The 71,428-nt window shown below is 38.7% G+C and overlaps 2 protein-coding genes and 1 long non-coding RNA gene across 4 annotated transcripts; all 3 read right to left on the bottom strand.

Moving 5' to 3' along the window:
• Positions 1–19,672: 19,672 nt before the first annotated feature.
• Positions 19,673–22,325, bottom strand: LOC149213722 (uncharacterized). Its single transcript, XM_089390801.1, has 2 exons — positions 21,912–22,325; positions 19,673–21,789 (listed from the first exon to the last, which is right to left on the bottom strand). Exon 2 carries the CDS (start codon positions 21,210–21,212, stop codon positions 19,974–19,976), a length of 1,239 nt encoding a protein of 412 aa, XP_089246927.1. The 5' UTR covers positions 21,213–21,789; positions 21,912–22,325; the 3' UTR covers positions 19,673–19,973.
• Positions 22,312–23,602, bottom strand: LOC149213721 (disease resistance protein Roq1-like). The gene is made up of 2 exons (XM_089389124.1): positions 23,052–23,602; positions 22,312–22,960 (listed from the first exon to the last, which is right to left on the bottom strand). Exons 1-2 carry the CDS (start codon positions 23,600–23,602, stop codon positions 22,312–22,314), a joined length of 1,200 nt encoding a protein of 399 aa, XP_089245250.1.
• Positions 23,603–30,650: 7,048 nt separating this feature from the next.
• On the bottom strand, positions 30,651–42,063 carry LOC149213720 (uncharacterized). 2 transcript variants are annotated; one of them, XR_016250350.1, is made up of 4 exons: positions 40,587–42,063; positions 40,399–40,499; positions 31,737–31,824; positions 30,651–31,586 (listed from the first exon to the last, which is right to left on the bottom strand). It is a non-coding gene; the product is annotated as an uncharacterized LOC149213720 (long non-coding RNA). The 2 variants fall into 2 exon arrangements; XR_016250349.1 differs by having other exon boundaries at positions 30,651–31,824.
• Positions 42,064–71,428: the final 29,365 nt, after the last annotated feature.

The raw sequence follows: 71,428 nt of genomic DNA, 5'->3' as shown, positions 1-71,428 counted from the left end.
TTTGCATAGCATGGCCTTGACAACATGAATGTATGGGACCCTAATGCAAAGCTAGGGTATTTACAGTTGATGACTTTGGCATCATGGATGAACCATGAGGAAGTAAGGGTTGTAGAAATGAAGGTATTAGAAAGTGAACAAACAAAGCCTCTTATGATCAGAGCTGAGCAGTCCAATCCAATGGCACTCATCAATACACATTATTTAATTGCAAATGATCCTCAACTTGCACCCAGGTATCTTGCTTCCCAAGAGAAAGAAATTACACATTTTGAGGACATGTTTAGATTATTAGGGGATGATAGCATGCAATCTTGCCTGAGGAGATGTAATACATTACCACACAGTTTGAAGATCAGAGAGTACCACTCTCCTCAAAGGATGAGAGAAGCACTTAACAGGACACCCATATACAAGAAATCCATCCAAAGGCTCAAAGTCAATTGGATTGGCCTGAAACTCAATCCCCCACTGCTCTTGGGGATGTCAGAAGGAAGGAAGGAAGAGGAAGAAAGAATTCTGTGGGAGGAGGTAGAAAAGAAGGCAAGATTCTATGCACAATAAGAAGAAACGACAACAAAGGCATGGGATGTCAAGGAGGCCACTAGAGCTATGAAAGACATGGATATTGATTGAGTTGCTCAGAGGATGAGAAACACTTTTAGTAGGGGGGTGATGATGAGCCTCATCATTGGGTAATTATATGGGCCTTAATTCACCTCCTATCTTAGTCAAATCAACTCTTCTCACAACTTATTACATGTTTTGATTATATTTTGTTTAATGAGATGAGTTAAAGTGAGATATTGTGCCTAGTGGACTAATATGCATTGAATGCAGGTTTGGAAGAGAAAATCAAGGAATTTTGGCAAGACTAAGGTTTGAAATTTGAATGGGACAATGGAGAGCGATTGTAGGAGGTAAATCCTCCTCATTTACTCATCCCGCATTCGAATATTCCTCCATTAATCACACCAGCTCGGTGTGCAAGAAGCCAAGTCATGAAGATCAAAAGGCAACCGAGCAAGTGATAGACAAAGAGTTAGTTCATCTCGATTTTGGAAGTCAAGCCTCCCTAGATTTAAGGAAGTCGTTGGAGACTTCAGTTGTATAAGTAGAGAGGCCGAGAGCCTCATTAGGATTCGAATTTTTGTTGTAAAAACACTAGTTATTTTCGAGCTCCAGACTTGTGGAAGACATTGATGTAATTTTCTGTTTTGATAACGAAGATGAGATTTTTCTTGATCCAGCACTGAGTTAACTCAGAGGGATGAAGCTCTTGGGTTAGGGCCCAACCCTAGTAGAAAATGCTCCTCTTCTTGTCTCTGTATTCTTATCTTAGCTTTATAGGTTCATGGTTAAATTGTCTCTAGAAGTATTTCATTGCAAGTACTGTGAATTTGATTAGTTGTTTATTAGTTTGCTTCCATTTGTGCTTTACTTTAGTAGCAGGTTATAAGAGATGAAAGGGGCACCACAAAGCTTTCAGTAGGTGTCTTGGCCTCACCTCTTCCCTAAAGGATCATAATTTGAAGAAAATACCCTTAAGCAGCCCCAAAAATACAGATTTCCATTTCCTTGTAAGGTTTAGAGTTTACTGTACTTAAACTAGCATTTGATCATTTTTGAAAGTGTAGGATTTAGTTTCCATCTCTTCCATCTTAAGTCTTTCAGTATCTCTCATCCATGATTCGATTTTATTCAGCAATTTTCCTCATGCATGAAGTAGACAACTAGTTCATTAAATTCTTCTTTTCTAGCTTGTTAGAATTCTTATTGTTTACCTGACTTTGTGGAAATTCTAAATGTTTTATGTAGAGCAGGTGCTTCAGAAATCTAAAGGGATCTCATAGCAGGCAATTACCTTCCAACTTCATCCATTCATAATCATCCTTTACTTTCACCAAGATCTTCACCAATCTCATCATTTTACATAGAAATTCCTCCAAGCATGTTGAGCAAATCCAACCATATCCTAACCTTGGTATTGAGTTCTGAGCGATCCTAGGCATTTTCTCACTCCATTCCACCCATCCACCGCCTTTCCTAAGCCTTACATCACCTCCAGCAACCATCGTTTTTCTCTCTGCTGTATACTGTAAAAATACAGGGAATCTTGTAGGTTTCTAGTACATCTTGTAAGTTTTCCTGTAGTGGCCTGTTTTGAGGCTGAATTGAGAGAAAACCTCTAGGAAGCCACACTAGGTCACCCAAGGGTCTCCCAAACCTCCCAACCATCCACCCGCATTGCTAAGCCACCTATCACATCACCAAAAGATATTAGGGTTTACACTTGACTTTCTAGAAAAATGAATAAAAAGAAAAAAACAGATTTATTTTAGTCCTTTACATGCACAGTAGTGATGTTTGATGTCTTGAACTTCCATGATTTAGATAGTATAATTTCATACATGTTGGTTTGCCATTTTTGTAAAGCATAGTTTCTCAGCAGTTAGTTAGAGAAGGGTGTGTTTTTAGCATAGGATTTCAATCGTTTTCCTTATTTGCAGTAGATAAGCTTTCTCCTAGAGTATATCTCCCTTTCTTTCATCAGCAATCAAGATTCTTCTGAATCCATAGAAGTCTGGCTTGAAAACCCTAGTGGTCTCTCGCCAGCTGAACAGTGACAAAAGGCAAAACCATCACTCGTACTTGTGTATACAGCACTATCACCTCCAAGTTTGTACGAACCCCGGGTTGAGAAAGTAAAGTTGATAGCTCCAGGAGTTGCAACATTCTTGCTGCAATACTAGTGCTCATCAGAAATAATGAAAATGAAATGGCCGAGATAAATGTAAAAGATTGAACCTCAACTATCTGTAGGGGCCCTCCACAAAACAATAGGTTTTAGAACTTCAATTCAATAGCTAACTATGCATGAGGTTGATGAAAATGCTTCTTCAATTAAAGAGAACAAAGTTATAAAACTTCAAACAATTACTAAAAGATTACAAACATGCCTCCTGCTTTCTGTTTACAGAGTTATATATATATATAGAATTCGTGCTTAATAGATTGAGACTTTTATGCCTTATAAAACTTAAAACAATCCTAGTTTGAATTCTAATCTATAACCGAGTAATAACATTTCTCTACAATTTTCTATTTGGAAACCAAATTAGGGAGTCATGATTTATCTGAACTCTCGCTACTCTGCTTATCCATGTATTGATCGGCTTCTTTGACTGCGCCACTGGGTGATTTCCTTGATGATTTAGCTCAGGTGAATAGGAGGAGATCCATGAGGAGATCAATCCCCATCTTCCCATGTGCTTCTTTTCTTGGCTGGTGTACTGGAATCCGAAAAACCATGGAGATAGTTGCGGAATCATGAAACAACAAGAGAGTAAGAGAACAAGGAATTTGAGAGTTGGGAAATTATTCTACAAATGTTGAATAAATTATTCAAGCATAACTTTATGAAAATAAAATAAAGGGTGAAGAAGAGAAAGGCTTCATGTGCAGAGAGGTGAAGCAAGCAACTCTGTCGGGGTACTATCCAGGCCTAGTGGATGTGAAGTGATGTTTATGTTTCCTTGAGGTGACTTCATGGGGTTACTATCCAGGCTTGCTGATAGTAGAGAAACACCAGGGAGTGTGCTTAAAAATATTGGAATACTTATTATCCTTTCCCCCTATCAAAATAGTTGAGGTATGACTAGTTTTATGTTAATGTGTTTGAAGCGGTGCAACAAATAGAAGGAACTATATATTTAACTGGGATAAGTGAAAAACCTAGGGTAATCTACATGGAAAATCAGTATTTCGTGAAATATTGAGACCTTGCACTTAAATATAAGAACTAAAGAGAGAATATGGAGTTCTACCAGTGTGTTGACAAGTGTTATCATTGTGCCAAACAACCTCCAAAAGTTTTATTACGCTTGAATTTTGGGGCCTACTTGTAATCCTATGATATATCATTCCTCAATTTATCATGGTCACTTCTTGGTTGGTTGATGTTTCTTATTTGTCAGAGTCACATGCTTACACATGCCTAGTTTTCGATGCGTTCACAAGTGCTTTTCTCTCAAGCAAACCTAAAATTTATGTGTATATTAGAGAATCAAACCTCGTGCAATCCTAGGCGACAGTGACTATGCAAAGGCAGGAAATAGTCATTGCGTAGTTCTTTGTGGTTGGTGACTGTTCAGTCCCAAGAGGTTGTGTTTCCATATTCTCTAAGGACATTTTTTCATAATTCCTAGAGACATAGACTGCACAGTCCTAGTTGAAATTTAGTGCACAATCCCAAGATTAACAGTTCCCTCACTATCAATCGTGATCGTATCATCTCTCGAGTGATTTTTCTCAACTACCACTTTTTTTGTCTTTGGTTTTCATTAGTGTTGCTTTCACTTTTGTGGCTATTTTTTTTCTTTCTTTCACTTATACAAGTGGCACTTTTGTGTCCTCTTCATTGTGTCGCTTCCACATTATTTAGCTTTTACAAGTTTCATTGAAAGTGTCATGTTTTGGCATGGGAAGTGTCACACATTGTGATAGCAAAGTTTTGGGTTCATTTCAAGAGGCAAATTTGGTGTCGATGGGTCTTATTCCCAAAATTTCATGCACTACCACACTAGTTTCATCATTGTCATTGCAAAGTGTATCCTGAGTGTCACACTTTGAGGTAAGTGTCATTATGTTATCGTTTCAATGAGGACATGTTGATTATGTATGCTAATTTCTTCCTTGGTGATGGTTGATCATATAAAAGTGTGTGATCATGTTCAAGTCATGTCCTGCTCTATCTCTCACCTCTTAGATCCCACACTTAGTCCTTCCAGACCGCCTCCATGAACTACGCGTTGCCTCTTGGAACTGAGAAATGCACAGTCATTACCTAGAAGGACAACATATTGCACAATCACAATGATCATGATCAACCTCTTTCTCCCCATAACTGCATAATTCATCCTTCCAATCAACCTCTTTCTACGCCTTGTAAAGTTGCAACTATTAGTCTCTCTCTCTACTTCCTGAAATACACAATTGTGCAATCCAGATGCCCAATTTCCCTCTAGAACTACGCATTATGTAGTCATAGTGGGAAATCCTGCCTCACTATTACCCTCAATTGTGTGATCCTCCTTCTCAAGCCTCCTGAAATAAGCATTGCGCAGTTGCAAACCTCAGTCCCTTACTCCTACCCTCTAGAACTATGCACTAGGTAATCCCTAAGCCTTCCTCCCAGTCTAGTATCTAGTTCTAGGTCAATCAATGGATTTCATGAACAGAATTAGATTAGGATATTCCTAGACTGATATCTTCTTTTCATGAGTGGTTTTCACTTTCAGGTACTATATCTTGACATGACTGGATGATTTTGGGAGAGGAAGAGAAGGAGACTATGTTAAAAGACACTTGTGGAGCTAGAACCATGAATAAGTCATCAAGAAAGAAGATGAAGTGACACTAGCTTACAATAGAAGATCAAAGATCAATATGGTATGAAGACTTTATATCAATTAGCCCCTTGGAGGAAGAAGACAAAACATATGTAATATCCATCGTGAAGATGCAAAGGAAGCAGTAAAAAGAGTAGCTTGGAAATGCCACATCATCATGAAGTTCTATGTCATCATTGCCAAGAGTCATTTCAATAGTCACATATGTCATAGTGTCTTGCCACATATTTTGTGGAATGTAATTTTTTAATTTCCTAAATGAGAAAATTCAAAATATGTGGAATATCAAGGCTCCCACATGGAATATGAAGAGTCACTAAAGAATTCTAAAGTCATATAGAAGCTCAAAGGTCATATAAGAATTCGAAAAGTCATTGTAGAAGCTCAAGAGTCATGAGGGAGGTCAAGAGTCACATGGGAGGTGGAGAGTCACCTCATTTGTTATGAATACACCCTCATAACTCAAGCAAATTGAATTTGGGACTTGAACTTCCCACCTTGGCTTCTCTAGCATTGGAATAGGAGAGAATATGTTTCTTTGGAGGAGAAAGTGGTGACTTGATGTTCCATTATTGGGGTTAGTGTGGAAGCATTGTACTTGTATATCTGGGCACTTCCACTTAATATATGAAGCCCGATGAGCCAACACATTTTCATGCATGTATCGTGAATACCTTAGGACTATTCTTTAGATTTTTGCGGTATATGTTTCGTTCATATCTACTAAGGAAATTGAACTATTTTGGTGGCTTTGGTACTTATCTTTTTGAAAGTTTGTTGTATTTGGTTTTATGACCTTGGTTGTATTATGAACTACTTTGCATGTTCAATACCGATCCTCTTATGCTCTTTTGTGTCTCTTTTAGGATAGTACTATTATGTTTCTTCTAGAGGCTCACTCTCTTTCTCCTTGTCATGAAAGTACCTTATATACATCACAATTTTATGCCTCATAGGGTCAAATTACTTTTTTGTTTCAAATAATATTTATATAATCTCTTACGTTAATAATGGAAGACAAGGAAAATCTATAAAGATAATGGCAACTGGTTATATTTCCGGTTGGGGATCCTACTCCAAATGGTGTGAGGTCTAATTGGTACTTCATATCTGGGAGATCCCCTTGGTTGAGGGATTTCCAAAACCATCATCGAACACTTTGAAGTGAAATTTCTAACTCTTCCACAATCAAAGCATTTAAAGGGTACCTTGCCTTTATTCTTTCCTCAACCACGTTTTAGTTTCCTAGAAAAGTGAGCCAAATCTCGATCATATTCATGACTGGAGCAATCTTGATGACCGTTATGCTCCTTAACCTTCTTAGACACCTTGAAAGATGCCTCCTTTGGTTCAGCGTTCTCTTTTCCTACTCTCATCTCATATGATGTGAGGGTACAAGTATTTGGTCCATTGTGAGTTTTTTCAAGTTTTTCATTTCCTCGATGGATGAGATCTTGGCATTGAATCCCATAGGTAGGGATCTCAAAGCCTTCTAAGAAATTACTTCTTCATTGATATGTTCCCAAAGTCATCTAATCATATTGGTTACTTCATCAACCTTAAGGAAATACTCTGATATATTCTCTTCTTCCCTCATTCTCAATCTCTCGAACCTCATTCTAAACATTTGAAGTTTGGCTTGCTTAACTTTGTCATATCCTTCATGGTTCTAATTAAGCTTGTCCCACACTTCTTTAGTTGACTTGCAATGCATAAATTTTATAAGTTCATATTTATTAAGATTTAAGAGAATTGCATTCTTGGATTTTGCATTATTTCCATACACCTTTATACCATCTGCATATGTAGGAGGGACTATAGGAACAACATAATCTACCAACATAGAGATCCAAACTACTACCCATAGGGACATGAGATAGGCTTCGATCCTGAAATTCCAAAAAGTGTAGTTTGTCTCAAAAATACTGATATCTTACTTGAGTAAGCATCATTACACTCTTCTCTAGACATGATTCCTTATGGATCTACCTTCCATTGGTTAAACTATTCCTAAAGGAACTTAACTCTTATACCAATTGTTGGAATAAGGAATTACTAAAAGGGGGGTTGAATTATTAATTGTTGAGGTTTTTGAATTTTAATCTCAAGTCTTAATTTCTTTTTACTCTTGGTAGTTACTTATGTGAGAATTCTCAATAAAATACATAGGAAACAATGTAAATCATTCACTTGAACACATGATTCATCAATTGAGAAGCATGCACATATTGACACAAGTATTTTTATACGGAAACCAAAAGGAAGAAAACCCCCAATATGTTTGTTATTACGATATAATTTAAGCTCCTACTTAATTACAAGTTTTTTTTGAGTTCCCACTCACATGAGGCCCAAACCCCCTTTAAGATAGCAAGCCACTACTTGCAAGAGGCACTAACCTCTTATGAATGCAGGCCACCACTTGTTCTAGCTAATTGTTCTACTTTTTATAAACTTTTTAGACTATGAAAACAAAGGATTATAGAAATGCACAAAAATATAAAACATGGTTAGTTGTTCCACACAGAACCTTCCTCTCTACTATGTGGTCTTTCTTTGCACTGCACACTTCACTACTCAGTTATATTCTCAGCCCTTATTTTATTTGTATAACTATGAGCTCTAGGCCACCATCACCCTTCTACTCACACTGTGTTACTTCCAACCCTTCATAATCTTCACTTTGCTCTCAATTTTCTTTCATCCACTTGAATCAATGTTTACTGAGCCTTTTTGTTCACCGCGAACACAATGCACAACACTCATTGTCAACACATCAACCACCACATTCAATGCATACTGTGACACACTAATCTTCAGTTAAAAGCCTGCATATGGGACTGGTTTACTTAACCTCTCGAACAGGTAAGGTCTCGATTTTGTTAACACGTCTGAATGCTTGGCCCCTACAGCTGAATTAATTATGTGATTGACCTTTAGAGTATTCTTCCATACTTAGAATAGCTCTCAATCAAAATTTGTATGGGAAGCATTATCATTCTTCTCTCTACAACTTCTTAGCCACTGCAACTCTATTAATACAAGGAATGGACACCTGATAATTCCTTTCATTTAATTATTCAGGTTGTGCAAGGAATACTAGGTATGGAGAAATATGCATGAGCCATTTTAATTTAACTCTGCAATTTGGTGTCCTTTTGACCCATAAGACCAAGTGTCGTAACCCGGTCTTAACACCTGAGCACTTAACTATTAAATCCACTAGTTGTATCTCTTTTCACCACATAAAACCATGCCTTAGCGCTTAAACTTAGCCCTTGGCACCTTTATCTAGGTGAATTTACTTGTGTGCTTGTTTGTTTCCTCTAGGGTAAGCCCTACATGCTTACATCTTTAGTGGGACAACATTGTTCCCATTTTCATTGGTCACTTCTTTTCCAAAGAGCCAACGACTCACCCTGATGCTATACTAGCCTGCAACTCTACTTTGTGCACCTTTAAATTCCTCTGGGGTAAGGCCTTTGGGATGAGTTTTCTCAATGAGTCTGCTTGTTAAACCTACGAGCCAATAACCTGTTGTCAAGTTTCCAACTGCCAATTCATCTCGATGAACCTAATTTGTGCACCACTCAAGCTTTTCAAGTCCAGGCCTCAAGGATGGGCCCTCGTGAAGCATTTTTTATTGTCCTTGTGCTCTTCCACACTATCCCAATGCCTTTTCAACCCACAACTTTCTCCTATACCACTTTCTAAACTTCCAGGATCAAGGCCTTAGGGATGACATGTTCAAGTGGGACCACTGTTGAACTCGTGGACACTTCAAATGCAAGTCGAGTTGAGTTTTATTCCACATGAGCTCGATGCTTATTCGACTTGCAGCTTCTATCTTTTCTCCTTTATAACCTGCTGAGATGCAACCTCAGGGATGATGTCATGCTTACATCACTATTTCCATGTGGTTCCATAAGATTGGTCCATCTGTCACACATTTTTGGCCCAATTGGGTACCCAAAAATGTTGAATTTTCATGCCACTTGTCTTGCATATTTACGACACCTCAGCCAACAAAATGTTTCCACATGTATACCATGAAGAGAGAGAAAGGGTTCCAGGACTTTTATTTTTGAACGAATTCCTTTATTAAATTTCTAAGGGCCCCTACCAAATTTTTAACTCTGTGTCACTCAACCTTGCTGCGTTGCTGCCATGTTTGCCGATGCTTCCAACCCGAGCCTTCACTTCTTCACATGCTATGAAACTTATGGGGTAAGAGTTTGTCAGAATTATGTGTTTTGTGGGGACCTTTGCTAACCAATCAAAAAGATTCTTGATGCTGCTATTAGATCCATGTCCACTCGACTATCGTAGAAAACCACCTCATGTTTTGCGCTAAACAAATTGCTCATTTCGAAACCCCTTTGAATGGTTTGTGGTATCGATGGAGGAGGGTGTCATAATCAATCTTCGTTGTTCATCACAAGATCGACGGTATGGGAAAACTTCCCATTCTAACACCCCTTTCTGTGTTAACACCTAAGCATGCTGACCCAAGTGGAATCTCTCTTATGCACTGGTGGGGGAATGTGGCAGAAGATCTACCCACAAACTTGCTTTCCATTTAAATGGTCACTTCTCCCAATCAACGACGCCTACTCCTATCATTGTTATCCCACCTGTCCCATGCTGACATCATCCTTGGCCTTTACTACTACATGCAATTGACTCTTCTGGGGTATCCCTGTTAGGCTTGAGTGTAAAGAGGCTTCCACCACCATCCAATGAGATCTATCTCTACTATTGTTAGGTATGCCCATGTCTACCATGCTTCCCTTTAGTGACTCCACCAACTAGTCCTCCAAGCACTTTTAGCTCTGTAATTTTTAGTTTGGGGCACTTGAATTTGACAGGAAATATCTCTTGATCGAGGAGGCCATTCGCAAACTTCACATATCGCTGGAAAGCTCTTTTCCCAAAATAATCCATCTATGCCACTTCCATGAGCCTTTAAGCTAAACTCTTAAGGAAAAAACTCCTTTGAATCCTAGAACTCTCATAGATCTGCCATCCTTGCCCATTTGACATCAATGCCAACATTATTCTCAACACGTTGTTGTAGGAAATATTTTTGATGGTCCATTATTTTTTACAGAAAGAAGAAGACAATTTATTTCATTACCATTTAATATATTGGAGGTTATTATAAACAATTATTCTCACTAATCTGAAGTATCTAAAATTCTCAAGGTATTCAACTTAAACGAAGTTGAACCCATCAAAGGTTTGATCTTGAAGGGGTATTTCCAAAACATTTAGTTCTTATGACATATGGTAATTTATTCACCAAAATTGTATATGGAATAGGGGATAATGACATTGAAACATCAAATAAAAAGAAAAAGTGATAAGGAATGATGACGTGGATGCATAAATTAGCAATAATTCTTAACAAAAATGGAGTAAGAAAAAACAAAGAGGAAAAAATGCTACCAATATGCAGTCTTCCTCTAGTTCATAAGCATGTAAGAGTTCCTCTTCTACGCAGAAAAAATAGGGAACACGCAAAGTAGAGTAGAGAGTAATGATAGACATGCTAGAGGAGATGATGGTAAGGAACCACCACACACTGATATTGAGAAAAATAATGTCATTAAATAGACAAAAAAATAAGACAAATTCAAGCAAACAAGATTCCCAACATTCTGAATACCATACTAATAGGGAAGTGGATAACATTATGACACTTAATTATGTGGCATTAGGGATCACTGAAAGTCAGAAAATTATAAAGCAGTTGAGTCATGAAGAGCCTATAGTCTTTGAAGAATAGTGTTTAACCATGTACGTTGCCCAATACAACAAAGTAGAAAGGAAATTCATAATTGATAAGGTTCACATTAAGAATAAAATGGTGAGAAATAAATGGAGATCAAAGGTGGATGTTTCAAGTGTTGGACCTTTAGGACTCATAAAAATACACATGATTATAGGAGACACTCTTACCCACTATGTCTTGAAGCAAGGGTTAGAGAATATAATATGAAAGAGGAAAATACATGAAATAGAGGAGGGTTTAAGCCCTAGACCTCTATTTACACCTCTAATAGCCATATTAGCTCCTAATCGAATGTATGAAACAACACACATGACATCTAGCAAGATAAAGAAAGTAGCCAAGTTATTAAGTGGAGTAACACTAAAAACATCAACAAGTGACTCCAGATTATTTTGAAGCTCGGGATATTAGTCTAACTTTAAGAAATCTTTCATAAAGGATTTCTTTTTTTAACTAAATATTCACATAAAGTCTTAAAACATGATTGGCCTTTTTCTAAAAATGATTTAAATACATTTATTGCATAAGTTTCAAGTCTAAGTGAATTTTAGAGAAGTTAGCAAGGATTTCCATCAAGTAAGAGAATGAAGCAAATAAAAGTAGGATGGTTTGCTAAAATACATATATTGTAGGAATCTATTGCTAGATTTGTGAAGATCAATGATAAAAGAAGTTACATTTTGTTTAAAGCGACTAAATTTGACCTTAAAGAGCCACAATTAATAAGAGATTCCATGGCGATACCGAAAGATCTATTAGAATATGAGTTGAGCACAATAAGAGCATCATTGGGCCAATGGAGTGGGAAATATCACTAACTTCCCGAAGGAGAAGATTAAAAAGTGCTTATTTACTTTTGTTAATGGAAACGATGACCAATTGAAAACTATTAAATAATTACACTCATATTTTAAGAAATATTTGCACTTGAGGTAAAGTAGGATATTATAGCTCCACCTATGAGGAAGTACATACAAGATTGGTTTAAAAAATACTTCATAGAAATTTTTAATTCTAAAGAACTACCAAAGGTAGTTACATCAAGAAGACTTAAAAGCCTAGAATATATACTCTGAAACCTAGATGTTAAAAGAGATGTCCTAGTGCCTTGTCAACCAACAACTTTCTCCTATACCACTTTTTAGACTTCCAGGATCAAGGCCTTAGGGATGACATGTTCGAGTGGAACCATTGTTGAATTCATGGACACTTCAAATGCAAGTCGAGTTGAGTTTTATTCCACTTGAGCTCGATGCTTAGTCAACTTGCAGCTTCTACCTTTCCTCCTTTATAACCTGTTGAGATGCAACCTCAGGGATGATGTCATGCTTACATCACTATTTCCATGTGGTTCCATAGGATTGGTCCATGTGTCACACATTTTTGGCCCAACTGGGTACCCAAAAATGTTGAATATTCATACCGCTTGTCCTACATATTGACGACACCTCAGCCAATAAAATGTTTCCACATGTGTACCACGAGGAGAGAGAAAGGGTTCTAGGACTTGTATTTTTCAATGAATTCCTTTATTAAATTTCTAAGGGCCCCTGCCAATTTTTTAACTTTGTGTCACTCTACCTTACTGTGTTGCTGCCATGTTTGCTAATGCTTCCATCTCGATCCTTCACTTCTTCACATGCTATGAAACTTATGGGGTAAGAGTTTGTCGGAATTATGTGTTTTGTGGGGACCTTTGCTCACCAATCAAAAAGATTCCCGCTGATGCTATTAGATCCATGTCCACTCGAATATCATAGAAAACCACCTCATGTTTTGCGCTAAACAAATTGCCCATTTCGGAACCCTTTTGCATGGTTTGTGGTATACATGGAGGAGGGTGTCAGAATCAATCTTCGTTGTTTATCACAAGATCGACGGTATGGGAAAATTGCCCATTATAACACCCCCTTCTATGTTACAACCTAAGCATGCTGACCCGAGTAGAATCTCTCTTATGCGCTGGTGGGGGAATGTGGCAGAATATCTACCCACAAAATTTCTTTCCATTTAAATGGTCACTTCTGCCAATCAACAACGCCTACTCCTATCGTTGTCATGCCACATGTCCCATGCTGACATCATCCTTGGCCTTCACTACTACATGCAATTTGACTCTTCTAGGGTATCCCTGTTAGGCTTGAGTGTAAAGAGGCCTCCACCACCATCCAATGAGATTTGTCTCCTCTATTGTTAGGTATGCCCACGTCTACCATGCTCCCCTTTAGTGACTCCACCAACTGGTCCTCCAAGCACTTTTAGCTCTGTAATTTTGAGTTTGGGGCACTTGAATTTGACAAGCAATATCTCCTGATCGAGGAGGCCATTCGCAGACTTCACATATCATTAGAATGCTCTTTTCCAAGAATAATACAACTATGCCACTTCCATGAGCCTTTAAGCTAAACTCTTAAGGAAAAAGCTCCTTCAAATCCTATAACTCTCATAGATCAGCCATCCTTGCCCATTTGACATCAATTCCAACATTATTCTGAACACGTTGTTGAAGGAAATATTTTTGATGGTCCATTAGTTTTTACAGAAAGAAGAAGACAATTTATTTCATTACCATTTAATATATTGGAGGTTATTATAAACAATTATTCTCACTAATCTGAAGTATCTAAAATTCTCAAGGTAGTCAACTTAAACGAAGTTGAACCCATCAAAGGTTTTGATCTTGAAGGGGTATTTCCAAAACATTTAGTTCTTATGACGTATGGTAATTTATTCACCAAAATTGTAGAAGGAATAGGCGATAATGACATTGAAACATCAAATAAAAAGAAAAAGTGATAAGGAATGATGACGTGGATGCATAAATTAGTAATAATTCTTAACAAAAATGGAGTAAGAAAAAACAAAGAGGAAAAAATGCTACCAATATGCAGTCTTCCTCTAGTTCATAAGCATGTAAGAGTTCCTCTTCTACGCAGGAAAAATAGGGAACACGCAAAGTAGAGTAGAGAGTAATGATAGACATGCTAGAGGAGATGATGGTAAGGAACCACCACACACTGATATTGAGAAAAATAATGTCATTAAATAGACAAAAAAATAACATAAATTCAAGCAAACAAGATTCCCAACATTCTGAATACCATACTAATAGGGAAGTGGATAACATTATGACACCTAATTATGTGGCATTAGGGATCATTGAGAGTCAGAAAATTATAAAGGAATTGAGTCATGAAGAGCCTATAGTCTTTGAAGAATAGTGTTTAACCATGTATGTTGCCCAATACAACAAAGTAGAAAGGAAATTCATAATTGAGAAAGTTCACATTAAGAATAAAATGGTGAGAAATAAATGGAGATCAAAGGTGGATGTTTCAGGTGTTGGACCTTTAGGACTCCTAAAATACACGAGTATAGGAGACACTCTTACCCACTATGTCTTGAAGCGAGAGTTAGAGAATATAATATGAAAGAGGAAAATACATGAAATAGAGGAGGTTTTAAGCCCTAGACCTTTGTTTACACCTCTAATAGCCATATTAGCTCCTAATCAAATGTATGAAACAACACCCATGACATCTAGCAAGATAAAGAAAGTAGCCAAGTTATTAAGTGGAGTAACACTAAAAACATCAACAAGTGACTGCAGATTATTTTGGAAGGTCGGGATATTAGTCTAACTTTAAGAAATCTTTCATAAAGGATTTCTTTTTTTACTAAATATTCACATAAGACTTTAAACATGATTGACCTTTTTCTAAAAAAGATTTAAATAAATTTATTGCATAAGTTTCAAGTCTAAGTGACTTTTAGAGAAGTTAGCAAGGATTTCCATCAAGTAAGAGAATGAAGCAAATAAAAGTAGGATGGTTTGCTAAAATACATATATTGTAGGAATCTATTGCTAGATGTGTGAAGATCAATCATAAAATAAGTTACACGTTGTTTAAAGCGACTAAATTTGACCTTAAAGAGCCACAATAAATAAGAGATTCCATGGAAATACTGAAAGATCTATTAGAATATGAGTTGAGCACAATAAGAGCATCATTGGTCCAATGAAGTAGGAAATATCATTAACTTACCCAAGGAGGAGATTAAAAAGTGCTTATTTACTTTTGTTAATGGAAACGATGACCACTTGAAAACTATTAAATAATTACACTCATATTTTAAGAAATATTTGCACTTAAGGTAAAGTAGGATATTATAGCTCCACCTATGAGGAAGTACATACAAGATTGGCTTAAAAAGTACTTAATAGAAATTTATAATTCTAAAGAACTACCAAAGGTAGTTACATCAAAGAAGACTTAAAAGCCTAGAATATATACTCTGACACCTAGATGTTAAAAGAGAGGTATCATTCAATCCATCAATCCTTTGCAAATTTTGTTAGTTTTAATTCTTAAAGTAATTTCTCTTCTTTATTTCCAATGTGTAATCATCCAACTTTGTTAAGTGTTTATCCATTTTGCGAACTTGATCCTTAATTGAATTTCTCTTTTCTTCTAGATTACTATACTATTTATTTGTCCAAAAGAGCCCCATCCCAATCTATTTAGGACAAATGCATTACTTTTATCATTTAAGTATTAGGAACATTGTGTAATGCAATAGGCACACACTTCATTCAAATTTGACTTTAATTTGTAGCATTTTTTACTCTCATGCAGAGCTTTTTCAATAGTGCATGAAATTTATGATTTCAAAGAATTTTTTATAAAGCATGAAATATCGTGAATGTTGTGATATGCATCTTATGGTTCTAAATGGATAAAATCATGTAAAGCTCTCTGAAATATCTTAACCATAATTTTGATTTTATGTTTATGAATGTTTCTTCAAACTTGTTTTCCTCGTCATATTTATGGATGGATGTGATGGAATGAGTTAGGTATTTTAATTTGTGAGGTTACATTATTTTCAATTTGATTATCTTTTTAATTGTAATGTTATTTATTATTTTTTATTTAAAGCACATGATCCACTCACACAGGAATAAAGTGTTGAATACTATATTTATTTGTATCAGTGAATACCTTTAAACATGGAAAATTTTAGGGGCTAATATTCGTAGGTGTGCTAATTTTCCATGATTTATCCAAAAAACGATTCGCCAATTTCCAATTTTTTAAATGATTTACCCAAATTTTACAATATACAATTATTTTACCTTAAAAATCACCAACATTATATAGAGAGTATATATAAAATCATTATAAATTTGAATAGTTTTACAAATACATCAATAAACATTTTATAGTTTGCATATTAGGGACTAGTGAGATTTGTAAATGCTTTTAAACTTCAAGATAATTTTCCATCCTTGAAATTTTCCTTGCCTTTAAAATCTTAGTGTGAAAGAGTATCACCTCTATAAAAGATTAGAAGGAATCTGAAAATTTCTCCAAGAAGTTGGCTCTTATCGTTGATAAGGAAAGAGATCAACATCATCATGCTAAAATGTAATGGTGAGAAAATAGTGAATCATTATCAGTTCATTTTTTGTTGGTCTATTATAGTTAATAATATAGGCCTATTAACATCCATACTTAGGCATTGCTAGCCAAAGGCAAGCAAATTCAATGCAACATAACCCTTCATGTAAGATAACCATTATGGAACATGCCAATTACACAAAGTCAACCAAAATTAATGTTTCAATTGTCTAACATAACTATTGAGAAATGTTTATATCCAACATAACCCATAAAAAAATGTGGCAATCTAATATAACCCTTCATGAATATTAATAGACATATATTAAGCACATTGATAACAAAGTTTACTAGGGAAAATTTTAGGGCTAATATTTGCAGGTAGGCTAATTTTCCATGTTTTTTTTTTCCGAAAAAAAGATTTCCAAATTTCCATTTTATCTAAAAATAATTCACCCAAATCTTATAGTATAAAATTATTTAACCTTAAAATTTGCCATAGTCTTATACAAACTATATGAAATTATTAGAAATTCAAATATTTGTATAAACAGATCGCCAAACATTTTATAAATTGCATATTAGAGACTAGTAAAATTCATCAAAGTTTTTAAACTTTAAAATAAATTTACATCCTTAAATTTGTTCCTAAAGTTGACCTTTTAATGTCATAATGTGATATAACCCTTTATGAACCATGCAATGCAACGTAACTATTAAGAAACATATTGATTTCACAAAAATAAAGTCAAAATAAACGTCACAATCTAACATAACCATTGATGAATGCCACAATCTAACAAAATTATTTTCATAAATATTACAACATCAAAAACTCTTTATGAATGTGATAATAGGATGTCATAGTTGATCAACATCATTATTTGACAACCATTATGAACATAATGATTGAACATAATACATCAAAATTAAACATTGGAATATATATAATAACTATATTGCAAACCTCTTACTGTCTTACAAATGATGAAATGCAGTGTAACCCTTAACGGTCATAATAATTGAACATCAGTCAACAAATATGAATATCACAACATAACATTATCAATATAAAATGTCATCGACCAACATAACTCATCATACATGTCACAATATCGCATAACCCCTAATGAATAATGAATATCAATAGTAGAATGATGATGGTTTGGTCATAATTCATAATATTTGACCATTAATAATAATAATAATAATATCTATTTTTAAGGTCACAACCAAACCACACACCAAATTGGTGTATGAGACCCCCTTGTTTGTGGGACAAGGGACCCACCTTCGCGTAGCGATTTGACTGCTAAGTGTATGAAGGCATACATACTCTACCCCCCTCTCGTTTTGAACCTATGACCTCTTAGGAGGAAACACATGCTCTTAACCATTAGGCTCACTCAAGCTGTATTAAACATGCTTCAACATGTTTAAGTATATCTATCTATAATTAACAATAATAATAAAAAATCATTATCAACAGACAACCATTATCATCATATCTATGTAACTAATACATTGCCTTAAAAATAACTTTTATTATAATGACATTATATCAATAATTTCAAATAACATTATATAAATTTTGTAATATTATATCTAAATTAATATTAATTTGTATAGTTGTGTGTATTAATATTTAAATTTTAATAAATCACATAAATATGGTATATCTTTTTATTATTATTTAATATATAATTCATATTCAACATTTTAATATATTATTTTATATTATTTTATTAAATCATTAATAGTTAATCATTTTACTTTGGACAGCTATTATAGGCAAGAATCATGATTGAATCACAATCGGTACTATTATTCACCTTAATGTCAAGATATTCAAATTTTCCACCATAATTTTCAACATAATCAAATTTTTACCACAAAAACTAACATATTTCAAACCCACTAACTACCAATCCTTTAATAAATTTTTTAATTATATTATAATATCATAAATTATACCAATTTAATATATAATTTTGTATTTATTTTTTAATTGCATTATAATATTAAAAATATAATTTATATAATAATTACTATAATTATACAAGAATATTAAATATGCTTATTAAAAACACCCAAAAATAAATATAAAATTATGCTAACATATTTATTATAATATTACAAATTATACATATTTATTATGAAAAATCAAATATTTTTATTTAAATTTTAAAAAAATTTATCACAAATTATACAAATTTAATATATAACTTCGTATTTATTTTTTAATTACATTATAATATTATAAATATAATTTATAATAATTACTATAATGATACGAGAATATTAAATATGCTTATTAAAAAAACCCAAAAATACATATAAAATTATGCTAATATATTTATTATAATATTACAAATTATACATATTTATTATGAAAAATCAAATATAATTTATAATTTTAAAATTAATAATAAATTTACACGAAAATACGGGAAATGAAGATACATAGATTCTAACACTAAAATTTACTGTCTAGTGATTCATTAATTTATAAGAATATTTAATTTATTGTTATTAATCTATGAATTTATATGAATATATATTGAAAAAAAAAATATTGAAAAGTTTTGAGATGTCATGGAATATATATATTGAAAAAGAATGTTTCATTTTTAGATATACTCAAATTAACAATTGAAATTTTTTAGTATATAAGCTAATAATAATAAATTATATGTTTTAGCTGTTTCTAACAATATTAATAATAAAATTAGTGGTTTGACTAGGACCTTTGGTCAAAATTAGCCGTTGGCATTATAGTTGTTGGAGTCTCTGCACACTCTATTTAATCAAGCTAACCCGGATTAGTTCTTCAAATTGCGCTGACGATGAACCACACTGGTTGGTTCGAAACGCGTCGACAAAAGATTGGTTATGTGATTTTGCCGAAGATTATCTAAACAAAGTAATAGCTTCATAAGACGTCTTTCTAATATTTTCAAGTAATTTTTTATTTAATAATTTGGTTAAATTTATTAAAATTTAGATAAAAAAATTTTAATGGTTAACATTGTATAAATTTAATATTTCATAATTTGTTTCACGATACCTGCTGTTCACCAGCAAAGTTTTAGAGAGTAGTCTTAAGAGGGCACAAAGTCGCCCAGCAAATAGTGGAAATCCGAAATTCCCATACGATTTTCCCTTCAGCACCCCACGAGCAAAATTGAAATATCAGTAGAAGTAACGACAGAGTCCAAAATCTACAGTCGAAGAGAAGTACATTAAGATAGCTCTCTCAAGTATAAACCATTAACCAATGCTCCAACGTCCAGTGGGTAATGACAAGTGACAAACCAGTGGTCCAGCTGGTAATAACAAGTGACAACCCAGTCGACTAATTAAGACTTAGGATTCGTCACGTTCCCAATCTCCTTTGGGAAACGTTTCTAAATTGAAGCACCCAGTTAAGTTAGTACGTCGGAGGTTCCTTGATTCCCCAAAAGAAACCGGCAGCAGTCGCAAGTTGGAGCACCAAGACAAGTCAATATATTCGAGTTTCTTAAAGTTAGCAGTGTAATCTGGAAGCACATACAAATTCGACCACCTTGACAGATTAAGATATTCGAGGTTGCAGAAGTTCGCAAAGGAATATGGAAGCATCTTCATATTGGAGCACTGGGACAAGTCAATATGATGAAGGTTCGTTAAGTTTCCGAAGGAATCTGGAAGAAGCTTCAAATTGGAACACTGGGACAGGTCAATATGATGAAGGTTAGTTAAGTTTCCAAAGGATTCTGGAAGAAGCTCCAAATTGGGACACTGGGACAAGTCAATATGATGAAGGTTCGTTAAGTTTTCGAAGGAATCTGGAAGAAGCTTCAAATTGGAACATTGGGACAGATCAATATGATGAAGGTTAGTTAAGTTTCCAAAGGATTCTGGAAGAAGCTCCAAATTGGGACATTGGGACAAGTCAATATGATGAAGGTTCGTTAAGTTTCCGAAGGAGTCTGGAAGAAGCTTCAAATTGGAACACTGGGACAGGTCAATATGATGAAGGTTAGTTAAGTTTCCAAGGGCAGATGGCAGCTTCTCCGAATTCCAGCACTGGGACAGGTCAATATGTTGAAGGTTAGTTAAGTTTCCAATGGCAGATGGCAGCTTCTCCAAATCCCAGCACTGGGACAAGTCAATATACTTTAGGTTCGTCAGCTCCCCCACAGAGTTTGGGAGCCACGGCAGGCTGAAGCACCCTCGCAAGTTGAGGATCTGCAGGCCCGTCAGCTCCCCCACCGAGTCTGGGAGTCCCTGCAGGCAGGAGCAATGATACAAGTTGAGTTCCTCCAGGCCTGTCAGCTGCCCCACTGAATCTGGGAGCCCTTGCAGGCTGGTGCACCTTTCCGAGCTGAGGCTCTGGAGGCCCATCAGCTTCCCCACCGAGTATGGGAGCCCCTGCAGGCTGGTGCACCCTTCCAAGCTGAGCCTCCGGAGGCCCGTCAGCTGCCCCACCGAGTCTGGCAGCCCCTGCAGGCTGGAGCACGAACACAAGTCGAGAGTCTGGAGGGCCGTCAACATCCCAACTGAATCCGGCAGCAACATCATTTGTTCACAGTGTTCTAACGTGATATGTTTCAATGAATGCATATCATAGAATTCATTTGGTAAAATTTTAAAATAACTATTTTTCAGGACAATTTTTTCGAGCTGATTCAGTTTACCAATAGACTCTGGAACCTGTGAAAGTGGAGCATCAATATACAATTCCGTCAACTGTAGTGGTGCCTGCGATGCAATGTGTACATGAAAACATTAAAGTTGATTTGCCCCTTTAATTGTAACCTATTTGACATTGTGATAAACAAAGACAATTCTTAAATGCAAGCAATTTTTATAATTTGAAGAGAAATGTAAATCGATCTCTGTCCAAATAAATTAGAATTTGTGCTACCTCAGATTCATATTGCCAGAGTGTTTTCAAATTCTTCCCCTCTATGTGTAACACTCTTAAATTCCTTGTTAGAATTGTGAAAGATATGGAGAAGATCGGACAGTTCTCCCATCGGAGATATATCAGTTGTCGTAACTCCCCAGCGTTGAACACGCGTTCAACAAAAGAACCTTCACCCCTAAGCAGTTCCAACCTGCTTAGGTTGCAGTTGCCCGCAACGTTTTCGAAAAATTGTTCACTGCCATTTCCATAATCCATCCTAATTCCTCGCACCTGAATGGTTCACTCGGAGTTGTTAAAAACATTATTTTTTCTTAAAAATATTCAAAACAAATAGGCAATTTAGATATCACAATGCTAATCTGAAAATCCGTGGAGAGCTTCAACATACGTACAGGCGATAAGGGGGAAAGAGTACGAAGAAGATTGACATTTGGTCGCGAAAGCCGAAGCGGATGTTCCTTCTCTGCTACATCTCTGCCGAGATCGCGGAGGTGGTCGTGCATTCTTATACACTTTTCATAGTCGATCTCGATTAGGCATCTGTTCTCTAAGTTGCAGAGACCCAGCCATCCTGCCCAACCTGATCCGTTCAATGTTCTGATAGCGGTATCTCTGTTCTCTCCTATAAAAAAACAAGCGACATCTAAAAAGATCTCCCGCTCCTCTTTATCGAGACCATCACAGCTAATTTTAAGGATGCTATGAATATCCGTGGGAAGTATTCTTCTGATTTTGTCTAACTGTCTTTTCCAAAACTCAGAATCTTTTCCACGAATAGCCGCTCCAGTGACCTTAAGAGATAAGGGCAATCCCCATTTCAGGACAACCCTGGTCAAAGGCAACCAAGCAGAATAGTGCTCTAGACTGTTGCCGGTTAAGGCCTGTTTGCATGTAAATAGACGCGCCTAGAATTCCCGAGCTTGTAAGTACATCCATATTGCGAGAAGTAACCAAGATTAAACTACTGGCCTGAATGGTATCTATCACCGGTGAAAACAATGCGTCAAGTTGATCAATATGATCAACATCATCTAAGACTATCAGAGATGGGGGGGAGGATGAGAGATGCTTTCGGAGCTTCTCTATGCCTTCATCGGTGTTGCTTATTTGCACGTCCTTCAAATGAGCCAAGTCTTTAAGAAGTTGTGTCTGCAATGAACTTAAAGAACTCTTGGCTGCGTTTTCTCTCACATCAGACAGAAAACAAGATCGATCATAATTTGATGTGTGTCTGTTGAAGAATCCTTTTGAAAGGGTCGTTTTGCCTACCCCGCCAAGACCCACAATTCCCACAACCCTAGTCTTCTGGCTTTGCACAATTCTTTCCACACATTCTATTTTCTCATCCAGCCAAGTATCATATTCGGCTACATAAAAAGGTGTTTTACGAACCTTTCGCCACACTTCCTTTACGACCTCATCAACTAGCTGCCCTTCGTCACTGAACAATATGCACCATAATGTGATTGAGGAATATACCTTATGATTCATTAAATAACTAAAAGAAACTGGAGAGAGAGTATGGCCCTTACCCGTGATATGCGTTCATATCAAAACCGCTTTTATATGAAACAACAGAGAGAGCATTCCTCCATTTTTCCAGAGTGCTCGAGTCATGTCGTGGCTTTGTTTCGTTGGTATGAGGATCTAATGTTCTCTTCTTTTCGAGCATCTGCAGGTCTCGAGCATACTGACTCTGGACTACATCTCCACTCCGCGTCCAGCGAAGTTCCGCAGGATCGACATTATGGAAGACAGGAATAATTGTCGATCCAGATTCCACCATTAGTGCGAGCTCCTCAAGACACCATCTTGATTGGGCATATGTTGGAGAAAATATTGCAACATGCACTGAGGCGGTTCGAATAGCCTCTTTGATTTGAGAAGGCATGTCCTCTCCCTTACGCAATTTGGGCTGGTCCAAATTTACTCTTAAGCCACGTACAGTAAGACCACGGTAGATATGGCTGGCGAGGCGTTTCTTTTCGTCGGAACCGCGGTGGTTCAAAAAAATGTCATAAACATGGGTAGTGTTGGTGGATGAAGACGAAGAAGAGGGTGGTGTCGAAGTAAGGTCCGCCATGGGATACAGAAGAAGAAAGAAGCAAGCGAGATCCAAGACGTTTTACAGAGAAGAAAGAAGCAAGCGAGATCCAAGACGTTTTACAGAGATTGGGGATGAGCGGTGAACCTCAATATTTTCGTCTGAATAATGTCAAGACCACCTACCAGCGAATCGATGAGAACAAAACAGCACACTAATTATATCTGGTCGATTCAGACGATTTGTTTTCCGCTGAACAAACCAAGTCTATATATATTTCCATTGAATGATACTTTTGTTTTCCGCTGAACGAACCAAGAGGATACTTTTGTTTTATTATTAAATTGTTTTTAAATGGATTGAAGGAACTAATACCGTAATCTGAACGGTGAAACTTTTGTTTTATTATTAAATTGTTTTTAAATGGATGGAAGGAACTAATACCGTAATCTGAACGGTGAAATCATGAAAGTTGCTGCATTATTGAGTGTCGCCGCCGAGTCACCGACCATATATTCCAGATCGTTTAGAAGATGTGCTGACCACAGATATGTGGGACCTAATCTTTATGCAAAAGCAATAAATCCACTAGCCCGAGACATGATAGCCCGAGACATGATTGATATCTTAGGTTATTATCCATTATCTCAAAAGTACAAAGACAGGTCTATAGGATTATTAAATTGGAATTGTTGAATTAAAAAAGTTGTAATTTGATTAAAATAATAATTTATGTATAAATGTTTTATTTAAGTAGAAGTTATTTTGGATAATTCTTACTAGCTGGCAAGCTTTTTACATGAGAAGTTTTCTATAAGAGATGTTGGTTAATTCATTGGTTTTACTTTCAAAAACTTGAAGGAATTTGAAGAATAAGTATAAAATTACTTTGTGGGATTTGATCCCAAAATCACTGATTTGTAAATACATACTCAATGAAATGTTACTTAGTTGAAACCGTGCCCAAATGTTTGATATAAGCAAATAAGCCCAAAAGATTGAAAAGTTACAACTAAAACTATAATCAGTAGCCCCGTTGTAAGGCCTTCGTTGTGCCGGCCGCGGTTGGGCGAGCGAGCGCGGTTGGGCGGCGAGCCGGGCCACACGATGGACAAATAGCGCAGGTGCACAAATGGCCGGGCGCGAGTTGAACTGCACGGGCAGGCGCATGGGCGGGCGCGCGAGCTGGAGTACACGCAGGCGGGCGCGCGAGTTGAACTGCACAGGCAGGTGCATGGGCGGGCGTGCGAGCTGGAGTACACGCGGGCGGGCGCGCGGTGCAGGGGCGGGCGCGCGATGCACGAGCGGGCGCACGGTACAGAGGCAGGCGCGAGCTGCACGAGCGTGCGACGATGGATATGCGACGATAGTGCTAACTTAGTGAACGACCGAGTGTTATGCGATGGTTTATGCCCATGCCTTGAGCGTTTGCGGTGGAAGGGTGGCTGACCTATGGCGATGAGGGTGTGGCCGACTTGTAGAGCACCCAAACGATGCGTGTGAAGGGGGGTGTGGGCGGTTGGTTGGGCAGCCCACCCACACCCCACGATGGGTATATACACTTGTGAGTTGAGCGTTCAAACTCATCAAATCAACAACACATTCGATCAAGGATCTTCGCTCTTGAAGAGAAGTACTAGTGCGCAATTTCGAGGAGAGATGAGCGCATAGCTCATGCGCCCTCCTTGGTGGAACGCACTTAGTGGAAACGCTCACGGTGAAAGGTGAAGGTGTTGGGCAAGACATGCCCGGGTTGATCGTGCGGTTGTGTTGTTGTGCCGAGACTTGACAAGGGTGTCTTGGTGGCTCAGGTGTGCACCCACCCATCATGCAAGGAACGCACACACATTGTAAAAGGTTGATTTGCCGATGTTGTAAAAGTGACTAAGTATAGACTTGGACTTTGCCAAGAATACTTGTGAAGCTTGTATTATTGAAAAATGATTGATTATTATATATTGTTGGACAGACTCATTGTTCAGGGAGTTGCCCCTCCCTTTATACTATGCAATTATTGTTCTCTTTTATAATTGCTGTTGATAATGAATGAGTATGGGTGTTCATTAGTATAAAGGCTAACATAATATTACTTGGTTGCGCAACACAAACTAAGTAAGGAAAGTGAATTAGGCATAGTCCATGAACATTAGTATTGGTGAAAAGAAAGTGTTCGGTGGTGCCGCACCTCGCTATAAGCGGTTGGAAGACTACCGCAGGTGTAGGGGTGTGACAGGTGGTATCAGAGCAGCTGATTCGGGCATTGAAGGTTGAAGCTGCTACACACCTCCACTGAAGTGAAGGTGGTATCGAAGCAGGTTGCTCATGACAGGTAAAGCCGATTCAGGGTTTGAAGCTGGTGAGCAGGGTTGCTCATGACAGTGGAAGCAGGTACTTGCAAGTGAAGGAAGCTAGTTTCACATACAAGTGGAACAAGGGCCGGTTCGTAGTTGCAGGGAACTTGGTGAAGTTGGTAAATGGTGAAACAGGTTTAGCAGGGGTGAAGCCTTGTGCTTGGGCCAAGCCGAACGACAAGGCATGGCAAGTTTGGGAGAATGCGAAGGGAAGCTCTTGCTTACCTTATACAGGTTGAAGAGGTTGAAAGAAGAGAATCCCCGGATTCGAAAGGAACTTGAAGTCTTGGAAAAGAATGTTGAAAATTAACTTCTTCAACTTGGTTGGACAATGGAGCAAGATGAAGTTGCAGATTGTGCTATCAAGGAAGAGGAAGTGATGATGATTGAAGATGTTGCAGACATGACCATGATGGGGGATGAACTTGAGATTGATCAAGTTGGACCAGGATCGTGCAGTTTGCAAACATGGATGAATGAGGATACTCATATGGAGGAACCTCATGGTGATAGTACCATTGATACTTATGTTTCATTTGGACATTTGGTGGATGGACCGTATGCAGGGAAGGGCAAAGCTAGTTTGTCGATGCAAGGGAGCATCTTACCATGGATGTCTATGATGAGACCTTGTATGGAGAAGCAAGGATTGTTGATTGTTGCACGACTTGTTGGGGTTGTTTGTGACCTTATGGTAGAAGGTGCAACAGCCCGTGACAAGGGAGGAATATGATGATCGTTGCGGAGGATTGGGTCATGCTTTAGCCACATGGAAAATTAGCTAAGTCCCCGGCATGACTCATGGACAGATTGAAGGGCACACATTTGATGATACTTGGGTGGACTTCTCATGGCCGAGACCAAGAGAAAGTCTTGGTGGAACCTTTAGTGGGAGAGCTATGATGGAGAGACTCATGAGATGATGATATGGTTGGGTGACCGAGTTCACTAGACCGAAGATAGTAGACTTGGATGAGATGACTGATTGTTGTGATGGGCCTACTTGGTTGGACTACATGGACAACTTAGTCATGGACATCAGGTAGACATGAAACATGGCAGTCTTATGCAGGGACATTATGTGGGAGCACTTGTAGAGGTGTCACTTATGGACATCCAATGAGGAGTGCCAAGGCAGGGATGTTGTGCAGATGGGTTTGCTAGTGTGACATGGAGACTTATTACTTATGAGCCGATGGAGAGGTTGTGCACTCTTGTACAACAAAGCCATGGACTTGGATGGAGTTATGAGCAGGCTATGGAGCATTCCTACTACATGGAGAGCTGAGGCATCTTGCAGAGACCTTTGGGCTGAGACTTGTATGCTTGCTGAGATATTGGTTGGGGATGGTTTATGGAGCTCATGATGACATGAGATTGTTGTGACTTTTGGGGACTTCATATATGGTGGACTTAGAGGATCTGATGCATTGAGAAGCTGAGGTTAGAGACTTTGATGCAGGATGGGGTGCATACTTTCAAGTACATGTATGGGCATGGCTTGGAAGAGTGACTTGATGTGGAGGATCGATATGAGACACTTTGGAGTGATGAAGTTACAATGATGATGATGCCTTGGTGGCAACACTTGGACATGGGTTGAGCCGAGACTCAACCACTTTTGACACATGGGAGCTAATTGTTCTATGATCATGGGCAACACATGGATAGATGAGATAGTTGTATACTTGTTTCTATGGCAGACTTTAGGGATGACACATTGTAGATATGATGGAGATTGCTTCATGGACCTAGATGTGGCACACCGAGAGTTGGAGGTTGATCAGATGATCTCTTCATATGGAGGAGACACACACATGGATGATGATGTTGGGATAGATGTGGCTAATTTCATGTAGCACATTGACACCAAACATCATGGACAACATGTTGCAGATGAGATGAGGACTACTTCATGGACCTGAGCATGGCTTACACGTATATGGAGATGAATTCCTTATCAAGTTGAGGATGTGGCAGGATGTTTTGAGAAACGAATGATGGTGACATGAGATTGCATTCTCATGGTTTGGACGTGATAGTTGGATTAGCTACCCAACTAGTTCAGGCATGAGGGCTAGCAGTGTACAGAGATGTGTTAGCATTATTTTGGAGTATCATGGCAACAGCTCACATGATGACACATGATGGAGTTGACACGATATGTTGCAGTGGGCATGTAGCTTGGTGGAAGGGCCAGCCTTCCTTGATGGAGAGCACCATGTGGAGATTGTGACAGGGTGATCGATGATCATGGATTGAGATGATCTCTGATGTATGGCATACCGATGAGGTATATACCTTGGTATGGTTATCTTGGTGACAGTTGGCCACTAAGGTGAAGACATGATGGAGATGAGGTTCTACATATGTTACAAGGATGTTTGCTGCATGTGAAGGAGTTGACATCATGGGTAATGATGATCTCGGTAGATGGCTGTCGAGATGATATGTTGTCGAGGAAGACAACGATTTCAAGTGGAGGAGGATGTAAGGCCTTCGTTGTGCCGAGCGTGATTAGGCGAGTGGGCGCGGTTGGGCGTGGCGAGCCGGGCTGCATGACGGACAAAGAGCGCGGGCGCGCAAACGGGCGGGCGTACGAGTTGAACTGCACGGGCAGGCGCGCGGGCGCACGGGCGGGGGGGGGGCGGGCGGGCGGGCGCACGGGCGGGGGGGCGGGCGGGCGGGCGCACGAGCTCGAGTACATGCGGGCGGGAGCACGGTGCACGGGCGGGCGCGCGATGCACAAGCGGGCGCACGGTACACAGGCGGGCGCGAGTGGCACGAGCGTGCGACGATGGATATGCGACAATAGTGCTAACTTGGTGAACGACCGAGTGTTATGCGATGGTTTATACCCATGCCTTGAGCATTTATGGTGGAAGGGTGGCCGACCTATGGCGATGAGGGTGTGGCCGACTTGTAGAGCACCCAAACGATACATGTGAAGGGGTGTGTGGGTGGTCGGCCGGGCATCCCACCCACACCCCACGATGGGTATATACACTTGTGAGTTGAGCATTCAAACTCATCAAATCAACAACACATTCGATCAAGGATCTTCGCTCTTGAAGAGAAGTACTAGTGCGCAGTTTCGAGGAGAGATGAGCGCATAGCTCATGCGCTCTCCTTGGTGGAACGCACTTAGTGGAAACGCTCACGGTGAAAGGTGAAGGTGTTGGGCAAGACGTGCCCGGGTTGATCGTGCGGTTGTGTTGTTGTGCCGAGACTTGACAAGGGTGTCTTGATGGCTCAGGTGAGCACCCGCCCATCGTGCAAGGAATGCACACACATTGTAAAAGGCTGATTTGCCAATGTTGTAAAAGTGACTAAGTATAGACTTGGAATTTGCCAAGAATACTTATAAAGCTTGTACTATTGAAAAAAGATTGATTATTATATATTGTTAGGCAGACTCATTGTTCAGGGAGTTTCCCCTCCCTCTATACTGTGCAATTGTTGTTCTCTTTTATAATTGCTATTGATAATGAATGAATATAGGTGTTCATTAGTATAAAGGCTAACATAATATTACTTGGTTGCGAAACACAAACTAAGTAAGGAAAAGTGAATTAGGTGTAGTCCATGAACATTAGTATTGGTGAAAAGAAAGTGTTCGATGGTGTTGCACCTCGCTATAAGCGGTTGGGAGACTACTGCAGGTGTAGGGGCATGACACCCATAATTCCTAATAGTTGACAGAATCAAGAAAACAGAAGGGAAAAAAAAGAAGAAAAAGACACATTCGTGATAGCAATAGCAAAGTTACGAACCTTTCATAGTTCATTATCAAGCATTGCAGAGTACATAATGAAATAGATCAGCTATAGCAAAGTTACGAACCTTTCATAGTTCGTTATCAAGCATTGCAGAGTACATAATGAAATAGATCAACTACTTGTTTCTTCGATTAACAAAGAATCCTCGTAGAATTTTGATAAAAAAACTACTTTGGTTTTTCAAAATTAAGAAAATAATAATTGATAAATAAATTATATATATCGAAGTCTCAATGTAGAAGATTAATTATTAGTGGGGTTGCTTTGTTCCTATATATTGAAGTTTGAGGTTAAGAAAACAATAATTGATAAAACTTGTATATATCTCCAAAGTCTCAATGTAGAAGATTAATTATTGGTGGGGTTGCTTTGTTCCTATATACTAATTGATTACTTCACTGGCTATGACAATATCTAAAGATGTAGGATAAAAGAAGCACATAAGTTAGAATAGATCGATTTCTTAGGGCACAAGACAACCTAATTCCAGTGCTCTGTTTATAAGTTCATTCTTGTAGGTTGCTATATAATACTCATTGAGGTTATGATAATAAGTCAGATTCTTTGTTTCATTTATTTGTTTAACATTTGATTCATAAGTGGGATTAGTTTTTTTGATCCAATTACCTTTTAAGTTTTATGTTATATGTGTATGGTTATATGTGTAGTTGCATAATATTTGAGGTTTTGATCTATAAGTCAGATTATTTGTTTCATTTATTTGTTTAACATTTGATTCATAAGTTGGATTAGTTTATTTGATCCAATTACCTTCTAAGTTTTATGTTATATGTGTTGTTGCATAGTATTTAATGGTTGCAATAAAAAATAATATTATTTTTGAAGTGGAAAGATGCATTGTTGTTGGAGGACTGACTCTAGGGCTGTAATGGGTAAAAAAAGGAGTTTCCATAGGGAGAACTTATTCCATAGTTTTGTATATAAAAACTGGGTTTCTTTTATGCCACATGTACAATACTCTACAAGAAATAGCCCCTAAAGAGAGAGATACCTCCATAAAAGAGTTTCCAGAGGGAGAACTTATTCCATGGTTTTGTACATAAAAATTGGGTTTTTTTTATGCCACATTTACAATACTCTACATGAAATAGCCCCCAAAGAGAGGGATACCTCCATAAATGTTGGAAACAAAGGGCTTCAATGCTTAGCATCCATCCTCCAAAAGTGCTTCAAGGGTAAACACTTCTGCAATAAACACTTTCAAATATGTGTGGAGCTCCAAAGTGGATACTCCAGCCTTCATAGGCCATTCCAAAGACTTGCATCTTCCTCCAAATGGTCGATTCCTCCAGCAATTGAGGAACCCAGTAAACCAAGGGACTGGCATAAGCATCTTCCTTAAGAAGTGAAACAGTCAACTTATTATGGAATTTGTTTCATTGGAGTGCTCCATCTATTGATGTATCTCCATTTGAATATGTTCCCTTGCACACATCTCCATGTTATTGGTTCAATGAACCCACACGTGGAGGGCATCTATTTAGATGATATACTACCTATTAAACACTTTGTTTTTGGAATCAACCAATATGGTTGAAGCATCATTGCATCAATTGAAGGTACACAAGGATCTAACATTTTCAGGTTCTAATACTACTACATAACTTATACTTGGTCAGAAAGGTGTAGAAATATTCTACATGTGTGTTAGTACTTTATAACAATAACCAATAACCAAAATGCTATGGTGACAACATATTGCTCACAATTAGATATTCACACTTCATTATTGAACACGTTATCAGTGTGCAGTAACAGTAGATGTTAGTTTAATTTAGAGCCACAGAGGTCCCTGCAGACAAGACAGTCCAATTGGCAGCCTAGCACTCAGCATCACATAACCTTATCAATGACTCATAATCATAATACTGCCTGCATGAGCACAAGTACTGTTAAGAACATGACCTCAGGTTGGCATGACCTCTTACACTCCTATATGCTATGATGCATGCAAGCAAGACCCCGATGTGCATGGACATGACTACAAAACTACAAGTTAAGCAATGGGATGCAGCAACATACCTGATGCTGCAATCGGACCCATAATTTATTCATCTCTGTAAAATTTTGAAGTACAAACTCCACTGCGTCCATTACAGTCCTCCCATCACTGCAAAATAAATTATTTTCATCAGTAAAACACTTTATCCAAACATAAAATATACATCAGAATGCAAACAATCAAATAAATGGAGCATATTACAGACTAGCTTCAAAAAATATTGCTTGAGGTCCAAAAATGATATTAATATTCACGTGGATTTATTGAACAGTTTGGCAGGTCATAAAATAAATAATCAAAATGGAACTAAAGGCCGTGGGAAAAAACAGTGTCACAATTTATCCAACATGAAATAAACACTGTGGCATCCCACCATAAAATGAATCATTTCAAATTTAAAAAGAACAATAGAGTCTGGAGGAACATTGCAACACTAAATAGTAAATACTACAAGTTCCACTACTGGTAGAGTTTTCCAGCATCAATCCCAGAGTGAAAGGGAAAACAAATCAAAGCATAATAAAAAGAGAAATGTTGAACTATCATCCATCTAATCCCCACTTTTCAGTCTGCACTTCATCATAGCTTCATTTCTAGTGTATACTTTCCCCATGCAACCCAAATCACATGATTCGCCAAATCTCAACAGTGAAGTTCAAAAGTGGGCAAATTTGAAAAAAGGCATTGAAATTTGTTAATATTTGGGAAATTTTAACGAAAAATCAACTATGATGGGTCATCAAATTTTACGTTTGAGTTGCACCACATATGAAAGATATTCATTCTATTAACAAAAAAAAAAAAAAAAAAAAAACCAAAGAATTAGCCTAAATCTAAGTCTAACCTACTAAACTCGTATTTCCTTTCCCACCACCATGAGACCTCTCCTCAACGGTTCAACCTCTCTCCTAACTCAAACTATTCTACACACTACAACACATCTTTTCTAGTTCAACCTTGTTGGATCAGGTGCACAGCAAAAAATTAAATAAACACAAAATTAACACAGCAGAACAATCAAGCACATAGGAGACAATTTTTAACGTGGTTCACCCAACCAATCTGGGCTACGTCCACCAAACATAGGCATCAGGAGTTTATTAATCAAATCAGGAGATTACATCATGAAAGCCTCACAAAAGTCTCACACTCTTAGCAAACATCTGAATGGTTGCTTGTTATATAGCCTAGAGAATCTAACAGCCTCATTGATTCCCTCATATCAAATATAGGAGGCATTAACTCCCTCCCAACAACCTAGAGCTAATCTAGGACCTGAATTCCTATTGTTGCCATCAGCTGAGATTTTTCCTATTTCATTACAAACAGAAAATCTCAACGATCTCCACCTTGACAACAATTCGCCTAATGCCCTGCTATTATTATTTTATCTTTTCTGCAAGCCAAGAGAAGCCAAACACCAGTGTAGCTTCTCCAACAAAACTGGTTTCGTGAACATGTCTGCACAGTTCTCCTTTGTATGCACCTTTTCAAGAGAAACTCCCCTTTCAGTGATAACCTGTCTTACAAAATGATATTTGATTGAAATATGCTTTGACTTACTATGATAGGCCAGATTCTTAGCCAAATGTATTGCACTTTGACTGTCACAAAGTAACCTGATGTTATCCTGTAACCTACCAAACTCACCAAGCAAACCTTTCAACCAAACTGCCTCTTTGCAGGCATGAGAAGCAGCAATGTATTCTGCTTCAGTAGTGGATAAAGCAACAATATTCTGTAGCTTTGACATCCAGCTTATAGCTCCACCTGCAAGAGTAAAGACGTACCCTGAAGTTGATCTTCTCTTATCCAAATCACCTGCAAAATCGGAATCAATATATCCGCAAACAAATTCACTACTTTTATTGTAAGAAATACAATAACTACTTGTGCCTCTCAAGTACCGAAGCACCCATTTTACTACTGACCAGTGCTCTTTACCCGGATTTTCCATGTACCTGCTGACAACCCCAACTGCATGAGAAATATATGGTCGCGTACACACCATCGCATACATCAAACATCCTACTACATTGGCATAAGGAATTCGAGACATATAATCCTTTTCTTCATCTGTATTAGGACATAAACTCGAAGAAAGCTTAAAATGGGAAGCTAAAGGGATCGACACAGGCTTCACATTGTTCATACCAAACCTCAAAAGTATTTTCTCAACATACTTCTGTTGTGATAGCCACAGCTTACCATTACTCCTGTCTCTGAAAATATCCATGCCCAAAATCTGTCTTGCCGCTCCTAGATCTTTCATATCAAACGTCCTTGCCATCTGAGTCTTCAACATGTTGATTTCTTCAATGCTTTTGCTTGCTAAAAGCATATCATCAACATATAACACTAAGATAATGAACATGCCATTATTTAACTGCTTAAAATAAACACAATGATCATATTCACTTCTTACATATTTCTGACTCAACATGAAAGAATCAAACTTCTTATACCACTGCCGAGGCGACTGCTTAAGGCCATATAATGACTTCTTGAGCCTGCAGACAAATTTCTCATTGCGATGCTGAACAAACCCTTTCGGTTGTTCCATATATATTTCCTCATCTAAATCACCATGTAGAAATTCAGTCTTAACATCTAACTGCTGCAACTCCAAATCAAACAAAGCCACTAATGCTAACACAATTCTAATTGAAACAATTTTAACCACTGGTGAAAATATCTCATGAAAATCTATGCCAACTTTCTGAGAAAACCCTTTTGCAACCAGTCTCGCTTTGTACCTGTCTTCCGTATCATTCACACCCCGTTTCAGCTTGAACACCCACTTGCATCCCACAGTTTTCCTGCCTTTGGGAAGTTCAACCAGATCCCGCGTGCCATTCTTACCTAAGGCCATCATTTCTTCCTTCATGGCTGCTTTCCATTTGTCACTATTTGAACCTTCTACAGCTTCCTGATAACACAAAGGTTCATCATCATTAGCGATCAGAGCAACTGAAGTAACATTATCATCATACCTTCTCGGACGACGTTTGATTCTTGCAGATCTCCTTAAGAAAGTTTCTGGTGCTTCCACAATTGGTTGTCTATCATCTGTAGGAATTTCTTCATGATCGCCATCTGAGACCTGTTCATGTCCTCCATCTAAACCCTGTTCATAATCTGATTCTGAAACCTGTTCATGACTAGAATCTGAACTATGGTCGTTATGACTATCATTAGAAATACTATCAAACTGAATATGCTGGAAATCAGATACATCATCCTGTTTCAATCTTCTACCTACATCTAACTGTACAAGAGAGGACTCATCAAACTTTACATCTCTGTTGATGATGATTTTGCGGGTAGTAGGATCCCACAATCTATATCCCTTTATTCCATCACCATACCCAACAAATACATACCTTTTTGATTTCGGATCTAATTTAGTTCGCTGATGTTTAGGCACTAGAGCATATGCATCACAACCAAACACTCTGAGTTTAGAATAGTCACAAGGGTGTCCTTTCCATACCTCTTGTGGAATCTTGCAGTCTATAGCCGTTGATGGAGATCGGTTTATCACATAACAAGCTGTTGCCACTGCTTCCGTCCACAACTCCTTTTGCAACCCGACATTACTCAGCATACACCTTTCTCTCTCTAGAAGAGTCCTGTTCATGCGTTCAGCAACTCCATTCTGCTGAGGAGTATAAACCGTGGTCTTATGTCTTTCGATCCCTGCATCCTTGCAATAGCTGTCAAACTCCTTGGAGGAAAACTCACCACCATTGTCAATTCTTAAACATTTTATAGTTCTACTAGTGCTGTTTTCTACCAATGCTCTAAAATGCTTGAAACCTGTAAAAACATCAGACTTCTTTTTCAACATGTAGACCCAAACTTTCCGAGAAAAGTCATCAATGAATGATACAAAATAAGATGAACCACCATATGACGCTGTAGGGGCTGGACCCCAAACATCTGAATGGATATAATCAAGTATCCCTTTACTAGTATGTTTGCCTGTTTTAAACTTTTGTTTACTTTGTTTACCAAACAGACAATGTTTATAGAAATCCAATTTTCCAGATCTTAGATTAGGAAGTAACTTTCGGTCAGCCAAAATTTTCAATCCTCTTTCACTCATATGCCCCAATCTTTGATGCCATAAGTGAATGGAACTATTGTCATGTTCAGACACAGACACATGATCTGACCCAGTTCTACCTTCTAATTGAAAAAGATTTCCTACCTTCTTAGCCTTCATCACTAGTAAGATACCTTTATAGATTTTCATAACTCCACCTTGAATTACAGTTTTATATCCATTTGAATCAAGTGCTCCTAATGAAATCAAATTTTTCCTTAAATCTGGTACATGCCTCACATCAGTTAATATTTTTGTTGTCCCATCAAACATTTGCAGTTGTATGCTCCCAATTCCCACAATATTACATGTTACATCATTACCCATGTACACAACACCATCATCAATTGATCTATATGTTTTAAACCAATCTTTATGTATACACATGTGGTTAGATGCCCCGGAATCTAACAACCAATGTTGATCATGTTTTGAAACATTAACTGACAATACCTCATCACTCATACCTGAACCAGATACTGAACCTGTATCTGTGGTGTTGGCTTCCTTATTTTCTGTCGAAGAGCCTTCTTTAGCAGCCTGCTTTCGCTTCCAGCAATCCTTTTTTAGATGTCCAGCCTTGCCACAATGCCAGCACTTCATCTTTGGCTTCTTTCCTTTGGACTTTGAGCGAGAGTCGCTATGCTTTCCCCCGGAGTGTCTCTCTCGTGAGCGACCTCTGGCCATCATTACCTCTGATGTAGAGGTGTCTGCATTCGACCTCTTCCCCGTCTCCTCAGCCAACAAGGCTCCAACAACATCGTCAAACTCAAGAATTTCTGATGTACTAAAACTTATGGAAGTAACAAAGTGATCCCAAGATTCAGGCAAAGAACATAATAGAGTTATTGCCTTATCCTCTGAATCAAATTTCACATCTAGACTGTTTAATTGCACCAACAAGGTATTAAAAACATTCAGGTGATCGACAATTGAGGTACCTTCTTTCATCCGCAAACTATAAAGCTTCCGTTTCAGGAGAATTCGATTTGTCAAAGATTTCGTCATATAGAGCTTCTCAAGCTTTGACCACAAGCCTGCGGCGGTTTTCTCTGACACAATGTTGAACAGAACATTGTCCGCCAGACATAACCGAATTGCGCTCAGAGCTCTATCGTCCATCTCATCCCATTCATCCTCCGTCATGGAAGGAGGCCTTTTTTTTTCCCAACAGTGCTTTCGCCACACCTTGTTGAACCAGCAGATCGTGCATCTTCACCTTCCAGATCTCAAAATTATTCTTGCCATTAAATTTCTCAATTTCAAAACGGGCACTTTGTGTTTTGGCCATCTTGTATCAGCAAAAAAAAAACACAATAATCTCCAATATCCAACCAGCAATAAAAAAACAACTGCCTATGCCTTTGTGTTTACAAAGAAAACTGCCTATGCTTTTGTTTTTATAAACAAAAACAACTGACTTGTGGCTGTGCAAGATTGCAGTATAAAAAAAAAACTGAGCATCCACTGTGCAATTACTCTAAAATTACAGTCGGTACTGAGCATCCATCGTGAATTACACTAATAAACCAATGCTTTATTTATGGTTTTGCCACAAATAGTTTCACAGAAAATCTCAACATCAAATGCATTCGTTACTTGCAACGATAGAAGACAGTGTTCATATTCTGCTATTCACGAATAGTAGAAATTAAAACGCCTTCCGGAATCAACAAACGCGAATAATGAACAATCGCAGTTTTCCATGTAATGCCATTGCCACGCAATGTACAAATATATACCCACGCAGTTTCAAGTTTTACCTCCACGCAGCAGACAAAAAACAAAAACACGTTGTTCGCCGTTTTCAAAATAAATCCTTGCTGTATTTAATACATATATCCACGCTGTGTGTTTTCAAATCCATTCATGCCGGTTTCCAAAAAAAAAAACATATGTATCAACGTTGTTGACTGAGCGACTGAGCATACCTTTTTCAATACATATACACGCCACGCTATTTGAACAGCTCCACAATGCACCAGGTGTTAGATTACCTCCAGGCAACACCGCCAGGCAGCGCCTCCAGGCAGCACCTCCAATCACAATGCACAGCAACGTATACGTAGCAGCAAACGATCCACGCACCAGCACACAGGTCTGGTCCGTCTGTCTTCCGCGCAGCAGTGATATTCACCCTCCACACTCAGTCATATGTACCTCCAGCACGCACCTTCAACATGCAATCTCAGCACCTCCAACAGAGCTCTGATACCAATTGTTGGATCAGGTGCACAACAAAAAATTAAATAAACACAGAATTAACACAGCAGAACAATCAAGCACATAGGAGACAATTTTTAACGTGGTTCACCCAACCAATCTGGGCTACGTCCACCAAACATAGGCATCAGGAGTTTATTAATCAAATCAGGAGATTACATCATGAAAGCCTCACAAAACTCTCACACTCTTAGCAAACATCCGAATGGTTGCCTGTTATATAGCCTAGAGAATCTAACAGCCTCATTGATTCCCTCATATCAAATATAGGAGGCATTAACTCCCTCCCAACAACCTGGAGATAATCTAGTACCTGAATTCCTATTGTTGTCATCAGCTCAGATTTTTCCTATTTCATTACAAACAGAAAATCTCAACAAACCTCTGTTACAGGCTACACGCTCAATGCCACTCTCTCAACAAAGCCAAACCATATCAGAGCTCGATCTGTTACAGCCTCTGGAACATCTACAGTCTGCCTCGCATACAGTGCTTACCAAATGCATATCTCATCTACCCGTTTGAAATAAGGAACCAAACATAGCTACAAAAACAAGTACAACCTTCTCTTTCCTATTGTATTTGTATATATGAGGAAAATAATAGTTTGTATGGTCCTTAAAGAGAGGATACATTAATGAAATACAAGTAGGGAAATTATTTGGGTGCAGAATGATACCACAAACTATTTATTAGTATTATTTAATGATTTCCTAGAAGGAAAACTACTTTTCGCTGTATATTATCTTGATGAAAGAAAACCTGCTTAAAGCAATGTGAATGTGGAATGTAATCTAACAAGGCTAAATTTTTATGGTGAAACAACAGTAAGGGCATAGCATATGAGAGTGACATTGTCATTCACACCACTATTAAAGACAACCTGACCTTTTAGCTCATAATTTTTTAACATGTTTTTGCATAAATTAAAAATGCTTTAGGTAAATTCCATGATATGTAAATTCTGTGTCTAAACCTTCTCAAAACTATAACGATGTTTCTAAAAATCTTATAAAGTGCTCAGAATTTTCCTGAACATATTGTCTCATGGACAACTATGATTTGTGCATGTGCCCAGGTTGGGTTTGGTAGGGAAGCTGTCCAACTCTTTGAGAAGATGCTACAAGTAGGTGTGAAACCAGATCATGTCACGTTCACTCGTTTTCTCTCTGCTTGCAACCATGTAGGCTTAGTGGATGAAGGCCATGTTAACTTCCATTCCATCAGTGAAGAGCATTGCCTCAAACCAAATACAAACCACTATACCTGAATGATCTTCTTGCCCATGTTGGGAACATGGATAAGGCAGAGAACTTAAGAAACAACTTACCACATGAGCGTGATCCTCACATGTGGGGAATACTAATTAGTGCCTGCCAAAGGTATGGCAATATGGAGATAGGCAAACCTGCAGCAGAGTGCCTTATTGATATGGAACCATATAACATTGGAACATATGTGATGCTCTTAAACATGTATGCTGCTACTGGAAAGTGGGATTTAGGAATAATATTCAATTTATAACCTGGGACTTAATTTTGGCTTCTGAATGCTTTGTTCTGGAAGGAAGAAAACCAATAACATGACTGGTCTCATGTTACATGAACAAATATACTACACGTAATCTATTTTATTCTGGCACCTTGAGAAAGAAGACTATTTTCCAGATAAAATTTGAAGAGGTTGTTTGCACTCTGATTTGAATGCATGGAAGTTTTAGTGCAATATGTCTATACCATGTTCTAACCTTTGTAACAATAAATTAACTCCCAATTTCTTTGTAACATGATCTTGTGAACACTTATGCAGGTTTCTCAAGGTTACTCAACCTTCGCCGATGGGACATGCTGTGAGACAAAGCATACTATGAAAATTCATGATATGAGACTCTTATAAATTACAGTAAGACGACCCAGATGATTGTATTCGAAGAAAAAAAACAGGGTTTCTACGGATTGAAGAAGAAAAACATGGTTTCTACGGATTGAAGCAGGACATAGGGAGAACAGAAGCACTGATACAACATATTGTCGTCGATGGTTGATTCATTACACATTGTTATGCCTAGATAATGACTATACAGTTAATGAACAGTTAATTTCAAAGTTGGCAGAACATATTTCTATATGTTTATTTTACTATATGGTCATTTTACTACTGTTTAGGAAGACTTTCTCATTGGGTTAACAACTTAACCCCATCTTGGACAGGGTTAGCTGCTGACTTAAATGGAAAGTAAGAAATAGGCCGTACGAACGACCATTCAGTGATATGGCACATGCCTACCTCGACTTCACACAAAATGAGTAGGAGACCACATGTAGACCATGAAGAAGTTAGTGATTTCATACCCTCTCCTCGACCCTCGTGTCTCCTTTTTCTTCCAATTGACCAAAGTGAGTATTCTCTGTCTTTTCCTCTCCAACCTAACAAGTACTTTTTGTCCTTTCTCCTGCAATTCCAGCGTAAATAAATGATTTCTGCGCGGGAGAAACATCTATATATAATCACGGCTCAAATAAACCAAAACAAACCTAACCTTTGTCATGTTCAATTCCTTGTAGTGCGCTCCATTCTTCACTTCTTTCCCTATTACAAATAATTAACCAATTAGCAAGCAACTGCCAAAAAATATGAAAACCTGCAGATTCTATATAAATAATACCATAGGACGACTACTGTTACTCTAGACAAGAAATTAAAACCCTTGCGAGTGTGAAATAATATATTAAAATAGGTAACCTCTGGTACAGTATCAAGAATACAATAAAACTACTCTGGTTTTATACAACAAAATAAAATAAAAATTCCCTGCCAAAGAATGCGCATAGGAAAATACGGAATAAATTAACACTCATCCTCCACGGCGTTAGCTGTTTACCTTGGGCATCCTTATCGATCGATTATAGGTTCAGGACATAACTCAATTGTAAGTAAACAGAGAAATTATCGAATGCTTGCTGACAAACTGACGAAATTTGTACTTGCAAATAGAATGACGGAATGATTTCTCCCTTTCTGAGAACTGAGAGTATAACGAGAATGACTGAATGATTTCTCTCTTTCTGAGAAACTGAGAAAGAGAAATCGGTCCTTAACTAACTTAATGAAATGGAGGCAAAAGGTATACGAACATCCTTTGGCATGTTCAAATTTTTTGTCCTAAGTTTCCTCTTATCACGCAAAAGTCTCTGCAAAACTTTTAAACACCGCCTTAAAATAAATTGATGAATAAAAAAAATATAGAAATGAATGAGAAAACATAAGACAAATACAAAAACCGATCATATTCTCCGTCCATGGGGAACCTTTCTTCACCTGTTAGCAAATTTTTAAAGCAGGTCAACACAATTAAGCAAGAACAACCAAATAATCTAAATGCAATCTCTACTATGAAAGCATTTGGGATTTTCCATGTCTTCACTGTGAAATCGAAACAATGAATAAAAACTGTCTAGGAAGTACTGAAAATACCAAATGATTCATCATCAACCTAGGCTGAAATGCACTAAAGGGGAGATGAGTTCCGAGTTTCCAAGCCCTACTCTACTGATTTTCCTCCAATGCTAAAATCACGGAGGGAGAAGTTCTACATGTTGTTACAGTTTTGGAGAGCTAGAGGAACTTGAGATAGCATAACCAGGGGAGATGAGTTTCGGGGTTCCAAGCACCACTCTGTTGATTTTCCTCCACTGCTAAAATCATAGAGGGAGTAGTTCTGCATGTTGTTGTGGTTTTGGAGAGCTAGAGGAACTAGAGATAGCATAACCAGGGAGATGGTCCTCTACAACATAAATACTATAGCCAGATATATCAAAGAATAGATCCTCTGTAGCCAGATGTCGAACACAAAATCATAGGCCACATATCAATCAGAAAATGAAAGCGTAGACGACTAAAACTGATTCAAAAGGAGGCCTATCGGCCTAATTAAGCAATACAAGTGGCATCCATCCACCTAAGAAGTAAGTGGGAGTCGAGTCCATCACTGTAAATTAAAGTAGCGGCAAAGTGGGAGTCGACGTCCATCACTATAAATTAAAGCATCAGGGACTCTAAGTGTCCACGTCCATGGCAGAGTCCACGTCCATGGCAGAGTCCCATGTCCATGGTTGGCAATTTCATAGTACAATGAATGAAGGGCATAACTTGACTGATAGCTTAGTGTCTACTGAATTTATTGATTAAGGCCATTCATTTGATTAAGCATGTTACACTTTAAATGAGAAACTATTTTGATTATCTTGAACGAGAAAGTTTCTTTAAAACGTATTAGATATGTTTATGAGGTAAACATTTAAGATGATAAAGTGTTACAAGTTGGTTAGTTAACACTGAATTTATTGATTAAGGCCATTCATTTTCTTAATCATGTTACACTTTAAATGAGAAACTATTTTGATTATCTTGAATGAGAAAGTTTCTTTAAAACATATTAGATATGTTCATGAGGTAAACATTTAAGATGATAACATGTTACAAGTTGGTTAGTTCTTTTGTCCTGAAGCTCATTACAATAGTTAGGTTAAGTATTTATTATGTATTTTATTTATTTATTACATTTATTATGTATTTGGTTAATTCCTAGCAGGTTTATGATCAACTTTTATCTTTTTCAATGTCATTAATATTTTCTTACTTTTTTACTAATTTATAGGTACCTTTTATAATTCAGTTATGGATTGATTTTTTCTAAGGGTTCCAATAACTAGTTATTTTCTTTTATAATTCTCTATTGGTTATTAATTAGGATGTAAATGTGAGTGAACAAATTCATAAATGTTGCCTCCTATGATAGTGACAGTTAGTTTGTTTTTTGTCTCTTTGTTTGTTTGTTTGTTTTTTTTTTGGTGTGTTAGTGAAGCAACAATGAAATCAACTAATGCAATATGAATGTTTCCTTTAATGACCATTGTAGGTACTCAAGACTTGGAAACTTTTGGTAATCACAAGGCTCACAACATTCACTTAGAAATACTCCACACATAACTACTACACTTTGGACAATGTGGTCATTCACATGCTCTCAAATGTGAACAAACTTAAATACTTATACAAAAATCTACCTTGGATGACACAACCATGCACCACAACCACTAGGTTTCCCATCTCAACACCAAGCTTGATGAGATTGCTTGTGAGCTCTCTAATCAACCTTTTACCACATTGTCAAAGGCAAAGGAATCTAGTAGGATATGGGCATCCCACTAGAAGGGATGACTCTTCTAATTGAGTAGGACATTGTTATGATAATCATCGCATTATGTAGTAAGAATTCCGTAAAATAGATATGAATAAGTTTGATGATTTTGATCCCATTAGTCAAGTTACCCAAATGGGACATTATTTCTCTCTACACTTTCATACTAATAATTTATGAAACTTAGAGGGGGTGTTATACTTGGATGAAGAGTGTTCGCAATGGCATAAGAAATATCATGGAGGATACATTTCCTACATCCAATTTTTGAAGACAATCTACTCTTTTTTTGGACGAGACAATCATTATCTCAGAAGTCTAAATATATTGTGCCAAACAAGCACAAATATAGAATTTATAGCAACCTTTGAGCGATTGGAAATTTACACATGGGCTATGTCTTACTCTTTTTTAGAAGAATGTTTCATTAATGGTCTTGAGAAGGTAATTAGAGAGAAAATCACGATGCAATGCCTAACTACTTTGTTGCAGGCTTGTGAGAGAGCTCGAGAAGTTGAGATGGGGATAAATGCATAGACCAAAAAAACCTTTTTATTCCCCCCCCCCCCCCCCCCCTTGCCATCTTTGGCATGTACTACCACCCCCTCCCCTATCAACCCTTGAGAATCTAAAAACTTTCACCAAAAGAAGTCACAAAATGCCAATGTCTTCAACTATGCTATAATTTAGATAAGTGGTACTTCAAAGGGCATAAATGTAAAGAACATAAATTATTCCATGTATATGTGTCCTCCCAACACCAATTGAAAGACATTTTAGTAGATGAATCTCTTGAACTAGATTTTGGAGAGATCACCCTTCCTCCTCAAGAAGAAACAACCTTAGAAGCCCCTTGTGAGGAACCTTGAATTTCTCTCCATTCTTTATCATGCATTTTTTACCCAAAACTCTAAAGATTCCCTTCATCAAGAACAACACGGTGATTGTTTTAATTGATAGTTGTAGCACCCACAATTCTATCCATAAGAGAGTGGTTGAAGAAACCCATTGTTGCGCCCATGCAATGTATAACTTTGAAATTATGATAGCTAATGGAGGTTTGATTAAACATGCTGGCTAATGTGAAAATGTGAAACTTCAAATGGGATATTTTTTATTCAAATCTTGCATGTTTTCTATGGATATGGGTGGTTGTGATATAGTTCTTGGTTTAAATGGTTTCACACTTTGAGTCCTGATACCATGGGGTTTCAAGGAATTATACACTGGATTTAATAAGAATTGGGCATAAACATACACTCAATGGGGCATAAGTTCAACTCCCTATAATTATTAACTCTCACAATACGAAGAAGATATCAAAGAAAGGCCACTCCAACATTATTGTATAGTTTAATGCCATACAATTTAGGGACAACTCTTCATGGAAAATTCATCCTAATTTGTAGATGGTCATGTCTAAACATCAATAGGTGTTTGAAATAATCTATGGCATGATAATGAAATTTCCTTAGTCCTAACTAGTCAAGCACCCAATATGCATCTTTATATGTACCCTTTTGCATAAAAATTTGAAATGGAAAAGATTGTCTAGGAACTCTTGTAAGTTGGAGTCATATGTCCTATTACATGCCCTTACTCAACACCCATGGTTATGGTATTAAAAAAGAAGGTAGATGGCACACATGTGTCAATATTTTAGGGTTCTCAATTAGTTGACCATCAAAGGTAAATTTATTACTCCACTTATTGATGATCTCATGGATGAGCTTCATGGAGCCAAGTTCTTCACTAAATTGGACCTTCACTCAAGATACTACTAGATTGAAATGAAGCTTGTAAACATATCAAAGATTTCCTTCTACATTCATGAAGATCATTATGAGTACTTAGTGATGTCGTTTGGAGTTTGCAATGCTCCATCCACCTTTAAGAGCCTTATGATTTTTTTAACCCTTATTACATAAATTTATGTTTTTATTCCTTGATGATATCTTGATAAACAACAAAACTTGGGACTCATGTGTGGAGCATATTAATAGAACCTTGCAACTCTGAGATCGCTAGTTGTTCCTTAAACATTCCTAATGTGCTTCTAGGGCTTCATAGTTTGAATAATTGGGTCACATTAGCCTATGTGCCAGTTGATCCCATGAAATTTATGTCTATTCAAGATTAGCCACACCCGAGGACCTTGAAAATCTTACATGGTTTCTCAAGACTTATGGGCTATTACAAGAAGCTTGTGGAGAATTATGGCTAAAATTGTGCCCCCTTTTATATGGAATGAATCCATAAAGCATGCTTTTTCAACTTTAAAATAAGGCTTGTGCACCATAGACATCTTAGAAGTGTTTGATGTCAATAAGGCTTTTGTCATGGATTGTGATGCATTAGGTAGAGGTATGAAAGTGATGTTGATGCGAAAAGGGTGCCCCTTGGCATTCACCAATAAGTAATTATATGATAGAAATTTGGTCAATAAAACAACCCTAAATTAAAAGTTCATGTAATAAAGTTAATAAAGGCAATAATAAGACCAAGGTCATGGGACATGTATTCTAAGCTGAATGTTGGGCAAAACATCCTAGTGGGTGTTTATTTGGTTTATTATGGCTAAGCAAATTGGTAAAGGCATTGAAAAGGAAAATAGGCATTTATTGGTATTTTATTTATGAAAATAAAGAAAATTAGGAGAAAAGTGAGGAGAAAGGTCACATAATTGCATGAGAGGAAAATTGAAGGAAAAATAGAGGAAATTAAAGAAAATAGAGGCCTCAATGATAAAAAGGCTTATGAGGATCCGTTCATAGATTTTGTTAGTTTAACCTTTTTATTAGCTAAGTTTTGGAAATCTCTCTCTATTCTCTGTATTCTCTCATACTCTTGTACACTTATAGCATTCTTGGAGCACTCTAGCATTGGAGGAAGGAAGGACAAGGAAAGCAAAGGATCAAGTGAGGAAAAGTAGGATCAAGTGACTTCAACAGGAATGCTTGTAGGTAAAAGGTTGCATGTGTGATTTCCTAGCTGGTTGGTGAATACATGGTACATGCATATATGCATTTGGTTCTTTTGTTGTCATGGGAATGGGTTTTTCTAGGTGTGACAATGGTTTTAGCAATGCCTTTCCATTTCCAGATAACCATGGTGTGATGGGGTTTTTTTATTTGGTTGAGCTTTGGAATTGGGTGAGGTGGTATAAGGAAAATTCCCAAGGGCCTAGGAATCCCTTGATCATTTTTGGCGGGATTACAGTAAAGCTTGAGGGTGGAGACAGGAAACTTCCTCAAGGTATTGGTAAATAAATTTTGAGGAATCCAAGCTTGTTTTGGGCCTACGAATCCCTTAATCGATTTTTTCTGGATTGCAGTAAAGCCTGGTGGTTATTGTTTTGGGCCTAATGATCCCTTGATCGGTTTTGGAGGAATTTTGGTAAAGCCTGAGGGTGAAGGTGGTTGTTGGCTTGATGGGACCTGACCCAGGTTCAAAAATAGTTAGCCAAACAAATCCTGCTACTACCGGCCCTTTCGACAATAGCCCACGGTGCACAGAATTAGGTCTCACCAGAGGTAGTATGGGAGGGTGCTGGAACCAGGTTTCCGCACCCTAGGGATGTCTTGATGAAGTTAGGAGAAACCGTACCCCACACTGTATACTCACACTACTTTGCACAGCAGTCTGTCCTTTGCGCAACCCAGCAATGAGACGCCTCTTAGATTCTTATTATTACCTTGGTTAATATATGTTAGATCTAATTCTGGAGATATTTAAGCAAACATTTAATAGTTATAATTAGTGTGCATACCCATAAATCTCACAGATTTTCATAAACTTAGAATCATAAACATAAACATATAGATCTGCAATAAAACACCCAATAATTCAGAACCATGTATCTTTATTAATCTTTAGTTTAGTGAAACTAGATCTACCCTGCGCACATAGCTGCAGGGGTCCATGCACACAGCTGTGAACTCTATCAGGCCTCTGCACACACAGCTGCAGAGCCTACTCTACTACTATCACCCACGACTCAGACTTACAGACTCAACGCGAAGCTCGCATTCACAAACCCATACACTTCAGATCTATTCCAGCATTCTCCAAAAAACTGACTTCTAACCTTAAAGCCTTGCTCTATTTATACCTTCCCATGATCTGTGGACCATGGACAGGCCAACTCACTTTCTATTATTTTACATTATTTTTGGGTGGAAAACCCTTTGACTTGACCTATTACAATTCTCACTCCATGCACTTCACGGAACTTTAACCATACTTTAACCCAAAATTGCGGGCTTTGAGCCCCAAAACCATTACGCAAGGGGTTCACTACCCAACAGGCCCCCAACAAAATCATTGTGACTTGTCTCGAGTCACTCGGCTGGTGCAGTAACCTTTGCGCGGAGATCAGCCAACAACTTCTGCACTTCACTTACATCCACAACAACTTGTTTCGCTATCTGTTGTACTCATTGTACACGAGCCTCTGATGCCTTAGTATCTGGTTTAGTTTCTTGGATGGATTCATATACTGCCTGCATGTGTGCTAACTTTCCTTCAATGTTGGCGGTTGTTAACACCCAGGTTGTTCCCTATGACTCCCAAGGGAATACGGCCGGGGTAACCACTAACCAATCTTTGGATCACTGTTTCTAGCCAAACTGTGATCAGAGAGGGCTCTCTCTTTATGATTTGTCTCTGTTATGATGGTGTTTTTAGGCTAGCTATTATGCTCAGGTTTTGTTTTATGTTTTTGGTTGAAGGATTTCTTTCAAGTCTTATGATATAGTGTTTAGACAGTGAAATACCATTGGGCAATGGAGTCTAGAGTTGAGAAATGTTCTAATATGCTGGACTGGTGGTGTTCAAACTGCAGGGCCTATTATGTACTCTAGACAAACAAACTTAGCTTAAATGGTGATGTATGTTAACCAACAGAAAGCAATTAAGAATTTTCTGTTAAGTTGGTGAGGGGAAAGTGAGCACTCTGCACAGGAGCAAAACTTGAATTCCTGTAACAAAGGCCACGGTGAAAGTTGTATCCTGAAAGTGCAGCAATTAAGAATTACACTTATCTAGATTACAGCGGAAGAAAACATTCATAAACAACACAGATTGAACTCAGGGTACTCAGTGAATAAATCCTGAAAGTTATTCTTTTTCCTTGCTGCTTAGTATTGAAAATCAGATAACATATATGAATTTTAACAAAACAACTAATTAACAGAGAGAAGTTACAGAGACTTATTGTATGGTGAAATACACAGGAATCCAGCAGTCATTAACAGAGATCAGAACGCATTCAACACCTCAGAAATCCGAGAAATTCCATCACTTTCTTTATTGCACTTCTGAAAGGATTACAGCATAAGAATTTCTTTTGGAGAAATCAACAACAACCTTTGCAATCTTATGCGAAGGGGACTTTATAGGAATGCGTATACAAAATATCTCAGGCATTGAGTCATCTGAGAGAGAAAATATCTTCATAAATTTATTCAGAAAGTAGAGAAGAAGTTATTGTAGCTTTAAATGCAGCATAAATGCTCTTTATGTCTGTCAGAGGGTAATTTTGACCTTTGGAGGTCATTGAGTCGGTTGCAATGCTTAGCTTTAATGCTGATAATTGCGCCTTTATTTCCTGCTGCGCTGTATTTTCTCAGCCTTGCCACCTGTAGTCTTCTATTTCTGCTTTGTTGGCTGATCCCTCTGCTGAGTTGGCTCAGCTTTGATCCGCTGTGCATGCTGCTTTTATTAAACTTTGCTTTGCATGATAACTGATACTTTTAAGAAACAAAATTTATTAGGTGACTCCCTGTTTACAAAATCTTCTGTATTGCACTTGTCCACCATTCTTGCGTAGGGAGCTAATGCCTGAGAATAGCATCCATTGTTTCCTCTGCCTCTGTGTACTTGAAGAAATTGGGAGCCACCTCAAACAAGTGATTGATCTCATTCATTATAAAAAATAGATTCTCGACTCTGTTGTAAAGAGACTGTCCTGTAGCTGGCCCTGTTTCCTCTGAGGTGCTGGGATTATCACTGATCTGGTTAGTGGCAAATGTATTGACCCTTTTAGCATATTTCTCATGTGTGAACAATCTCCCTCAGCTGTTCAGTAAGCCAGGGAGTCCTCTTCTTTCTAAATCTTGGAATTTTTCTAGAAATCTGTTCACCTCAGTCTGCATGTCTTGAGTTCTTCTTTCCAATGTCTGTACCAGATTTCTAAGAGTAAGAACCCTCTTGATCAGTTGGACAGAATCAGTCTGGTTTGTAATTCCCATGATGGCTAACTGAGAACTTGTTTTATGATTGAGTACATTGATCATTCTAGTGGCTACTTCAGGCATATTGCCCAATTGAGTTCTTTCTCTGTGAATCTCTCTCTGTGCCTTAGGGATGAGCTCCAGCTGCTCATGGATTGTCTCAATATATGGCCACTGCTCATTGATAGATCGACCAATGTTAGCCCATAGTACTATTTTCAGTTCTGCCACCACTTTGTCTAACTTGAGCTCATTCTCTATCTCTTTTATTTTGTTTTTTAGGGCTTTCACCTCCCTTTCCTTCTCTGCCACAGTTTGTTTGGACTTATCATACCTATCATTGATTTTAGCCAAAGATTCTTTGGCTGAGTTGAGCTCCAACATTTGAGCTTCCAGGACTTGGATTTCGTTCTTCAGCTTTTTCATATCTAGGCTTTGGACCTGCTTTGTAGTTGTTGGCGCTGCTGAAGTAGATGTTGCTGTTTGTTCAGTTTGCTGAGGAGGAGGGGCAGTGATAGGAGCAGTTTCCTCAAGATTGATGATTTGAGGAGGAGGTTGAGAGGTCTGACCCTCTTCTCGTTGTTTTAATGTTGCTTGCAATGCTGCTTTTGCAACCTCTGTTTCTCCTAGCTTGTCTTGTGCTTGAATAAGCTGTTTATAAATGGAGATCAACAAATCTGTGGTGTCCTTCTCCTGCCTTTGTTGGGCTACCTCATCTGTCTGAGGGTGCATGGTGGAAGGGAGTTTGATCTTCTTCCTCATGGCAGCCATGTCAGCATCCCTCAACTTCAAAATTTCCTATATCCCATAAATATCTTTGGGATCATGCCCAATTTCAATGATTATGTCTTCCAGGGACTTTATTCTGTTATCCTTTGCCTGGGACGATGCCTTCTCCAATTCCAGTTGAGAGGCTGTGGCATTGAGGCTGCTCTTTAGCTTATAATTCTCCAATGTTTCATCTGCTAAAGAGGCATACACCATCTCACCAGTTTGTTTATGTAGTTCAATTTTGTCCATTGGGTGTATGTCTTTGGCCATGATCTCCAGGTTGGTCCTGAGGTAATCTGAGGCAGATTGGGGATGCAGAGCTATGGGCATAAAATGACTCATGATCATTTTACCTTCACCTACATCAAAGGCAGACATAAGTCTTTGCTGATTGGTAGGAGCCATGTTTAGTAGGTGATTGTACAGCTGTATCTTAATAGGATCATTCCTCCTTTTAATGTCTATAAATTGCTGTTTGATGCTTCCCTCTTTTTGTTGGCTGGAGGAGCTGACCTCCCCTCCCATGGTCCTGTCCTGTTCCTGCTGGAAGGAACTTGCTGAAGCTTCTCTGCTGGGTGGGCCCATGCCCAATGCCTGTCTTATTGCTATGTCCTCCTCTGGAAAATCATTTAGTCTCTGCCTTTTCTCTCCCTGGTTTATAGAAGATGTCAGGGGAGTTTCTCTGTCCCTTTTTCTAAAAACAAATGTATCCTCCTTTTGAGGGGTTTGGAGGACCGAGGCATCAAAGGTAGTCTCTTGCCTTGTAGGCACCGTTCTTTCAGTGGTCTGAGGAGTTTCCACTGTTTCTTTTTGCTGGGCAGACTGCTCCTGCCTTTGTTCTTCTTGATGTTGTTGCTCTTGCTGTTCTGACTCTTCTTGCTGCCCTTGCTGCAGCCCTTCTGCTTGCTGTTGTAACTCTGCCTGCTGCTGCTCTTGTTTATTTATTGGCTCTGTCTCCATTTCTTGATGTGTCTGCTCTGTCTCCATCTCCTTCTCTTTGCCACTGCTGGATATATTCTCAGTTACCTTGGTGTTTTGCTGCTTGGCAGTTGAGGAGGATTCAGCTACTCCCGTTTGTGTACTTGGAAGTGTGAATACCTGTGGACAAAGCTCAAGGTCAGCCAACTTCTTTAGATTCCTTAGTGCCCTTTTGTTCAGCTCTTCTTGTGACAAGGGTTCTTCTAAGGTCCCTCTCCTCCATTTGTCTTGGTTTGCATATTTTTCAATGTGGGGGATGCTATGGTGATCGTAGGCAGATAACTTGTATTTGAGCCTCCTTATGGATATGAAATGATTAGGGTCATAGGGTACCCATATGAAACTGGTTTGCAGGCCAAGGGCCTCAAGCATTCGCTCTGCTTCCCTCCATCCTTGCTCCCTCTCATTATAAATAAAATGGCCAAGTTGGCTTTTGACTTTCAACTGTGCCTTTTTGCCTTTTCCTGAAAAATGAAGCACATCAACTCTGCCAAATTGCCTAAAGTACTCTAGGGAAAATAACCTCATAGGCACATACTTGGGTAATTTGAAAGGAGGTAGATCACACCCATATATCCTGATGACAGTGTGGTTTTGGTAGAAGTACCAATCCCCAATGCTATAAGATTTGGACAGCTGAAGAATTCTCTGCATGTCATCAGTGAGTCTCGGAGGAGGAGAGCTCATCAGCATTGCCATAGTTGGATGGATGAACAGATCCATGAATTCACAGTAAGTATATGGAGACTCAGGTCTAATGTGGAATACAGATGACCAGTAGACCACTGATCTGGGATTGCCTTGGGCATCCATTCTTTTGATTGAAAAGTGAAATTTCTGATGTTGATGATACAAGATCAGATGGTAAATGTAGGAGGTGTATCTGAACACCCTATCTCTCCTTAAATTCATCAATTGCTCATGAATCTTGTCTGATATGTAGGTGGCATAGTCATAGCAGATTGGTGACTTGCCAGGAGCAAACATAAGCATCAATACCAGCACATTTGTATCAATATGCTCGACTGAACTATATCCCAAGATGGGAGAAATCATATCTGCAAGGTCTCTGCCCAACTCATTGAGGTATACATGAAGAATTGGAGGGCCCATTACAATATTAGTTTTGATGTATAATTGATTGAATTTAACAATTTGAGCATCTGTGAGTTTATCACCTTGTTTTATCAGATTTACCAGTGATAAAGGAACCAACTTCTTCTGAGGGTTGAAGCAGAGCATGTCCCTGATAGCTTGAGGGGTAGCATAGAAAAGTACTGCACCAGATGGGTCAAGAACAGCTCGCTGAGAAACATCATATTGTTCAGCACAGAGGTGGATTAGTTCAGGGAACTGGTTGACCTGAGGGAGCTTAAAAATAGGGAGAAAAGAGTCCCATAAGCCCAGTATATCTGTCCCATTTTCATGCTTGGCTTTTAATTCATTCAACAGATGAAGGTGGAATTTGCTGCTCATAAGCTTCTCTTCTTCAATTTGGTAATCCATATCTGCTAAGGCTTTCCATTTCAAATTCTTTTGAGGGGCATTCAGAGGTTGAACATTTAGCACTATGGGAGCCATAGGGGGATCCATGGTCCTTTTAGGATTCTGTTCTTTGGGGGCTGGTGTTACTATGCAGTGTAACACAAAATGAGCTTCTTCTGAGGAAAATGGGAATTTATAAGGACAAAGAGTGAATGGGAAAGGTTGTAGCAATTGAAATGCTGCTTTTGAACCAATAGATGAGTAGCAGAGTTGAACAAAGTATGTTTTATGGTAAATTTGATTCTTGCAGGTAACTGGTTCACGATTGCGCGAACCAGTGAGAAAATTGCGTTCAGTTTGCCCAATGTGGCCTTGTAAACGTGTAATGGCAGCACTGGTATGGTATTAGTGTTGGTTCAGTGGAGTTTAATGGTGAATTTAGCGTTTCAAGGTCTGTTCATAGGCTTATAAGCGGAATTCAGTGAAAATGGATTTGCAGAGTGAAAATGAATAATACCTGTGGAATCTGGTCGGTCAAAACTTGCTAATGCTTGAAGGATGGACGCTCTGGCGGTCTGGAAGCCTTTTCAACGGGCTGGTGCAGGTTTGAACGTAAAATTACATGCAGAGAAACAACGCGGCTTTCTCCAAAAAATAGCAAAAACGCGACTTTTTGGCTCAAATATAGACTTTGGTGATTTTGGCGCGTTTTTGTGCTAACGTCAGCATGACGTCATAGGTGGGGTCAGGGTCGGATGACGTCAACGGGACGTCATCCGGCCAGGTGGCGGGTTCTGGTTGGTCCACGGGGATGGTGAGGTGGCAGGACAGGTCGACCAATGGATGAGCGGAGGGATGACGCGACGACATAACTAGCAGTGACGTGGGGTAACGGGACAATGACGTGGGGATGACGCAATGCGGGCGGAAAGGGAGAAACCGGAAACCGCCGACGGTTTCATATCGCACCGCCTATGGTACGGTGGCGGTAAGTGTCAGTAGTACCTCCGATGAGCCGTGGAGGGGACACGTGGCTGCCGCATGACGTAGCCAACAATACGGCCATCGGGAGATATCGTCCGGACAGCGGATCTGCTCCGATGCAGTGATGGCCGTCAGATCTGGGGGGCATGATCGGACGGTTATCGGAGGTTAGATGTGATAGGGGGATAGGGTGGGTAACGGGCGGACGTCGGGGAAGGTCCGATGCAACCAGAGCCGTAGGATCTAAGATCGTTTGATCGGACGGTCAGCGGGAGTGTAAGATGAAAGACAGGTACGGTGAGGGGCGGGGATTATTTTATTAATTTGTCCCGGGACCTGTGCATGGGCGGAAAACTATGGTATGACGGGTTTTCATGAATTTTCTGTGTAAATGAGCCCGCCCATTAGACTTTGGATAAACGGGAAAAGTTGGTTTTTCATGATTTTTAGCCATTTTGAAGCGGGTAAGGGTAGACACAAGGCTTTTAGGGGGTTTTCATGTGCAAATGGGGTTTTAAAGTGAGAAAATGGATTTGTGAAGGGGAAAGGGGTTTTGGGCTTAGGTTTATCAAGATGACTAGGTGTCATTTGATCCCTGACACGGGACTTATTGGCTATAATACCAAGGGGTGGGTATTTATACAAAATTTGGGGTTTATACACCATGGTGTTAATACTAGTAGGGGAAGGGTGATATAGGGATTTACATAATAAAGTTAAAGTTAATATGTATGGGGGGAGTGAATGGGGGAAAAACACTAAGTTCATTTGAAACTTACTTAGTTTAGGGAGTAGATCAAAATGCAAAGAGTTTTAGACAAGAAATGTGGCTTGTAAGGATAAAAATTCAATCTCCTTACCACAAGTGCTTCCATGAATGTTAACTCAAAGGGGATGTTAGTAAATGACATGAAAAAGGGGCAGTGGGAGGTTAGACATACTTCTTTGCTTTTCTTCTCTTATCTTGATCATTCAATCTGAAATGGATACCATTTCTGCAACCCCATCTACTTACCCAACTACTTTGCCTAGCATTTTTTGTTTCTTCTTGGAGGGTGCATTTAGGCTTGCAAACCCTTACTTGCCTTTTCTTTTCTTTGGCTTTTTCTTTTGTGTTTCTGTCTATTTCTACCCTTATTGCTTCCAAGGTCCCAGATTAAGCAGTTGGGAACCTTAACTTCTCTACCTGAGCTACTTGTCTGCCAAGATTAAACAGTTTGGACAGACTTCTTTCTCTAATCTACAACTGAAAATTGAAAGCATGGCATGATCCAGATTAAACTGTTGGGTCATCCATCAAAATATGAACCAAGGTCATCAAAATTAAAACAAGGAGAAGCTCTTTACACACCTTGTTTTTTCTAGGAAATATGGGATCTTTGTGTAGTCAAAGCAGAGCATATTTGGACTTTCCCTTGTCAATCATGAAATATGAAACCTATTGGTATAGGTATCCAACAGTGGCTCCACATGGGGATGGTTTTTCATTTGAAAGACCAAGAACAACAGGTCAGATTGCCTTGGCCCTTGACATGTTTTATCCCGAACTTGAAGTGTGCTGCTTTGAAATGCCAAAAATGTGTGCTTATCTTCTTGGTGGACCTCAGATTCTATGTGTCTACTGCTAGTAGTCAACAATCTTCGAAAAACTGCATTTTTACAATCTAAACAGAAAACAATATATACATCTGAATATATACAAGGGAACCTCAGGCTGCACTTATGGGTGATATTCAAAATAGTGCTTCAGCATCCTGCCATTCACAGGACCTTCATCCAAATCAGTTTCATTTAGACTTTTAAGGAAGTAAGTGTTGTTTCCTTGTACTGCTTGGACAACAAATGGTCCTCTCCAGAGGGAATCAAATTTTCCATGTTTTCCCTTCTCCTCTCTTCTTGCATCCCACTTGAGGACTTTGTCTCCCACACTGAAATCTTCTGCCTTAGTTCTTTTATCAAAGGCCTTCTTTAATTTCTCTTGTAGAACTTGAACTCTGCTGAAAACTTGGTCTCTGGTTTGCTGCGAACAAATTATTTGATTGATCCTTCTTTGCATGTCATTTGGTTCAGCTTGGTTTTCTTGAAGAAGCTTCATAACAGGCACTCCTATTGATGAAGGAAATTTGGCCTCTAGTCCATAAACCAACTCATATGGGCTGGTCCCAATTGATCTTTTGGTTGTTAGTCTATCTGCCCATAAGGCATTGACTAGTTTCTTATGCCAATTCTTCTTATTTTCTTCCAACACCTTTTTTATGATGTTCACTAGGCTCTTGTTTGATGATTCAGCTAGGCCATTTCCTTGGGGATAGTATGCAGTGGAATGACCCAAAGTAATGTGAAATTTGTGGCAGAAATTCACCATTTTCTTGGATCTGAAAGCAGCAGCATTGTCTGTTATTATCTTATCAGGACAGCCAAATCTGGCCAGTATGTTGTTCTCCAAGAACTGAATGATTATGGAATCATTTGCTTGTCTACATGGGGCAGCTTCAATCCACTTAGTGAAGTAGTCTGTGGCTGTTAAGATCCATCTATGTTGGCCTGAAGATGAGGGATGAATTTCCCCAATGAAGTCCAAGCCCCATTGTTGAAAAGGTCTTTCTGTTGCAATAGGCCTTAAAGGAAGTGGCAGCAGTTGTCTCTTTCCCTCAAACACTTGGCATTTATGACATGAGGTTGTGAATTTCTTGACATCAGAGAACATGGTGGGCCAGTAGTAACCAGCCCTCAGTATTTTGTCCACAGTGGACTTCCAGTATAAGTGTCCACCACAGTCACCTGCATGAAAGTCTTGCATGATATTGTTAGTTTCATTTTCAATTAAGCAGTGCAGCAATATCCCTTCATGGTTTTTCCAAAGCAAATTGCCATCCATGACACAAAATCTTGATGTTTTCATTTTTAAGAACCTACACTTAGTTTTGGACAGTCCTGGGGGAGCACACAGGTTTTGTAACACATAACAGATATCAGAATACCAGGGGATTGTTCAAAGGCTTCATTGATCTTTGGAGTCGCCAGCTCTGTTTCACTGTCCAGCTGATTGATGTCTAGGACTTGGAAATTTGTTTCTGTCATTAATTTGGCCAAGCCTTGCCCTTTTATTAGCTTTGTAGGTTTTATTTCAATGTCGAATTCTAGTATGCTGGCAATCCATTTTCCTCTCCTGCCTTCTAAATTTTCTTGAGTGAGAATGTCTTTGACAATAGGACTTGGCACATATGCTATAACATGGGAATAAAGGATATAAATCCTGAAGTCTTTAATTGCTTTGACTAAAGCATAAGCTTGTTTTTCCATAATTTGATACTTCAAAGGTGCATCTCTGAGGGCTTTGCTAAAGAAAGCAATTGGCTTCTCATTTCCTTGGTCATCCTTTTGTAATAAAACCGCAGCAATAGTATGTTGGGAAGCAAAAGAGAAAATGATAAATTCTCTGTCAAACTGAGGATTGGTCAAGACTGGGGTCTGGGTAAGGGCCAATTTTATACCTTCAAATGCTTGATTGGCTTCAACAGTCCACTTCACCTTTGAACCTTTTTTCAGCATGTTGTTTAATAATCTGCTTAGCTCTGCTAAGTTTGGGATAAACCTTCTCAAGAAGTTGATTTTTCCCAAGAATCCTTGTAATTCTTTGACATTTCTTGGGTGAGGCATTTGTAAGATGGCTTGGATTCTATATGGGTCAATTCTTATGCCATCCTTTGAGATGATGTGTCCTAAGAGCTTGCCTTCTTCTAAACCAAAGAGGGACTTCTTCGGATTCAAGGAGATTCCATATTTTCTGCATTTTAGGAAGATATGTCTTAAATGTTTGAGATGTTCTTGGTCAGATTTTGAAAAAGGTGTGAGGTCATCTAGGTAAATGACCAAAAAGTCATGAATCTCTTTGGCAAAAGCAATATCCATTGCTCTCTGAAAAGTTGCCCCTGCATTTTTCAATCCAAAAGGCATTTTTACATATTTGAAGGTTCCCCATGGGGTTGTAAATGCAGTTTTATCTTGATCATCAGGGTGTACTAAGATCTGGTTGAAGCCTGAGAACCCATCCAGTAATGAGATCCTTGAGGCCCCTACCACTCTTTGAAGAATGTGATCCATCTTGGGTAAGGGGTAGTTGTCTTTGAGAGATACTTGGTTCAGATTCCTTAAGTCCACACATAGCCTAATTTCTCCAGTCTTCTTTCTTGTAGGGACTAAATTGGAGATCCATTCAGAGAATCGGATTGGTGCTATGATGCCTGCCTTAAACATCTTTTGTACCTCTTGTTCCATTGATGGGAGAAGTATAGGATTGATTCTCCTCAATTTTTGTTTAAAGGGCTTTTGATCAGGTTTGAGAGGGATAGTGTGCTGGATAACAGAGGTGTCATAGGACTTTAGGTCCTCATAACTCCATGCAAAGACATCCTGGAACTCTTTAAAAAGATCAATGTATTTAGGCTTTTGATCAGGAGGCAAAGAGGCAGACAATTTGATTATTTTGGGTTTGTGAATTGTACCTATGTTACATTCTTCAATGGCTGCATCTAGGGGATGCATTTTTGGTTTTCTGGGAATATCATTTGAATCAAAAATATCTTCTAGTGGGGTTAGGCCTGTTGGTAGAAATTTGTCTTTCAGCTCAATGATTTCAGTTTCAGCATTGGATACTCCCTCTTCCCAGTCAACTCGTTGAATTTGCTGGATGTTTTCTATATTGAAAATAGTTGGATTCATCATTTGCTTTGCAGTCCTAGGTGATATTGGCTGAGCAGTCTGTTGAAACTGTATTTGTGATGGACTTTCTCCATTAAGTATTTGTGATTGACTTGCTGTCTCAATGTCAATATTTAATCCTGCAAATTCTTGCTGTAGAGTTAAAAATCGGTTTATTTGCTTGTCATTCTCAAATACTTGCCAATCATTGATGTTGTTTGGTATGGAGGGTCTGTGTTTTACTTCAGCTGTGAAACAATTGTGGGGCTCAAAGGGCAGCCTGCAGGTACTCGCAAAGGTGGCTAGACTATGAGCATGTAGATTTTGGGTTCTGGGAATTTTAGTAATTTGGAATTCAGAGAAAAAGTTTAGTACCTCAGCAACAGCAGCTCTATAAGTCCTTAGTCTTTTGTCATTAGTGACAAAGTTTCCTTTCACTTGTTGGATAACTAAATCTGAATCACCCATGATTGAAACCCTGGCAGCTTGTAAGAACTTTACTAACTTGAGGCCTAGTAAAAGAGCTTCATATTCTGCCATGTTGTTAGTACATCTGAAATTCAATCTATAAGCTCTGCCCTCTGCATGACCATTTTCTTCATTGTGTATCCAAATTCCAGCTCCTGCCCCTAACTTGTTGACTGAGCCATCAAACTCAAGGAACCATAGAATGTTTTGTTGGGAAGGAGATTTGGTGACCTTTTCATGGGATGGCGATGCAAGCAGAAGTTGTGGTTTCTTCTCTAGCTTATTTTCTAGGACAGTTTCATCATTTAATTGGGTGTTCTTGACAATTAAAGCAGCAGCACTACCAAATGTTTGATTGACTGTTGTTTTATGAGTGATACTACTCTCACTTACATCTTCCTCCTGTATGAATATCTTGGTTTCAACTGCACCTTTTGAGGGAGTGGTTGTATCATTGAAGAGAATGTATGAGTCTATGTCTGAATGGACAGCATATATAGGAAAATTTTGAGGTTTTTCTTCACTGCTGACCATGTATTTCATGAGTGTTTCTCTGTACAGTCTTTTTGGTTGCCCAAACACAGAGATGGTGGCATATGACATGTCTAATTGTAGGGAACCTTGGAGTTTGGCGCCCCATGATCTTGACAACAGCATTCCATACTTAGGTGGGATATCAGCAACTACCACATCCATTAGGATTGTCTTGTTTGGAAATTGAACTAGAGACACACATAAGTCTTTTATGAGACCTAGGCACTTGACTTGACTAGAGTCAAAGGAAAAGAGATCTTTGTATGGTCTTGTTATGTCTAAATTTAATCTCTCCATGACTGCTTTTGGCATAAGATTGTGAGAGGCACCTGAATCAAACATTGCATTATGTAGTATTTTGTCATGAATATGTAAACTGACATAAAAAGGCAACACCCCTACGACTACTGTTTTTCCATCCACTTCTGGACCGAACAGGAGTTCTGGGGTGTCATCCAGCACATTGACATCATCTTTGTTGCTGGTGAGTTGAAGAGACCTTTTGATTTGCAATTTGTAGCTGTCATGCTTGGCTAATTCCAAGAGAGGAATAGCTATTTTTATTTTGCCAATTTCTGTTTCAAGATCAAAAGATTTTTCAGATTGGGTCTTGGAGTTATAGGTGACAGTTCTTTCTTTGCTCATTACATCTTCTTCTTGATTTTTGTTTTGACTTTGAGATTTATCCTTTTTATTCATCTGTTGAGGAGTAAGATTGGGATGAGAAGGTAAAGTGTCTAAAGACTGCTGTCTTAAGGACAGTGGCTCAGTGATTTCTTCAACAATCACTTCTTCCGTAGGTGAATTCAGTTTGTCACTAGGTTGTGTGACTATAACTTTTTCAGGCTGCTGATTATCCTTTTTCTTCTCAGGCTGGTTAACATTCACAGTTCTGCTCCTTAGCTTGTATTGTTTATGGACTTCATAAACAGCAGTATCATAGCCTTGCTTAAAGTCAAAGGATTCACCTGATTTAGTTTGGAACAGTTTGATTTCATCATCCTCATGATCCTCTTGTGTTAAGAACACTTGACTCTCACCATCTAGACCCATCAAGTTAATCTCAGGGTCCTCATTGGGTTCTGCTGATGTGGAAGTTTCCGCATAATTTTCTTGGAAAGGAGGTCTTATGTCCTGCTCAGCACTGGTTTTACCCATGCCTGGGTTTTGAGTTCTCCTAAAATTTGGATTCCTAGGAGGGTTGTTTTGAGGTGGTTCCCATGATGATTTTCTTTCCACTGATTCTACCCTATCACCCAATCTTTTCATGCTATTGAGTATTGCGTCCAGCTTCTGATCAAAGGCAGAGGTTTCTTCTTTATATATGCTTCTCTTTTCTAACCTTGCCCTGTTTCTTTTGGCAATCAGGTTTGCTTCCACTGTGACAGCAGCCTTTTGAGCGTCTTCAAGGGTTTCAGGTTCTCTTTCCTTCAACTGATATGCCATGTCAGGATCAAATCCATCAGGGAATTTGTACAAGGCCAAATCAGGAGGAGGTCTTAGATTTTGTGGTATCGCATTGTACACATTGTTGAATCTAGCACAATACTCCAGAACGGTCTCTTGAGGACCTCTCTTGATTGTTTCATATTCAGCAAGTATGTGCAGGGGATCTTTCTTCTTCTCCCATCTGGTAGTAAAGGCTTGATAAAGCTCATCAGGGGTTGCAATAGAATTTGCATTCAGGGATCTAAACCAGGTCCTAACATCCCCAGTTAGGCTTTGAACAAACATCCTCATTCTGACACTGTCATCATCTATTTCATAGGTCTCAAAATGGTCTTGCATTTTCTTAGCATGTCCGGACAGCGGATCTGCTCCGATGCACTGATGGCCGTCAGATCTGGGGGCATGATCGGACGGTTATCGGAGGTTTGATGTGATAGGGGGATAGGGTGGGTAACGGGCGGACGGGGAGAAGGTCCGATGCAACCAGAGCGTGGGATCTAAGAGGTTTGATGGGACGGTCAGCGGGAGCGTAAGATGATAGACAGGTACAGGTGAGGGGCGGGGATTATTTTATTAATTTATCCCGGGACCTGTGCATGGGCGGAAAACTATGGTATGGCGGGTTTTCATGAATTTCTGTGTAAATGAGCCCGCCATTAGACTTTGGACAAACGGGAAAAGTTGGTTTTTCACGATTTTTAGCCATTTTGAAGAGGGTAAGGGTAGACACAAGGCTTTTAGGGGGTTTTCATGTGCAAATGGGTTTTAAAGTGAGAAAATGGATTTGTGAAGGGGAAAGGGGTTTTGGGCTTAGGTTTATCAAGATGACCAGGTGTCATTTGATCCCTGACACGGGACTTATTGGCTATAATACCAAGGGGTGGGTATTTATACAAAATTTGGGGTTTATACACCATGGTGTTAATACTAGTAGGGGAAGGGTGATATAGGGATTTACATAATAAAGTTAAAGTTAATATGTATGGGGGGAGTGAATGGGGGAAAAACACTAAGTTCATTTGAAACTTACTTAGTTTAGGGAGTAGATCAAAATGCAAAGAGTTTTAGACAAGAAATGTGGCTTGTAAGGATAAAAATTCAATCTCCTTACCACAAGTGCTTCCATGAATGTTAACTCAAAGGGGATGTTAGTAAATGACATGAAAGGGGGAAGTGGGAGGTTAGACATGCTTCTTTGCTTTTCTTCTCTTATCTTGATCATCCAATCTGAAATTGATACCATTTCTGCAACCTCATCTACTTACCCACCTACTTTGCCTAGCATTTTTTGTTTCTTCTTGGAGGGTGCATTTAGGCTTGCAAACCCTTACTTGCCTTTTCTTTTCTTTGGCTTTTTCTTTTGTGTTTCTGTCTATTTCTATCCTTATTACTTCCAAGGTCCCAGATTAAGCAGTTGGGAACCTTAACTTCTCTACCTGAGCTACTTGTCTGCCAAGATTAAACAGTTTGGACAGACTTCTTTCTCTAATCTACAACTGAAAATTGAAAGCATGGCATGATCCAGATTAAACTGTTGGGTCATCCATCAAAATATGAACCAAGGTCATCAAAATTAAAACAAGGATAAGCTCTTTACACACCTTGTTTCTTCTAGGAAATATGGGATCTTTGTGTAGTCAAAGCAGAGCATATTTGGACTTTCCCTTGTCAATCATGAAATATGAAACCTATTGGTATAGGTATCCAACAGTGGCTCCACATGGGGATGGTTTTTCACTTGAAAGACCAAGAACAGCAGGTCAGATTGCCTTGGCCCTTGACATGTTTTATCCCAAACTTGAAGTGTGCTGCTTTGAAATGCCAAAAATGTGTGCTTATCTTCTTGGTGGACCTCAGATTCTATGTGTCTACTGCTAGTAGTCAACAATCTTCGAAAAACTGCATTTTTACAATCTAAACAGAAAACAATATATACATCTGAATATATACAAGGGAACCTCAGGCTGCACTTATGGGTGATATTCAAAATAGTGCTTCAGCATCCTGCCATTCACAGGACCTTCATCCAAATCAGTTTCATTTAGACTTTTAAGGAAGTAAGTGTTGTTTCCTTGTACTGCTTGGACAGCAAATGGTCCTCTCCAGAGGGAATCAAATTTTCCATGTTTTCCCTTCTCCTCTCTTCTTGCATCCCACTTGAGGACTTTGTCTCCCACACTGAAATCTTCTGCCTTAGTTCTTTTATCAAAGGCCTTCTTTAATTTCTCTTGTAGAACTTGAACTCTGCTGAAAACTTGGTCTCTGGTTTGCTGCAAACAAATTATCTGATTGATCCTTCTTTGCATGTCATTTGGTTCAGCTTGGTTTTCTTGAAGAAGCTTCATAACAGGCACTCCTATTGATGAAGGAAATTTGGCCTCTAGTCCATAAACCAACTCATATGGGCTGGTCCCAATTGATCTTTTGGTTGTTAGTCTATCTGCCCATAAGGCATTGACTAGTTTCTTATGCCAATTCTTCTTATTTTCTTCCAACACCTTTTTAATGATGTTTACTAGGCTCTTATTTGATGATTCAGCTAGGCCATTTCCTTGGGGATAGTATGCAGTGGAATGGCCCAAAGTAATGTGAAATTTGTGGCAGAAATTCACCATTTTCTTGGATCTGAAAGCAGCAGCATTGTCTGTTATTATCTTATCAGGACAGCCAAATCTGGCCAGTATGTTGTTCTCCAAGAACTGAATGATTATGGAATCATTTGCTTGTCTACATGGGGCAGCTTCAATCCACTTAGTGAAGTAGTCTGTGGCTGTTAAGATCCATCTATGTTGGCCTGAAGATGAGGGATGAATTTCCCCAATGAAGTCCAAGCCCCATTGTTGAAAAGGTCTTTCTGTTGCAATAGGCCTTAAAGGAAGTGGCAGCAGTTGTCTCTTTCCCTCAAACACTTGGCATTTATGACATGAGGTTGTGAATTTCTTGACATCAGAGAACATGGTGGGCCAGTAGTAACCAGCCCTCAGTATTTTGTCCACGGTGGACTTCCAGTATAAGTGTCCACCACAGTCACCTGCATGAAAGTCTTGCATGATATTGTTAGTTTCATTTTCAATTAAGCAGTGCAGCAATATCCCTTCATGGTTTTTCCAAAGCAAATTGCCATCCATGACACAAAATCTTGATGTTTTCATTTTTAAGAACCTACACTTAGTTTTGGACAGTCCTGGGGGAGCACACAGGTTTTGTAACACATAACAGATATCAGAATACCAGGGGGATTGTTCAAAGGCTTCATTGATCTTTGGAGTCGCCAGCTCTGTTTCACTGTCCAGCTGATTGATGTCTAGGACTTGGAAATTTGTTTCTGTCATTAATTTGGCCAAGCCTTGCCCTTTTATTAGCTTTGTAGGTTTTATTTCAATGTCGAATTCTAGTATGCTGGCAATCCATTTTCCTCTCCTACCTTCTAAATTTTCTTGAGTGAGAATGTCTTTGACAATAGGACTTGGCACATATGCTATAACATGGGAATAAAGGATATAAATCCTGAAGTCTTTAATTGCTTTGACTAAAGCATAAGCTTGTTTTTCCATAATTTGATACTTCAAAGGTGCATCTCTGAGGGCTTTGCTAAAGAAAGCAATTGGCTTCTCATTTCCTTGGTCATCCTTTTGTAATAAAACCGCAGCAATAGTATGTTGGGAAGCAAAAGAGAAAATGATAAATTCTCTGTCAAACTGAGGATTGGTCAAGACTGGGGTCTGGGTAAGGGCCAATTTTATACCTTCAAATGCTTGATTGGCTTCAACAGTCCACTTCACCTTTGAATCTTTCTTTAACATGTTGTTTAATAATCTGCTTAGTTCTGCTAAGTTTGGGATAAACCTTCTCAAGAAGTTGATTTTTCCCAAGAATCCTTGTAATTCTTTGACATTTCTTGGGTGAGGCATTTGTAAGATGGCTTGGATTCTATCTGGGTCAATTCTTATGCCATCCTTTGAGATGATGTGTCCTAAGAGCTTGCCTTCTTCTAAACCAAAGAGGGACTTCTTCGGATTCAAGGAGATTCCATATTTTCTGCATTTTAGGAAGATCTGTCTTAAATGTTTGAGATGTTCTTGGTCAGATTTTGAAAAAGGTGTGAGGTCATCTAGGTAAATGACCAAAAAGTCATGAATCTCTTTGGCAAAAGCAATATCCATTGCTCTCTGAAAAGTTGCCCCTGCATTTTTCAATCCAAAAGGCATTTTTACATATTTGAAGGTTCCCCATGGGGTTGTAAATGCAGTTTTATCTTGATCATCAGGGTGTACTAAGATCTGGTTGAAGCCTGAGAACCCATCCAGTAATGAGATCCTTGAGGCCCCTACCACTCTTTGAAGAATGTGATCCATCTTGGGTAAGGGGTAGTTGTCTTTGAGAGATACTTGGTTCAGATTCCTTAAGTCCACACACAGCCTAATTTCTCCAGTCTTCTTTCTTGTAGGGACTAAATTGGAGATCCATTCAGAGAATCGGATTGGTGCTATGATGCCTGCCTTAAACATCTTTTGTACCTCTTGTTCCATTGCTGGGAGAAGCATAGGATTGATTCTCCTCAGTTTTTGTTTAAAGGGTTTTTGATCAGGCTTAAGAGGGATAGTATGCTGGATAACAGAGGTGTCATAGGACTTTAGGTCCTCATAACTCCATGCAAAGACATCCTGGAACTCTTTAAAAAGATCAATGTATTTAGGCTTTTGATCAGGAGGCAAAGAGGCAGACAATTTGATTATTTTGGGTTTGTGAATTGTACCTATGTTACATTCTTCAATGGCTGCATCTAGGGGCTGCATTTTTGGTTTTCTGGGAATATCATTTGAATCAAAAATATCTTCTAGTGGGGTTAGGCCTGTTGGTAGAAAGTTGTCTTTCAGCTCAATGATTTCAGTTTCAGCATTGGATACTCCCTCTTCCCAGTCAACTCGTTGAATTTGCTGGATGTTTTCTATATTGAAAATAGTTGGATTCATCATTTGCTTTGCAGTCCTAGGTGATATTGGCTGAGCAGTCTGTTGAAACTGTATTTGTGATGGACTTGCTCCATTAAGTATTTGTGATTGACTTGCTGTCTCAATGTCAATATTTAATCCTGCAAATTCTTGCTGTAGAGTTAAAAATCGGTTTATTTGCTTGTCATTCTCAAATACTTGCCAATCATTGATGTTGTTTGGTATGGAGGGTCTGTGTTTTACTTCAGCTGTGAAACAATTGTGGGGCTCAAAGGGCAGCCTGCAGGTACTCGCAAAGGTGGCTAGACTATGAGCATGTAGATTTTGGGTTCTGGGAATTTTAGTAATTTGGAATTCAGAGAAAAAGTTTAGTACCTCAGCAACAGCAGCTCTATAAGTCCTTAGTCTTTTGTCATTAGTGACAAAGTTTCCTTTCACTTGTTGGATAACTAAATCTGAATCACCCATGATTGAAACCCTGGCAGCTTGTAAGAATTTTACTAACTTGAGGCCTAGTAAAAGAGCTTCATATTCTGCCATGTTGTTAGTACATCTGAAATTCAATCTATAAGCTCTGCCCTCTGCATGACCATTTTCTTCATTGTGTATCCAAATTCCAGCTCCTGCCCCTAACTTGTTGACTGAGCCATCAAATTCAAGGAACCATAGAATGTTCTGTTGGGAAGGAGATTTGGTGACCTTTTCATGGGATGGCAATGTAAGCAGAAGTTGTGGTTTCTTCTCTAGCTTGTTTTCTAGGACAGTTTCATCATTTAATTGGGTGTTCTTGACAATTAAGGCAGCAGCACTATCAAATGTTTGATTGACTGTTGTTTCATGAGTGATACTACTCTCATTTGCATCTTCCTCCTGTATGAATATCTTGGTTTCAACTGCACCTTTTGAGGGAGTGGTTGTATCATTGAAGAGAATGTATGAGTCTATGTCTGAATGGACAGCATATATAGGAAAATTTTGAGGTTTTTCTTCACTGCTGACCATGTATTTCATGAGTGTTTCTCTGTACAGTCTTTTTGGTTGCCCAAACACAGAGATGGTGGCATATGACATGTCTAATTGTAGGGAACCTTGGAGTTTGGCGCCCCATGATCTTGACAACAGCATTCCATACTTAGGTGGGATATCAGCAACTACCACATCCATTAGGATTGTCTTGTTTGGAAATTGAACTAGAGACACACATAAGTCTTTTATGAGACCTAGGCACTTGACTTGACTAGAGTCAAAGGAAAAGAGATCTTTGTATGGTCTTGTTATGTCTAAATTTAATCTCTCCATGACTGCTTTTGGCATAAGATTGTGAGAGGCACCTGAATCAAACATTGCATTATGTAGTATTTTGTCATGAATATGTAAACTGACATAAAAAGGCAACACCCCTACGACTACTGTTTTTCCATCCACTTCTGGACCGAACAGGAGTTCTGGGGTGTCATCCAGCACATTGACATCATCTTTGTTGCTGGTGAGTTGAAGAGACCTTTTGATTTGCAATTTGTAGCTGTCATGCTTGGCTAATTCCAAAAGAGGAATAGCTATTTTTATTTTGCCAATTTCTGTTTCAAGATCAAAAGATTTTTCAGATTGGGTCTTGGAGTTATAGGTGACAGTTCTTTCCTTGCTCATTACATCTTCTTCTTGATTTTTGTTTTGACTTTGAGATTTATCCTTTTTATTCATCTCTTGAGGAGTAAGATTGGGATGAGAAGGTAAAGTGTCTAAAGACTGCTGTCTTAAGGACAGTGGCTCAGTGATTTCTTCAACAATCACTTCTTCCGTAGGTGAATTCAGTTTGTCACTAGGTTGTGTGACTTTAACTTTTTCAGGCTGCTGATTATCCTTTTTCTTCTCAGGCTGGTTAACATTCACAGTTCTGCTCCTTAGCTTGTATTGTTTATGGACTTCATAAACAGCAGTATCATAGCCTTGCTTAAAGTCAAAGGATTCACCTGATTTAGTTTGGAACAGTTTGATTTCATCATCCTCATGATCCTCTTGTGTTAAGAACACTTGACTCTCACCATCTAGACCCATCAAGTTAATCTCAGGGTCCTCATTGGGTTCTGCTGATGTAGAAGTTTCTGCATAATTTTCTTGGAAAGGAGGTCTTATGTCCTGCTCAGCACTGGTTCTACCCATGCCTGGGTTTTGAGTTTTCCTAAAATTTGGATTCCTAGGAGGGTTGTTTTGAGGTGGTTCCCATGATGATTTTCTTTCAACCGATTCCACTCTTTCACCCAATCTCTTCATGCTATTTAGTATTGCATCCAACTTTTGATCAAAGCCCGAGGGTTCTTCTTTATATATGCTTCTCTTTTCTAACCTTGCCCTGTTTCTTTTGGCAATCAGGTTTGCTTCCACTGTGACAGCAGCCTTTTGAGCGTCTTCAAGGGTTTCAGGTTCTCTTTCCTTCAACTGATATGCCATGTCAGGATCAAATCCATCAGGGAATTTGTACAAGGCCAAATCAGGAGGAGGTCTTAGATTTTGTGGTATCGCATTGTACACATTGTTGAATCTAGCACAATACTCCAGAACGGTCTCTTGAGGACCTCTCTTGATTGTTTCATATTCAGCAAGTATGTGCAGGGGATCTTTCTTCTTCTCCCATCTGGTAGTAAAGGCTTGATAAAGCTCATCAGGGGTTGCAATAGAATTTGCATTCAGGGATCTAAACCAGGTCCTAACATCCCCAGTTAGGCTTTGAACAAACATCCTCATTCTGACACTGTCATCATCTATTTCATAAGTTTCAAAGTGGTCTTGCATTTTCTTAGCATGTTGAACAGCTGTCAGGGGGCCATTGGAGTCAAAATATGAGATTTTGGTTTGGTAGTCTTGGGGTAAAGCTGCAGCATTAGCTGGTATCTGCAAGGGTGCATATCTGTTAGCCATATTCACAAGGTTTAGGGGATTGACAGGGGCGAATGGGACAGCAGGGATGACAGGTATAACAGGGTTAATGGAAGGGGTAGAAACTAGGATGTTGGTTAAAGGGGTATGTGCAGTGGATAAAGGTGTGAAAGGAGGGCTTTGAGATGTAGAGGGGGAACTAGGGGAATCAAGGGTAGATCGAAATAAAACCTTGATTGGAGTAGGAACAGGGTTTGGATGAGCTGTCTCAGGACTCAAATCAGCAGGCTGCTCCTGCCTTTGCTGCCTCCTAATGTTTCTTGGGATGGTATTTGGATTATCAACAATGATAGGTGGATTAGGGTCAGGATTCGCCCTAGTGTGCCGTGGATTTTTCTTAGGAGCCAGCTTCCAACTGTTTTTTAGGATTTTGTAAGAGATTTTCTTTCTTTATATCTGAAAGGACTGGATGAAGACTTTGAAATGGCTATATATTCTCAGGGCTAAGATGAAGATTCCCAAAACAGCTCTTCCCTAGAACTGTCAATGTTATACAGAAACAGATTTAAGGCCTCTTGACTTATTTCAGGCTTGATAGTAGCTCATGGAAGATATACAGTAATTAAAAATCTTAAGCAATCCCCAGTGGAGTCGCCAATTATGTTAACACCCAGGTTGTTCCCTATGACTCCCAAGGGAATACGGCCGGGGTAACCACTAACCAATCTTTGGATCACTGTTTCTAGCCAAACTGTGATCAGAGAGGGCTCTCTCTTTATGATTTGTCTCTGTTATGATGGTGTTTTTAGGCTAGCTATTATGCTCAGGTTTTGTTTTATGTTTTTGGTTGAAGGATTTCTTTCAAGTCTTATGATATAGTGTTTAGACAGTGAAATACCATTGGGCAATGGAGTCTGGAGTTGTGAAATGTTCTAATATGCTGGACTGGTGGTGTTCAAACTGCAGGGCCTATTATGTACTCTAGACAAACAAACTTAGCTTAAATGGTGATGTATGTCAACCAACAGAAAGCAATTAAGAATTTTCTGTTAAGTTGGTGAGGGGAAAGTGAGCACACTGCACAGGAGCAAAACTTGAATTCCTGTAACAAAGGCCACGGTGAAAGGTGTATTCTGAAAGTGCAGCAATTAAGAATTACACTTATCTAGACTACAGCTGAAGAAAACATTCATAAACAACACAGATTGAACTCAGGGTATTCAGAGAATAAATCCTGAAAGTTATTCTTTTTCCTTGTTGCTTAGTATTGAAAATCAGATAACATATATGAATTTTAACAAAACAACTAATTGACAGAGAGAAGTTACAGAGACTTATTGTATGGTGAAATACACAGGAATCCAGCAGTCATTAACAGAGATCAGAACGCATTCAACACCTCAGAAATCCGAGAAATTCCATCACTTTCTTTATTGCACTTCTGAAAGGATTACAGCATAAGAATTTCTTTAGGAGAAATCAACAACAACCCTTGCAATCTTATGCGAAGGGGACTTTATAGGAATGCGTATACAAAATATCTCAGGCATTGAGTCATCTGAGAGAGAAAATATCTTCATAAATTTATTCAGAAAGTAGAGAAGAAGTTATTGTAGCTTTAAATGCAGCATAAATGCTCTTTATGTCTGTCAGAGGGTAATTTTGACCTTTGGAGGTCATTGAGTCGGTTGCAATGCTTAGCTTTAATGCTGATAACTGCGCCTTTATTTCCTGCTGCGCTGTATTTTCTCGGCCCTGCCACCTGTAGTCTTCTATTTCTGCTTTGTTGGCTGATCCCTCTGCTGAGTTGGCTCAGCTTTGATCCGCTGTGCATGCTGCTTTTATTAAACTTTGCTTTGCATGATAACTGATACTTTTAAGAAACAAAATTTATTAAGTGACTCCCTGTTTACAAAATCTTCTGTATTGCGCTTGTCCACCATTCTTGCGTAGGGAGCTGATGCCTGAGAATAGCATCCATTGTTTCCTCTGCCTCTGTGTACTTGAAGAAATTGGGAGCCACCTCAAACAAGTGATTGATCTCATTCATTATAAAAAACAGATTCTCGACTCTGTTGTAAAGAGACTGTCCTGTAGCTGGCCCTGTTTCCTCTGAGGTGCTGGGCTTATCACTGATCTGGTTAGTGGCAAATGTATTGACCCTTTTAGCATATTGCTCATGTGTGAACAATCTCCCTGCGCTGTTCAGTAAGCCAGGGAGTCCTCTGCTTTCTAACACTTGGAATTTTTCTAAAAATCTGTTCACCTCAGTCTGCATGTCTTGGGTTCTTCTTTCCAATGTCTGTACCAGATTTCTAAGAGTAAGAACCCTCTTGATCAGTTGGACAGAATCAGTCCGGTTTGTAATTCCCATGATGGCTAACTGAGAACTTGTTTTATGATTGAGTACATTGATCATTCTAGTGGCTACTTCAGGCATATTGCCCAATTGAGTTCTTGCTCTGTGAATCTCTCTCTGTGCCTTAGGGATGAGCTCCAGCTGCTCATGGATTGTCTCAATATATGGCCACTGCTCATTGATAGATCGACCAATGTTAGCCCATAGTACTATTTTCAGTTCTGCCACCACTTTGTCTAACTTGAGCTCATTCTCTAGCTCTTTTATTTTGTTTTTTAGGGCTTTCACCTCCCTTTCCTTCTCTGCCACAGTTTGTTTGGACTTATCATACCTATCATTGATTTTAGCCAAAGATTCTTTGGCTGAGTTGAGCTCCAACATTTGAGCTTCCAG

The sequence above is a fragment of the Pinus tabuliformis genome, chromosome 1_1, assembly GCF_031772625.1.
Source record: "Pinus tabuliformis cultivar Carrire ecotype Pingquan chromosome 1_1, CPIR1, whole genome shotgun sequence".
Lineage (NCBI taxonomy): Eukaryota > Viridiplantae > Streptophyta > Pinopsida > Pinales > Pinaceae > Pinus > Pinus tabuliformis.
Note: the sequence above shows the minus strand (reverse complement) of the source record. Positions and strands in the feature narration are given on the sequence as shown.

Bases quoted from the DNA above. Each gene is read 5' to 3' on its own strand.
- LOC149213722 (XM_089390801.1), bottom strand. From the start codon at position 21,212: ATGCATTCATTGAAACATATCACGTTAGAACACTGTGAACAAATGATG.
- LOC149213721 (XM_089389124.1), bottom strand. From the start codon at position 23,602: ATGGCGGACCTTACTTCGACACCACCCTCTTCTTCGTCTTCATCCACC. The intron at 22,961-23,051 runs GTAAGGGCCATA...CATATTGTTCAG, and splicing joins GATATGAACGCATATCACGG to TGACGAAGGGCAGCTAGTTG.